This window comes from Bombina bombina, chromosome 1, assembly GCF_027579735.1.
Source record: "Bombina bombina isolate aBomBom1 chromosome 1, aBomBom1.pri, whole genome shotgun sequence".
In the NCBI taxonomy this organism is placed as follows: Eukaryota; Metazoa; Chordata; class Amphibia; order Anura; family Bombinatoridae; genus Bombina; species Bombina bombina.
Genome location: NC_069499.1, coordinates 771,894,003 through 771,966,091, shown reverse-complemented (window position 1 = coordinate 771,966,091; position 72,089 = coordinate 771,894,003).

Sequence of the window (72,089 nt, the reverse complement as noted above, 5' to 3'; positions counted from 1 at the left end):
TTTACACATTCTCGCTTATTAAGTACCATATAGTGAGTAAGAGACTTCATTATCAATGAAAAAAAAACATTTCTGGCAATATTATTTTTTTCCATTCAGTTATATTAATATTCTGTTATGAAATACTAATGTTAAACATTTTTGTGACCTGCCATCTGAATATATAAATTCCAAAGGATAAGTATATTTGATACCTGTTGTTTTTTCTGACCAAGAAAAGGGTAATTTAGTGATTTTTTTTTTCACACACTGTCTTAATAAATCCAACAGGACAATCAAGCATAGGTAAATAATCATTTCACTTCAGCAGTTATATGTGATTGCTTTAACCATCCAGCAGTTTTCTAGCCAACTGCTTATTTTTCACTGTTACTGTTCATTCTGTTTCACTTACGCATATAGTATGTTGTTAGAAATATATCTGTCTTAATTATTGATTTGACGTCTTCAATAAAATACTTAACAAAACACAACCGTTTCTTTTTCTCTTTTGCATTGTGTGCTATGTTTAAAGGGATACTAAATCCAATTTTTTTTCTTTAATGATTCAGATAGAGCATGTAATCTTATGCAACATTCTAATTTTAATTCTTATTATAATTTTTTCTTCATTCTCTTATCTTCATTTAAAAAAGCAGAAATGTATAGCTGAGGAGCCGGCCCATTTTTGGTTCTGAACCTGAGTTGTACTTGCTTATTAGTTTGCTAAATGTAGCCACTAATAAGCAAGCACTATCCAGGGTGCTGAACCTAAAGGGCTGGCTTTTAACCCCTTAATGACCAAGGACGTACTCCACACGTCCTAAAAAAAAATACTGTTAATGACCGAGGACGTGTGGCGTACGTCCTTGGTCTGGAAAGCAGCTGGAAGCGATCCTGCTCGCTTCCAGCTGCTTTCTGGTTATTGCAGTGATGCCTCGATATCGAGGCATCCTGCAATAACCCCCCTTGGCCATCCGATGCAGAGAGAGCCACTCTGTGGCCCTCTCTGCACCGGACATCGGTGGCCGGTATCGTTGGTGGGTGGGAGCAAGTCTGGGAGGCGGGTGGGCGGCCATCGATGTGCCGATTGGAGTGGAGGGGGGCAGGAGCGCGCATGGGAGCGCGCGCGTGCACGGGGGGGGGCGGCGGGGGGCGTGCGTGCACGGGGCGGGAGCGGGAGGGAACCGCTACACTGCAGAAAAATAAACTGTGAAAAGTGAAAAAATAAAAAGTTTTGAAAGCTGTAAATAAACAGCTAAGGGATCTGGAAGGGGTGGGGGGTTGATCTTGGGGGGGGGGAAGCTACACTACAGAAAAGGGCATTTTTTTTTTTTTTTTAAAAAGGCACATTTTTTTTTACTAAACTGGGTACTGGCAGACAGCTGCCAGTACCCAAGATGGCGCCCATTAAGGCAGAGGGGGAGGGTTAGAGAGCTGTTTGGTGGGGGATCAGTGAGGCTGGGAGCTAAGGGGGGATCCTACACAGCAGCATATGTAAATATGTTTAAAAAAAAAACACACAAAAAAAGCCCAAATATAGCTTTTATTTTAGTACTGGCAGAGTTTCTGCCAGTACTTAAGATGGCGGGGACAATTGTGGGGTGGGGGAGGGAAGAGAGCTGTTTGGGAGGGATCAGGGGGTCTCATGTTTCAGGTGGGAGGCTGAGCTCTACACTAAAGCTAAAATTAACCCTGCAAGCTCCCTACAAGCTACATAATTAACCCCTTCACTGCTAGCCATAATACACATGTGAAATGCAGCGGCATTTGGCGGCCTTATAATTACCAAAAAGCAACGCCAAAGCCATATATGTCTGCTATTTCTGAACAAAGGGGATCCCAGAGAAGCATTTACAACCATTTGTGCCATAATTGCACAAGCTGTTTGTAAATGATTTCAGTGAGAAACCTAAAATTGTGAAAAAATTTTTTTAATTTGATCGCATTTGGCGGTGAAATGGTGGCATGAAATATACCAAAATTGGCCTAGATCAATACATGGGGTTGTCTACTACACTACACTAAATCTAAAATTATCCCTAAAAGCTCCCTACATAACCCCTTCACTGCTGGGCATAATACACGTGTAGTGCGCAGTGGCATTTAGCAGCCTTCTAATTACTAAAAAGCAACGCCAAAGCCATATAAGTCTGCTATTTCTGAACAAAGGGGATCCCAGAGAAGAATTTACAACCATTTAAGCCATAATTGCACAAGCTGTTTGTAAATAATTTCAGTCAGAAACCAAAAGTTTGTGAAAAAATTAGTAAAAAAGTGAACGATTTTTTGTATTTAATTGCATTTGGCGGTGAAATGGTGGCATGAAATATACCAAAATGCGCCTAGATGAATACTTTGGGATGTCTACTAAAAAAAAAATATATACATGTAAATGGATATTCAGAGATTCCTGAAAGATATTAGTGTTCTAATGTAACTAGCGCTAATTTTGAAAAATAATGGTTTGGAAATAGCAAAGTGCTACTTGTATTTATGGCCCTATAACTTACAAAAAAAAGCAAAGAACATGTAAACATTGGGTATTTCTAAACTCAGGACAAAATTTAGAAACTATTTAGCACGGGTGTTTTTTGGTGGTTGTAGATGTGTAACAGATTTTGGGGGTCATAGTTTGAAAAAGTGTGTTTTTTTTCAATTTTTTCCTCATATTTTATAATTTTTTTTATAGTAAATTATAAGATATGATGAAAATAATGGTATCTTTAGAAAGTCCATTTAATGGAGAGAAAAACGGTATATAATATGTGTGGGTACAGTAAATGAGTAGGAGGAAAATTACAGCTAAACACAAACACCGCAGAAATGTAAAAATAGCCTTGGTCCCAAATCGGCCAGAAAATGGAAAAGTGCTGTGGTCATTAAGGCGTTAAAGGGACATGAAACCAAAATTTTTTATTTCATGATTTAGAAAGAGTATGCAATGTTAAACAACTTTCTAATTTACTTCTATTATCTATTTTGCTTCATTCTCTTCATATCCGTTGCTGAAAAGCATATCTAGATAGGCTCAGTAGCTGCTGATTGGTAGCTGCACATAGATGCCTTGTGTGATTGGCTCACCCATGTGCATTGCCATTTCTTCAGAAAAGGATATCTAAAGAATGAAGCAAATTAGATAATAGAAGTAAATTGGAAAGATCTTTAAAATTGTACAGGTATACCTCGCTTTACAGCGCTTCACTTTACATCGCTTCGCTAATACAGCGCTTTGTGGAGCTGAAGTTCAACCTCCAAGGATTTAGAAATAGTGCTGTAATCATCGTCAGATTGCGAGAAAAGTGACTGGCACCATTTTTTTATGCACAGTTCACTCTGTTTACAGCATTACAGTGCAATCTGTACTATAGTCACTATTTTACAGGTACAGTTTCTATTGAATACTGTTCTGTGCTAGTGTTAAACTAAACTTAGAGCTATTGCACCCCTAATATAAGTTAGTTCAAACATGTTTTCAAGTCTTTCAACACACTGGCAAGTGAAAAGAAAGCTAAAATCGCCTTGTTTCACTTTAAGGCGGTTTTCACTTTACAGCGGTGCTCCGGTCCCTAACCCGCTGTATGAGCGGGGTATACCTGTATTCTCTACCTGAATCATGAAATAAAAAATGTTTGGTTTAGTGTCCCTTTAAGCTTTACATTCCTGCTTTTTAAATAAAGATAGCAAGAGAATGAAGAAAAATTGATAATAGGAGTAAATTAGAAAGTTGCTTAAAATTGAATGCTCTATCTGAATCATGAAAGTAAAAAAAATATGGGTTTAGTGTCCCTTTAAGCCTGTCCACATGTACACAACCTCAGGGGTTTACATAAGGTTGTTTCTTCAGTATGACTAACTGATTACATATCCAATTCCTTGTTCAAAATGAAGTGACACGTAGAATAGTTTCTTAAACTGTGAGATCACTGAACACATCATTTGCATTATAAGTTGACAAACTGCACCCTATTAGCTATAGCACATGCACCCCACAATTTGTGCTGCTTATTTGCAACTAAAGGGACAGTTACATGTAAATGAATGGGTTGGATAGTGCATGACATTAAAAAAAAAAAAAAAAACTTCCAAATGTACTTCTACTATCATTTTTATTTAGTTCTCTTGGTATATTTTGTTAGAGTAACCCTAGTTGAGCTCAGGATAGTGCAAGTGTCTAGTCATCTTGCAGCAGTGTTTGCAACAGTGTTTATAGCAATGTTATGCATAGTTGCAAAACACTGTGCCATGTAGTGCTAAAAACACACACACACACACTTCTAAGCGCCTATCTGCCCACCTAGATTAACTATTCAACAAAGGATACCAAAAGAACAAAGCAAATTTGGCAATAGAAGTAAATTGGAAAGATATTTAAAAAGCTGTCTATCTGAATTATTAACATTTGATTTTGACTTTACTGGCCCTTTAATAGGGCGGTATACTGTAAAATGTGTTTCTTTTTAATGTCTTTCAAATGACTTGTTATATTCACTGCAGTGTATTAAAAGCATGGGAAATTGTTTCTTTATATTTATTTTCTATATGCTATTTCTCATTAAATAAATTAAGGGTGGTCAATGAGAATAAAATCTCTCTATTTAACCCCTTCCACTGGTAGGTTAGGTGGCAGTTTCAGCAGGTAAGGGAGCAGCTATTTCAAAGGCCAAAATAAAGGTAAAAAAGCAGTTTGGAAACCATTATAATTTAATTATATATTTAAAACAATCTTTGGGTAAAGAAAAATGATATTTAAACTATTTATATTTTAAAAACAACCAAATGGTGTTAACATTGTTTTAAAGTTCTATGCTCTTCCCAGTCAAGCACCTTGCCATATAACCTATCCCTTTTAAAACACAGCTTGTAGAATGATTGATGTTTAGGGTGTCTGCACTATCCACTAGAAGTATAGGGTGTGCTAAAGAAATTTAGCCGCTGTAAAAATTCTCTGGTAATTAATTTTTACCATAGACTTGTACTATGAGATTGTGTGCTATTCTGAGGACAGGCAATTTTGATAGCACACCCTGTGCTAGCTGTAGTGCTCCACTTGTAATGTGAGCCTTAGTTTTCACAAAACCTATATGTACTGTATATTCTAGGCCAGTGAAGGCCAACTTCCTGGCACGTGGAGTCACAGATCAATTCTTTGGAAATCTTACTATACATTTATGGGTATTAAACACACACATAATATATTTCCTAAAAACATCCAGAGGAACTGCTGTATGTGTAAATAGCAGAAATCAAGGAGACCTGACTTATACAATTTTAGTTCTTAAAGGGACAATAAAGAATAAAAATTATACTTTTAGTACTGATACAGAGCATGCAATTTTTAGCAACTTTCCAATTTACTGCTCTTATCAAATTTTGCTTTATTCTGGATAAAACTTGTAATAAGTGCTAGGTTTTAACCTTTACAAGTCCAGTGAGTGGAATGGTGTCTTATACTAAGAGTTTTGAGCATCGATTGATTGCACTGGCACCCTGGTGGTTACATATGTAGTATAGTGAGTGCATATCCTCAAGGACTAATATATAAATATATATATATATATATATATATATATATATATATATATATATATATATACACAGTCGTATGCAAAAGTTTAGGCACCCCAGACAATTTCCATGATTTTCATTTATAAATAATTGGGTGTTTGGATCAGCAATTTGATTTTGATCTATCAAATAACTGAAGGACACAGTAAAATGTCAGTAGTGAAATGAGGTTTATTGGATTAACAGAAAATGTGCAATATGCATCAAAAAGAAATTAGACAGGTGCATAAATTTGGGCACCCCAACAGAAATATCGCAATAATATTTAGTAGAGCCCCCTTTAGCAGAAATAACAGCCTCTAGACGCTTCCTATAGCCTGTAATGAGTGTCTGGATTCTGGATGAAGGTATTTTGGACCATTCCTCCTTGCAAAACATCTCCAGTTCAGTTAGGTTTGATGGTTGCCGAGCATGGACAGCCCACTTCAAATCACCCCACAGATTTTCAATGACATTCAGGTCTGAGAACTGGGATTGCCATTCCAGAACATTGTACTTGTTCCGCTGCATAAATGCCAGTCAATTTTGAGCAGTGTTTTACGTCGTTGTCTTGTTGAAATATCCAGCTCCGGCGTAACTTTAACTTTGTGACTGATTCCTCAACATTATTCTCAAGTGTCTGCTGATATTGAGTGGAGTCCATGCGACCCTCAACTTTAACAAGATTCCCAGTACCGGCACTGGCCACACAGCCCCACAGCATGATGGAACATCTACCAAATTTTACTGTGGGTAGCACGTGTTTGTCTTGGAACTCTGTGTTCTTTTGCCGCCATGCATAACACCCCTTGTTATGACCAAATAACTCCATCTTTGTTTCATCAGTCCATAGCACCTTCTTCCAAAATGAAGCTGGCTTGTCCAAATGTGCGTTTGCATACCTCAAGTGACTCTGTTTGGGGCATGTGTGCAGAAAAGGCTTCTTCTGCATCCCTCTTTCATACGCTGAATTGTTGAACGATTAAGCTTGTTTTCAGGTGCTTTATTTAATTTTTTACTTCCTTCTAGTGGGATTTGTGGCTGATGTATTATCAGCAATGTGATTTAATAAATAGTTTCTCACATACTGATATTTATGTGCCAATAAGGTATACTGTCTAAGGCATTAAAGGGACAGTCTACACCTTGGTCATCTTAAAGTCTTACCTTAGATTAAGCTGCAACCTTTTTTTTTTATTATTCTTTTAACAAGCTTTATTCAACACTTTCAAATACACACGTCACATAAAAATACAAGTAAAATAAACCTAAATAGGGCTTAATAATAACTGCCATATTTCAGCTATAGTAAATACTAAATATCTTGTCCCACATTTGAAGTGTAGAAGTTCATGGCTGTCCACAAAATACCATGTAGCTTCCGTGGGGTCCACATCCACCAACCAAAGGATACTCCTTAATAACAATAGTTCATATTAGTTTGAGATATCAAGTGTATATAAAGCTTAAAAAAAAAAAAACTAAAGAAAAATAAGACACAGAAAAAATAAATAAAAATAAAAAAAATAAAATAAAAAACATAATTTATGTAAGAACTTACCTGATAAATTAATTTCTTTCATATTGGCAAGAGTCCATGAGCTAGTGACGTATGGGATATACAATCCTACCAGGAGGGGCAAAGTTTCCCAAACCTCAAAATGCCTATAAATACACCCCTCACCACACCCACAATTCAGTTTAACGAATAGCCAAGTAATGGGGTGATAAAGAAAGGAGTAAAAAGCATCTTTGGAAATAATTGTGCTTTATACAAAATAATCATAACCACCTTTAAAAGGGTGGGCCTCATGGACTCTTGCCAATATGAAAGAAATTAATTTATCGGGTAAGTTCTTACCTAAATTATGTTTTCTTTTATGTAATTGACAAGAGTCCATGAGCTAGTGACATATGGGATAGCAATACCCAAGAAGTGGAACTCCACGCAAGAGTCACTAGAGAGGGAGTGATAAAAATTAAAACAGCCATTTTCCGCTGAAAAAAATTAATCCACAACCCAAACATAAGTTTAGTCTCCTAATTGAAAAGAAAAAACTTAATTCAGAAGAATCAAACTGAAACAGCTGCCTGAAGAACTTTTCTACCAAAAACTGCTTCCGAAGAAGCAAATACATCAAAATGATAGAATTTAGTAAATGTATGCAAAGAAGACCAAGTTGCAGCTTTGCAAATCTGATCAACTGAAGCTTCATTCTTAAAAGCCCAGGAAGTGGAGATTGATCTAGTAGAATGAGCTGTAATCCTCTGAGGCGGGGCTTGACCCGACTCCAAATAAGCTTGATGAATCAAAAACTTTAACCACGAAGCCAAGCAAACAGCAGAAGCCTTCTGACCTTTCCTGGAACCAGAAAAGCTAACAAATAGACTGGAAGTCTTCTTGAAAACTTTAGTAGCTTCAACATAATATTTCGGAGCTCTCATCACATCCAAAGAATTTAAAGATTTCTCCAAAGAATTCTTAGGATTAGGACACAAAGAAGGGACAACAATTTCTCTATTTAATGTTGTTAGAATTCACAACCTTAGGTAAGAATTTAATTGAAGTCCGCAAAACTGCCTTATCCTGATGAAAAATTAGAAATGGAGATTCACAAGAGAGAGCAGATAATTCAGAAACTCTTCTGGCAGAAGAGATGGCCAAAAGGAACAACACTTTCCAAGAAAGTAGTTTAATGTCCAAAGAATGCATAGGCTCAAGTGGAGGAGCCTGTAAAGCCTTCAAAACCAAATTAAGACTCCAAGGAGGAGAGATAAATTTAATAACAGGCTTGATACGAACCAAAGCCTGTACAAAACAGTGAATATCAGGAAGCTTAGCATTTTTTCTGTGGAATAAAACAGAAAGAGCTGAGGTTTGTCCTTTCAAGGAACTTGCAGACAAACCTTTATCCAAACCATTCTGAAGAAACTCTAAAATTCTAGGAATTCTAAAAGAATGCCAAGAAGATTTATGAGAAGAACACCATGAAATGGAAGTCTTCCAAACACGATAATAAATCTTTCTAGAAACAGATTTATGAGCTTGTAACATAGTATTAATCAAAGAGTCAAAAAAACCTCTATGACTAAGTACTAAGCGTTCAATTTCCATACCTTCAAATTTAATGATTTGAGATCCTGATGGAAAAACGGACCTTGAGATAGAATGTCTGGCCTTAATGGAAGTCGCTAAGGTTGACAACTGGACATCCAGACAAGATCCGTACACCAAAACCTGTGAGGCCATGCTGGAGCCACCAGCAGTACAAACAATTGCTCCATGATGATTTTGGAGATCACTCTTGGAAGAAGGACTAGAGGCAGGAAAATATAAGCAGGATGATAACACCAAGGAAGTGTCAACGCATCCACTGCTTTCGCCTGAGGATCCCTGGACCTGGACAGGTACCTGGGAAGTTTCTTGTTTAGATGAGATGCCATCAGATCTGTTTCTGGTAGACCCCACATCTGAACAATTTGAGAAAACACCTCTGGATGGAGAGACCACTCCCCTGGATGTTAAGTCTGATGACTGAAGTAATCCGCTTCCCAATTGTCTATACCTGGGATATGAACCGCAGAAATTAGACAGGAGCTGGATTCCGCCCAAACAAGTATCCAATATACTTCTTTCATAACTTGAGGACTGTGAGTCCCACCCTGATGATTGACATAAGCCACAGTTATGATATTGTCTGTCTGAAAACAAATGAACCGTTCTCTCTTCAACAGAGGCCAAAATTGAAGAGCCCTGAGAATCGCACGGAGTTCTAAAATGTTTATTGGTAATCTTGCCTCTTGAGATTTCCAAACCCCTTGTGCTGTCAGAGATCCCAAAACAGCCCCCCCCCAACCTGAAAGACTTGCATCTGTTGTGATCACAGTCCAGGTTGGATGAACAAAAGAGGCCCTTAGAATCATACAATGGTGATCTAACCACCAAGTCAGAGAGAGTCGAACATTGGGATTTAAGGATATTAATTGTGATATCTTTGTATAATCCCTGCACCATTGATTCAGCATACAAAGCTGGAGAGGTCTCATATGAAAACGAGCAAAGTGGATTGCGTCCGATGCTGCAGTCATGAGACCTAAAACTTCCATGCACATAGCCACTGAAGGGAATGATTGAGACTCAAGGTTCCAACAAGCTGAAACCAATTTTAATCGTCTCTTGTCTGTTAGGGACAGAGTCATGGACACTGAGTCTATCTGGAAACCTAAAAAGGTTACCCATGTCTGAGGAATCAAAAAACTTTTTGGTAAATTGATCCTCCAACCATGTCTTTGAAGAAACAACACTAGATGATTCGTGTAAGATTCTGCAGAACGTAAAGACTGAGCAAGTACCAAGATATCATGCAAATAAGGAAACACCGCAATACCCCGCTCTCTGATTACAGAGAGTAGGGCACCGAGAGCAACAAATTGATAATGCTTTTCTAGAAAAGAGAGTCTCAGGAACTGATAGTGATCTGGATGAATCGGAATATGAAGATATGCATCCTGTAAGTCTATTGTGGACATATAATGCCCTTGCTGAACAAAAGGCAGAATAGTCCTTATTGTCACCATCTTGAAAGTTGGTACTCTTACATATCGATTCAAAATCTTTAGATCCAAAACTGGTCTGAATGCATTTTCTTTCTTTTGGACAATGAATAGATTTGAATAAAACCCCAGACCCTGTTCCGGAAACGGAACTGGCATTATTACCCTTGATGACTCCAGGTCTGAAACACACTTCAGGAAAGCCTGAGCCTTTACTGGGTTTTTGTCAGGGTTTTTCCCCTGTTTTGTTTGCCATGTGCTGCTGGCAGCCATTTTACTCACCTCTCTTTCTGACTATGGTGCATTGTGGTGGATGCTGCTCATTTCCTGCACTTCCTTTTATGGTCAGACTGGTGTGCATCATCTGTGTGGGACAGGATGCAGTCTCAGAATTGTGATGTCATCACTTATTATTTAAAGGGCCTCTGTTCAGTATGCTTTGCCTTTGCGTTGTCTCAGACCAGTTTGTGAGTGTTCCTGTGTATTACCTGGCTGTCTGACGTCCTTCCTGGTTCCTGATCCCTGGCTTGTTCCTGACTCTGCTGTTTTCCTTGTTCCTGATTCCGGCTCGTCTGACTATTCGCTTTGGCTCCTGATTTGGCTCATCTGACTATTCGCTTTGGCTCCTGACTCGGCTCGTCTGACTACCAGCTCTGGTTTTGACTCCTGGCTTGTTATTTAACTTGTGGACTTTTTATTATTTTTTGTTATTAATAAAGGTGTGATTATTTTTGCACTTCTCATCTCAGTCTGATTCCTGGCACCCTGACATTACGCAAAGGCCATGAATCTTGATGGTGCTAATAAACCACCTTTACCTGCCATCATTTCCAGGATGGATAAACAGGATCACTGCTTGGATCAATTTGCACTAGCCCTGCAAATCCTGCTGACTCGCACTGCACATTTGGACCAAAGTGTCCCGCAAGTTATGGCTGCTCCTGTTTCCGCTGCTGCACCTAGTCCTACCAGGAGCATGTCCGGTTCTGCACCTCTACCTCGATATGGAGGCGATCCTATTCAGTGCAGAGGGTTTTTGAACCAGGTGGGCATTTACTTTGAGATGTTACTTCAGGCGTTTCCCTCTGACAGAGCTAAGGTGGTATTTCTAATCTCGTTACTCTCTGACACAGCTCTTGTCTGGGCTAATCCCCTGTGGGAGACTAATTAATCTGTGATTTCAAATTACCCTGAATTTGTGGCCTCCTTTTGAAGGGTATTTGATGTTCCGGCTCGCTCCTCCTCTGCTGCTAAACGACTCATGTCCATTCAGCAAGGTACAAGATCTGTTGCTCAGTATGCTATTGAGTTCCGTATGCTTGCCGCAGAGGTTGGTTGGAACAATGAAGCCCTTGTTGCCGCCTTCTTTCATGGGCTCTCTGATGCGATTAAAGACGAAGTTGCTGCCAGAGGATCTCGAGGCATTGGTGTCTTTTTTTATCCTAATTGACATCAGACTCAGAGAGAGGCCCTCTTTCAAGGAGCGCTTGCGGAAGCCTCTTGTTCCGTTGTCTCCTACGTGTTCATTCCCACCCATGCCTCCCTCTCCTCCCATGCCTCCTGGTCCTGAGTCACCAGGTACCGCTGAGCCGATGCAGTTGGGATTCACGCGTCTCTCCGTGGCGGAGAGGGCCTTTAGGAGGAGGGAGGGGCTCTGCCTCTATTGTGGGTTACAGGGCCAGGAATCAGACTGAGACGAGAAGTGCAAAAATAATCACACCTTTATTAATAACAAAAAAATAATAAAAAGTCCACAAGTCAAATAACAAGCCAGGAGTCAAAACCAGAGCTGGTAGTCGAGCCGAGTCAGGAGCCAAAGCAAATAGTCAGACGAGCCGGAATCAGGAATAAGGAAAACATCAGAGTCAGGAACAAGCCAGGGATCAGGAACCAGGAAGGACATCAGACAGCCAGGTAATACACAGGAACTCTCACAAACAGGTCTGAGACAACGCAAAGGCAAAGCATACTGAACAGAGGCCCTTTAAATAAAAAGTGATGACATCACAATTCTGAGACTGCATCCTGTCTCACAGATGATGCACACCAGTCTGGCCATAAAAGGAAGTGCAGGAAAAAACCCTGACAGTATCCTCCCCTCAACGACCCCTTCCCCGCGGGAGGACAAAAGGCTTATTGAGGAAGATTATCAGGTAGATAATATAATTGATAATAATAATCGCTAAAGGTTTGACCTATCTCTTTAATAGTTTTAGCGTATTTTACTTCTTTAGTTTTTATTTCATGTACATAAGATTTTTGGTTCTTCTTTTTAAGAGCCCTTGCTAGGAGTCTGCTGGATTTATTAATTTCATTAAAAAATATATTTTTAAGTAAAAAGCTGATTTATATGCTTGCTGGTTTAATTGGCTTTGTATTACTGCCTAGTATCTGACAGTTGTAGGTGATCTAATCTTGATAGGTCAGAAGTTAGAGAGTTATATTTTTCTCTGTTTTGTTTTTTTAAGTATGCATTGTGCTTTATAAATTCGCCCCCGATATAGCACTTATGTTTCCCAAAGTGTAAATGGGGTCACATCAGGTGTTTTATTAATAGTAAAAAAAATTCTTGAAGTGATATGGAGGTTTTCTGTATAAATACTGGGTCTGATAATAAGAAATCATCCAACCTCCACAAAAAGGGTGTGTTTGGTTTAGTTGGCCAATTTAATGAGATTATCATTGCTGAGTGGTCCGACAATGACGTATGTCTAATATAAGCCTTAGAGATAAACTGTAAACTATTTTAGTCGAGAAATATATAGTCCAGACGTGAATATGATTTTTTTCGGATGCAAATAAATGTATAATCTCTTTTGGTAGGGCTAAGATATCTCTAAGAGTCATAAATATGTTTATTTGCAAAATTGGGGAACTGTCGAAACGGAAATTGATCAATGATGAGTCTAATTTTGGATTAAAAGGGAGGTTCAAATCTCCCCCTTAAATTATCATGCCTTGAGCAAAATCTAACATTCTATTAAATAAAGTTTTGAAGAATCCAGCATCAGTTTGATTAGGGGCATATCCTATAATATAAAAGGCCAAGTGTGTTTGTCTGAAGCTGTCATGCGCAGTAGAGACAGCGCAAGGACAAACGCACCTGGCCTTAGAGTCTACCTGATCTGCTATCTGTGGCGTGACAACGGTGAGCGGGAGCGGGCGTGGCCGAGCGGACGTTGGCGGGGCGTGGGTCGGACCAGGCGGGGCCGGGCACATGCGAGAGAGACGCATCAAATTAGAGGGGGAGAGAGCAAAAGAGATGGGAAAGAGCAAAAGAGGGGGGAGAGAGAGCAAAATAGAGGGGGGGAGAGAGAGCAAAAGAGGAGGGGGAGAGAGAGAGCAAAAGAGGAGGGGGAGAGAGAGAGCAAAAGAGGAGGGGGAGAGAGAGAGCAAAATAGAGGGGGGGAGAGCACAAAAGAGAAAAGGGAGAGAGCTAAAGAGAAAAGGGAGAGATAGAGCTAAAGAGAGGGGGAGAGAGCGCAATAGAGAGGGGGGAGAGAGCAAGAGAGGGGGAGAGAGATAGCAAAAGAGAGGGGGAGAGAGAACGCAAACAACAGGGGGAGAGAGAGCAAAAGAGAGGGGGAGAGAGAAAGCAAGGTTGGTGTAGTTTAAATGGGATCCCTTTTTAAAAAAAATAATACTAACTCCTCTCTGTCTAGAGTTAAAGGGACAGTCAACACCAGAATTTTTGTTCATTAAAAAGAAAGATAATCCCTTTATTACCCATTCCCAACACTGTTATAGAAATACACTTTTTACCTTTGTAATTACCTTTTATCTAAGCCTCTGCAAACTGCCCCCTTATTTCAGTTCTTCTTACAGACTTTAATTTTAGCCAATCGAGGCTCATTCCAGGGTAACTTCACGTGCATAAGCTCAATGTTTTCTATATGAAACACATGAATGAACTAATGCCCTCTAGTGGTCAAAATGCATTCAGATTAGAGGCAGTCTTCAAGGTCTAAGAAATTAGCATATAAACCTTCTAGGTTTATCTTTCAACTAAGAATACCAAGAGAACAAAGCAAAATTGGTGATAAAAGTAAATTAGAAAGTTGTTTAAAATTACTTTTCCTATTTAAATGAAAGTTTTTTTGGACTTGACTGTCCCTTTAAAGGAGCTATGGTAATGAGTCTCAAAACATGCATCTAAATATTTAGGCTCCCTGTTAGGTCTAAAGTGTGTCTCTTGTAGCAGCAAAATATCAGCCCCCTTGAACTTGAGGTCTAAAAAAAAAACTTGTTTCCTCTTTTGTGGCATTGAAACCCTTTACATTTTGTGTAATTATAGTTAATGGGTGCATTGCAAGCCATATTTTAAATAAAACTTATAAACATGAAGTCTGTATTGCAGAGGATGTCCACCAAAATACATCATCAAAAAAAGACCGAACATAAACATTATTAACATGGACATACAGAAGCCATATAGCATTTTGTTCAACCTATATTTATCAAACCTGATAATCGACAATTGATACCATTTATACTTTGTAAAAATAATAAATAATAATATAGATACTATCCTATATTATAGTGGTAATATGTTTAAGTAATAATATATTTAATTTTATAAATTATAGTTTCTAATAATATTAAATATCTCGCAAAAATCTATGGCATATCTGAAAAGTTCAAGTCGGTTATATCCACCTTTTTGATGAATCAAGTAAAAGTAAAGCATTAATTATACCTTCCAATGATCTTCGGATAAACAATGTGAGAACAGGATCATTTATCTTTTAGCAAGTCTTGTCTTTCCTTGGTGGATTGATCTCCTACGTCCCCAGAGTTTGAACTTTTTACTGAAGGATCAGGACTAGAAGACTTCCCCTTTTTCCTCACAGGGATTAATTTCCATTTTTCTTGTATTTTTCCTCTTGCAACCTTTCTATAACATGCAGCAGGAACAGTAAAAAAAAGTTATTTTAAAATTAATATTGTTTCTGGCCCCTTTGAAATGACTGCCAAGCTCAGCCCACTGATGACATCACAATCTTAGCTGCATATGGCATCCAATCACAAAAGGCTCACTAGTTGGATTCAACAGACTGTCAATGCTATTCAGCAGAGAGTCTAGATGCCGCCCAGATGATGATGTCATCAGTGGGCTAAACTTGGCAGCCATTTCAAAGTGGCCAAAACAATATTCATTTTAAAATAACTTTTTTTTACTATTTCTGCTGCATAATATAGAAAGGGTGCAGGAGGCTAATTGCAGCTTCATCTAAGGTAAGACTTTAAGATAACTAAGGTGTAGACTGTCCCTTTAAGGCAATTATCCAGGCTGCTTCTCTTTATTATTTCTACTCCACTTGACGGAAGAGAGAGCAGGATGCAGCTATGCTGCAGCTTAATATAACATTGTTTTACATGTATGAAGAAAAAGGGTCTGTACGTAGCCTGTTTATAGTCCTGTCATATTGACTCCCTTATAAAAATGAAAATGGTTTCCCAGAGATGGAATACGTTATTGGGCAATACTCTCTGGGGTCCTCACCAATTGAGCTACCTTCTGGTGGAGGCACTAGTAAGGTATCCTAGGGGGAAACTTTAATTTTATATTGCAAAGGAAAGTGGAGAGCTGATTAAGCGCACAGCAACTTAAGGGTTAACTTTAGACTTAGTTGCTAGGTGCTTTAGTTCCTATGTGTCTTAGCTGGTCTGACAGCTAGAGGGAGATGTTGCAGAGCCTATATTAAGGGCTGCAGGCAGGAAGTAGGGTCACTAACCTGTTTCTTGTCTTCCCTCCCTTCCCTCCCAAGCTACAGATGCTCTGTTCCAGTTATGGTTGGTGTGTTCCAGTTGACAGTGACCGGGCGATGCTGGAAATAGTATCACTTTGGCTGGGGGCTGAATAGTCACTCGGACCTTGGTAAGCCCAAAGTGCCTTAACTTTGTTCTAGGGACCCCCCTTCGGAGCCGTCATCTTAGGAGTTCGGAGGTCCCTCAACTCTAGTTGGGTAGGAACATGGCGTCATGTTCCCGTTGCGGCGGCAGAAGGGGTGCGACAAACAACCGGTAGGGACAGCCTGGGGGTGAAAAGAGGAGGGTGACAGGCGAGCACAATCAACGTTAGCCGCAAGGGCTGACGCTTGGTGGCTCCCTGCACGATCCCTCCTAAAAAAGCCCCCTAGGCTGTCGGAATGGGGAGCGTCCCCCATTCCTTTAGGGCAGTCGCACCCCTTGCTTTGGAGTTGTAGGACAGGGATGTTTTTCTTGCCGGCCAACGTTAAGTTATTTGTTATTAAGTTATTTAATTATTAAGTTATTTGTTTAATAAATGCGACCCCCTATCCCCGGACGGGGAAGGGGTTTTTTCTCCCATAACTGGTGTCAGTGTGTTTATTGGGTTATTGGGTTAAGAGTGTTTATCACATAGCAGGTAAGAGGTAGAAAGTTTTACCCTTAGGGAACAGGGAAGCAGGCACTGCAACAAGACTCCGGTAAAAGTATAAATGTTTAATGAAACAAATTGTAAAAAAGATTCACATGAATTAGCACCACTAGGGGGCGCGAAACGCGTCAGACACCTGTGCCTGTTTGTCCTCCTGAACTATATGGGTCATATCTATGTGCTTACAGCGTTTGTTGCTGTGAATCTTTTTTACAATTTGTTTCATTAAACATTTATACTTTTACCGGAGTCTTGTTGCAGTGCCTGCTTCCCTGTTCCCTTTGCAATATAGCATTTGTGGCTAGGTTTCGCCACGGCTATGGCACTCCGTTGTGATTGGAGGAGTTTGGATGACCTCTTTGCCGGGTTCACTTCCGATTTGGAACTGCTGAGAATCAGATGCTGCCTGGATCGTCACTTACCGTGTGTATCGGAGACTTTAATTTTCAATGCTGTATCACACACTGTGCAATTCAGCCCATCTGTAACCTGCATCATTGGTTAAATCATGCTCCAGCTATAATCGTAACCAAATGCCAGGTTATATGTAGCCATATGTGCTTTATGTGTGTACTTTCTGCTCTATTGCATATTTACTACCTTCTTTCCATCAGCTTTATGTTTGGGGGAAAGTCAACTTACTTTGTGCAGTGTTTTGGCTTTTATTGGTACGTGCTGGGAATGCAATAGTGAAGACTGCCCTCTGGTGATAGATCTTGTGTACAACAAGCAGCATTGTTTTCTGCTGTGATTCTTGATCGGGGTTACAGTAGTTTATTTTTTTTTTTTGTTTTTCAACATTCAGTTTTAATTTAGTTTCATTGCAAACGTTTTGTTAGTTGTAATTTAGTATTTATCTTGTGAAAATATTTCTGTTTCATTATTTATATTGTTTCAGTAATTATAATTAATAGGATGTAAAAGGAAAATGTTCTTTGTTAGAGAATGTTTATTATTGCACTGGTGCATGTGTTTAACCCCTGCAATGATCTACTGGGAGATACCTGAACAAAAGGCTGCAGCATATGTGGGTAGCCATTGCATTGCTGCTCATAGCCTATACCTTTTTATACCAAGACTGATGGCCTGATGATCTAAAGCTCTCCTGTCAGGTGAGATGATCTAAAGCTCTCCTGTCAGGTGATATGATCTAAAGCTATCCTGTCAGGTGAGATGATCTAAAGCTCTCCTGTCAGGTGAGATGATCTAAAGCTCTCCTGTCAGGTGATATGATCTAAAGCTATCCTGTCAGGTGAGATGATCTAAAGCTCTCTTGTCAGGTGATATGATCTAAAGCTCTCCTGTCAGGTGAGATGATCTAAAGCTCTCTTGTCAGGTGAGATGATCTAAAGCTCTCCTGTCAGGTGAGATGATCTAAAGCTCTCTTGTCAGGTGAGATGATCTAAAGCTCTCCTGTTAGGTGAGATGATCTAAAGCTCTCCTGTCAGGTGAGATGATCTAAAGCTCTCTTGTCAGGTGAGATGATCTAAAGCTCTCCTGTCAGGTGAGATGATCTAAAGCTCTCCTGTCAGGTGAGATGATCTAAGACGTTTCATCAGTACGACGAGGCCTCTCAAAAAAAATGTAGAAACACAAATTGTCTCTTGATGCCTGTTTATGTTGCCATACAGTGTTCTCGATGTGAATGAGAGATTCCTACATTACAATATAAAGTCTAAAAGAAAGTCACAAAGATTTTGTGTGATTTCTCTCCATGTTGGTGAGTTTTTAATCATCAGGCCCTGAGAATAGGTTTGCCACGTCGGCCATGTTTTCCTGGACACTTATGAGTTACACATGCTGCAGGGTAAACAGGGAGGAACATGTCCAGAGGCACAATGCAGGTTCCACCATGATTACCCTGCAGCATGTGTAAGTCATAAGTGTCCAGGAAAACATAGCTGAGGTGGCAAACCTACCTGATAATGAAGTACATTTAAAAGTCTCTTAAAATTACATCCTTTTGCCCATGAAAGTCTAATTTTGACTTTCATGTCCCTTTTAAAGAAGCTTAGGAATCAACAGGACATTGTGAGAGTTGTTTGCAATAAGATCTTTGTTTTACAATTTCGGATTGACAAAACCTGATAGAGGAACTTTATAAATATGCTTAAAGGGACATAATAGTCATATGCTAAATCACTTGAAACTGATGCAGTATAACTGTAAAAAGCTGACAGGAAAATATCACCTGAGCATCTCTATGTAAAAAAGGAAGATATTTTACCTCACAATCTCCTCAGCTCAGCAGAGTAAGTTCTGTGTAAAAAGTTATACTTCAGCTGCTGCCCAACTGCAGGTAAAAAAAAATAAAAAAATGAAGAAATGAACAGCAGCCAATCAGCATCAGCAGTGCTGAGGTCATAAACTCTTTTACTGTGATCTCATGAGATTTCACTTAACTCTTATGAGATTTCATAGTAAGCTGAATAGGGAAATAATATGAAAGTGCACGAGGCTCATCCCCTAAGATGTCCCAGTACTAGGGTTGCCACCTTCAATACAGAAAAATAAGGGACGCCTGCCGGGGCCACGATGACCACAGGCCCGATGACGTACCAGTGGTGGTAAATCTGAATTCATCCACTTGTTGCATGCCCCACGCGCTGGACGCCAAAGAGGGCATGCAATGATTGGATGAAGCCAAATTTGTCAAATAAGACAAAAAAAATTGTGAGATGCGGGCGGAAGAACGGCGCAAAGTTTACGATCAATAAATGGTAATTATTTTACAAAGGAAGCATCTTTAAAATCCTACCTGTGTCACTTGTTCTATTTGAGTAACAGGTGACATTATTACTATTATAGCTCAGCACTCTACTAACAGTGTCCCTTGTTTTACATGAGTAACAGGTGACATTATTACTTTTATAGCTCAGCACTCTGCTAACAGTGTCCCTTGTTCTACATGAGTAACAGGTGACATTATTACTATTATAGCTCAGCACTCTACTAACAGTGTCCCTTGTTTTACATGAGTAACAGGTGACATTATTACTATTATAGCTCAACACTCTACTAACAGTGTCCCTTGTTTTACATGAGTAACAGGTGACATTATTACTATTATAGCTCAACACTCTGCTAACAGTGTCCCTTGTTCTACTTGAGTAACAGGTGACATTATTACTATTATAGCTCAGCACTCTGCTAACAGTGTCCCTTGTTCTACATGAGTAACAGGTGACATTATTACTATTATAGCTCAGCACTCTGCTAACAGTGTCCCTTGTTCTACTTGAGTAACAGGTGACATTATTACTATTATAGCTCAGCACTCTGCTAACAGTGTCACTTCTACTTGAGTAAAAGGTGACATTATTACTATTATAGCTCAGCTGTCTGCCCTGTGTCACTTGTTCTATTTGAGTAACAGGTGACATTATTACTATTATATCTCAGCACTCTGCTAACAGTGTCACTTCTTCTACTTGAGTAACAGGTGAAATTATTACTATTATAGCTCAGCACTCTGCTAACAGTGTCACTTCTTCTACTTGAGTAACAGGTGACATTTTTACTATAATAGCTCAGCACTCTGCTACCTGGGTCACTTCTATTTAAGTAACAGGTGACATTATTACTATTATACCAGAGTAATAATACAGCATTTACTACTCTGCATGGGAGTAATAATACATTTTTTTCACTTTGCAGCCACTTTATTAACGAATTAGTACATATCTATGATTAGCACTGTTCTAAAGTAACAACACGCCTATGTCACTTGCATTACTATTATCCTAGAGTAATAACACATTGCAAGTTAAAATCAGTCTATAGTAATAGTGATGTACTTGAACATACTAAAATACTATTTCATCAATATTAGTAAACCAGAGCAATAATTGTACCAACAAATCCATATTACTAGAAATGGCAACACAACACAAAAGTAATAAAATGCATTTTCTGACATAACTACTGATAGTGACACAACCGTGACATAGTGACACCTTCTAGACGACAACAAATACAGACTATTGTACATAAGGACAAAAGGTAGCGCACATTGCAGCGGGAAAGAAACGGTATGATTCAAAACTCCACTGAAGACAAAAAGAACAGGCAATAAATCCTAAATTTTACATCGATAAGTCCTTCTAATAAATAAATAACGAATCAAGAGATGATTAAAAAGGGCATTTACACTACACAGAATATAGCGCTTCATGCAATAAAAATGTGTAACTCTGTACATATATTCCAGTATGTACCTGGGCACTCGCTCATGGTGTCAGCAGCTGACCTAGACATGCAGGTCACAGGCTGATATACAGCGTGAAGCTGATGGTTAGTGACACATGCTAATGTCTTGGTGAAGTCAGTGTGAGCGCTCATTACAATAACCAAACACCCAGGTTTATCACTTACCTCAAGTGCACCAGTATAACTAACGCAATCAGTCACACAGTGGCCTCTGTCACAGCCCCTCAGTCTTGTTAGTTTACCATAGAGTTTCAGAGGACCCAAGGACAGAGAGTCAACATTTTGATATGCAGTAACCAGAGTGACCTGGGAGAGAATGTGTGTCCGCCATGTTTGTTGTGGTTAAGTCAGTCAATTTTCTGTAATTACGAAGTTCAAGTGGTGTTAGTCCAATGAACCAGAGATAAGTGAAAGGAAGACTTGTCTCAATCTCAGGAACATAACATTGTATTAATAATATCACTGATACAAGTGACCATAATGACACGAGTGAGTGAGTTTTCAGGATTGAGGTAGTGTCACTAAAAATACGGAACAAACCCCGTCCCGTATTGATTCAAAACGGGATGCACTATTTTAGTCTCAAATACGGGACGAATCCGTATTTTAAGGGACGGGTGGCAACCCTACCCAGTACAGACACACTAAAATGCTGCTTAGAAGTCCTTTACAATGGGATGTGGCTACTGAGGAACTTTTGAGGTAAAATATCTTTCTTTTTTAAATAGAGATGTTCAGGTGATATTTTCTAGTCACCTTTTTACAGCTATACTGCATCACTTTCAAGTGTTTAAACATTTGGGTATTATGGCTTTTTAATAAATAAGAGGAGACTCTCAGTTGAATGCTTGCACAATTTATGTGAGCATCCTGTGCAACTAATGCACGCACAGTAAGATATACGATTTACATGTTAAAGGGACATGAAACACACATTTGTTTTCATGATCTAGATAGAACATATACCTGTAAACAACTTTACAGATTACATATATTATCAATTTGAATTCATTTTTTGTGATATCCTGTATTGAAGGAACCGCAATGCACTACTGGGAGCTAGCTGTTCACATTGGTAAGCCAATAAGAAGAGGCATATTTGTGTAGCCACCAATCAGCAGCTAGATTCCAGCTCCTGGGCCTACCTAGGTATGCTTTTTTAACAAAGAATACCAAGAGAATATAGCAAATTAGATAATAGAAGTAAATTGGATAGTTGTTTAAGACTGTATGCTCTATCTGAATCATGAAAATGTCCCTTTAAACAACTACAACCAAAGACTCAAGAATTGCACATAATGAGTTACAGGTATTTAACTTAGAACCTATATAAAGCTATTGCAGGTATTTGTGTTCAATTACTCAACTTACTTAAAGGGACATATAGAAAATACAGTTTTAAACAACTTTGTAATTTTCTTCTAGTATAAAATAGCTTTTATTCTCTTGGTGTCTTTTGTTGAAAAACAGGGACATAAGCTCTGGAACATGCATGTGTCTGAAGCACTATATGGCACACCTACCTAGGTATCTCTTCAACAAAGAATAACATGGGAACAAAGAAAATGTGATAAAAAAGTTAAATTGGAAACTTTTATTTTTAAATTGTATGCTCTGTCTGAAACACAAAATATGTTTTGGTGTTTCATATCCCTTGAAATGAATTTAAATGAAACACTGTGTTAGAGATGAGAAGCTGACAATGACATTTCTCTGTAAAACAATAAAGTGTAATGACCTTACTGGGCCACTAGTGTGAGTAGTGACCTTGCACATAAAAAACAGACCCAGACTGCTATAACATAGACAGTGTAAGACATAGAATAAAATATCAGCCAAGTCTAAACAATTTTAAAATAAATTTACATCCTGTTTGATGTAATATGTTTTTCAATAGCAAAATTCCACCCACCACTTCATTTGCCAATTTAGACTTGAGTGTGCAGACAAGACTAGCCACAGTCATATTGTTCATATAGAATACATTTTGTTTTGCAGTTGTTATCAATTAAAGCCACTCAGGGTAAGATTTGTAGTAGGATTAGCCTTGAGAAGTCTGCAAGGGGTTTTTTTCAGTTCTGAGAATTAGAAAAGCCACAAATTTCAGAGCAAAATTACATGAAAAGGGGCCAAAATAAATCATGAACGTAAGTTGCAAACTTGCATAACTAAGCATTTTATATTAAAATCTCAAGGTGTTTACTGTCCAATTTTGTATTTCATAAATCAGAGCATGTAGTATTAAATAACTTTCTGATTTATTTCTGTTATCCGATTTTCTTCATTTTCTTAGTATCTTTTGTTGAAAAGCAGGGATATAAGCTTAGTATTGTGCGTAGGTCTAGAGTAGTATATGGCAACAGTTTTGCAAGAATGTTATCCATTTGCAATTACACTAGATGGCAGCACTATTTCCTGTCATGTAGCGCTCCAGACGCCTACCTCGGTATCCTTTCTTTAAAGAATACCATGGGAATGAAGTAAATTTGATAATAGAAGTAAATTGGATGTTTTTTTAATATTATATGCGCTGTCTGATTCACAAAAGAAAATGTTTGTGTTTCATATCCCTTTAACTGACAAACTGAGTGTGACTGTGTAGTACACAACTCATTGCCATTTGCCAGGTGTGTGCGTGCTCTGTACATTCTATAGCCTAAACCTCTTCATAGCAAAGCATTGAGCGTTTGCACAATGAGGTACATGTTTATACATTATTAAAACATATAGAAATCTGTGAACTTGAATACAACATTTGCATTTTCAATTAACTTACTTAAAAGAGTTAAAATGTGACATCTTGTTTAAAATGACTATTACATTTATCTGCAGAACCATAAAGTAAAATCACTCTACTGGGCAATACATACACAACTCATAACAAATCTGTATAGCAAACAGAGAGAACGTTCTAATAACAGACATTATTACCTGAAGAACACCAAGTTTGTACAGTACACAGCACATCAGGGGTGTGGTTGGATTTCGTGACTGGGTGCGGCTGGGTGTGTGCTTATGACTGTGTTATTTGTGGAATATACAATTTAAATCACTTCATACCAAGAACTAAAGCATTGCACAGTGAGTTTCATGTTTAGAATTTTTAACATAATTACAATTTAAAAAATACTCTGTAGCTTGTATAAAACTTTTGAAATCCATATGGATATATCCACAAACAGAAAATATTCTCTCAACAAATGCTTGAGATACAGGGGCACACACTAAATGCAATGCAACAGGCAGGGTTGGCTCCAAGGGGGGGGGCATTGACAGGCAATGCCCACCCAAATGGAATGCTGTGCCCCCTCAAAAAAATAATTTTGTTATTGTATAAATAAATGTGTCATAATTCTGGAAAGGTGGCAACCCTAGTTATACCAGTCACACCATGTGGGTATTCACACAGCATATTGTGTGTGTATCACTTTCTCAGTGGAATGATGCTGACCTTTTTACAAGCAACACACAGAAACTGTTCCCTGCACAATGTGTGCAAAACAGACTCTTATAGGGAGACCGCATAGAATAAATCTCTTACATGCAATGCGCCTTCACCTAGGGTAGCTATGACACCAGCCCTGAACTGTAAACATTCTCAAAAAACTTTGAAAACCAGTCACTCAATGGGAACAGTTCACAAATGATACCAGCAGCCACTCAGCAAATTGTGTACATATCAATCATGGTGTTCCCATTATAGTGTGTATATAGCAGTCACACGCAGTAGGTGTTCCCAGCATAGCGTGTCTATCTATACCAGTCAATGCCAACCTCTTGTCCAGCCCATATGTGTGTCGTGCTCAAGTTACAGTCTAATGCCTGCACTGGGCCAGCAGTAGGGGAAGGAGCCCTTCTCATCCGACAGCAGCAGCACACTAACTAAGGGAATGCTTCCACTTTACATAAACATGGCGGCCCTTAGAGGCGCACAACGGTTGCTGTATCACAGTAAGTCCCAAGCTTTTCTATTTACCATATTATACAGTGTTAACTGAGCTTTGACCCTGCTCTGTGCCCGCACTATATACCTGCTGGGCAAGCAGGCAGCATTCGCTCTGAGCCTGTGACTGGCATAGCGGGTCACTCACGACCTTGTACAGGCAAAGCGTGTGGTTTTCGATTCTAATGTATCTTCACGTCACGCATATTTTATGTCATTTACTAACATTACCAGCTGATTACATTAATCAGTAGTTTACTCTCTATATGCATTTGCTTGATATGTCCACTAGCATATAGTACAGTATGGATTAAAAGTGCTTCTGTCGCATGCCTGGAGGCAAAAGCCCAGGCCCAGGCCAAGATTTAACATGACATACTATAAGACATACATCCGCCACCTCGCTTGTCCCTTAACAAACACCTTCAACTCATTAATTCACTCCGGAGGATTCTCAGGTAACTCACTTGAGGCTCACATCACAGTCCTCCCCAAACCAGGGAAAATGCCAAATAAACCCGAAAATTTCCGCCCCATATCCCTCTTAAATTCTGACATAAAAATCTTCCCCAAGATACTAGCAACAAGACGGAACAGATACTTACCTAAATTAATCAACACAGACCAGGTAGGCTTCATTCCGGGAAGGGAGGCTAGGGATAACACCCTGAAAACACTACAGATTATTTCCAATGCCCAGGCCACTCGCACCGCTACTATTATTGTTTCTACGGATCCAGAGAAAGCTTTCGACCGTGTTAATTGGCTTTTCCTGAAAACCATAATACAGAAAATGAAATTCAGCGACAAATTCTTAGAATGAGTATTTTCCCTATATTCGGCTCCCACTGCTAGGATTAAGGTTAATGGCATTTTGTCAGACAGCTTCAATATATACAATGGCACAAGGCAAGGCTGTCCTCTCTTGTCTGCTTTATTCGCCTTATTCATTGAAACCCTCACCCAACAGATCAGAAACAACACCCTCATCACAGGGATTTGTATTGGAGACATGGAGCACAAGCTGGCGTTATACGCCGACAACGTTCTCCTCACCCTTACTCAGATAGAGTCTTCCCTCCCAGGGGCCCTTGAGGCTTTTGAGAAGTTCGGCCGGGTTTCCGGATTTCTCCTACACTTTACAAAATCTGAATATTTAAATATAAATTATGGGGAAAGAGAAATTAATCAATTGATCCCAAACTGCCCGCTTAAAAGACAAAGAATCAAACTGAAATACTTGGGCATTTACCTAGCACCTGACGTTCAAACAGTATACACAGCCAACTACAAAACTATGGAAAAAACGCTAACCACAGACTTATCAAGCTGGAAAAATAAATCAATATCTTGGATTGGCAGAATAAATGTTGTAAAAATGAATGTTCTGCCAAGACTTCTATATCTCCTGCAAACCACGCCCATACACCTCCCTATACACTATCTCAATAAAATACAATCACTAATAGAGCAATTGTCATAATTCCACCTTAACTTCTATCCGTCCACCTTTATTGTTGCCCTATATAAGGCTATCAGCAACACCTGGTTGTTGCTTGATTATTGAAGTTGTGTTCTGGATTCTTTCCCTGAACGCTCAGTTCATACTATTTCAAGCCTCAAACTACTCAGCCTTTCTTACCTTTGTATTTTTACAGTGTTCAACTAATCTGAATTCTCAGTTTTCACTCGTTCAGCAATCTCATCAAATATTCCGAGTTCACTGTTTGCCGTAGCTGGAATTCCTTACGTCATCCAACACCGCCTCTCATCAGAGCCACTACCACCTAACAGACGCTGCTCAGAGCTTACGCGGCACACGCTTCCCTGCAAACAAACGGTAGCGTCTCTGCCTCAGAGTCAGACGCCGCTCCGGTTCAACATCTCACGCTACTCCACTGTTCAGTAACCGCAAGTATCTTTTGAATGCACTTCCAAATTGAACTATTACCTCAAGTAAAATGTTATAACTTACCTGTGCACATTGTTTATCTAAACTTAAAACTCAATTGCCGAATATATCAGAACTTCCAAGTTACTCAATTTTGACCTCAGACTTATTTATAATTATCTCTAGAGAGTTGAGTCTTTCACAAATCATTACCTTTGTTAACCCTAGAGTATCAAGATATAACTTGTGGGGAAATTATATTATAAAAATTACTAATATAAATTGCTAATACCTTATGCATCACTCATCTAAAGGTATATGAGTTGAATATAAGGAATCAGCTACAAACCTAATATATTCGCTATTAGGAATCTTGTTCATGATAGAATAATCAAGCCTGAAACAATTATTTGAATTCAAAATATAACTATGGATCCTGCAGCTATGGCTAATGAAATAACCAGTCTAAACCAGAAGGTAGAAATATTTGCCCAGGGTTTAACAGAGTTAAAAAATGAAAATAACACTTTGAAACGTATTTTGAATGACTTTATCACACAAAAGGCTTCTGAACACCCAGAACCAAAAATTAACCCTCCATGTGTGTTTACTGGTACTCGTGCACGTTTTTGTGAATTTCGCAATGCCTGTTATTTGATGTTTTCAATGAAACCTAAAACATATAACTCTGACAGAGTAAAAGTTTGCACTGTGATTTCTTACTTAAGTGGTGAACCTAGGTTATGGGCGGATACATTTTTTGAAGTTAATGATCCCATATTAGGTTCTCTGGAGGAATTTTTCAAAGCAATGGCTCTCTTGTATGAAGATAGAAATACACAATTAACCGCAGAAAATAACCTGAGATCACTGAAGCAGGGTAAAAGACCCGTTGAAGACTACGTCGCAGAGTTCCAGCTATGGGCCACGGAGTCTCAGTGGAACTCAGTCTCCCTACGCAACCAGTTCAGATTGGGATTGTCCGAACATCTAAAAGATGAGCTCTCCCGTATTGAATTTCCTGACACCCTAGAGTCACTTATAAAGATCTCTATCTCTATGGATAGGAGATACAGGGAACGCCGAGCGGAAAAAGCTCCATCTGAACTCTACCCCAAGAAGTATCACGTAACCCAAGTGGAGAAAAATACTACAAATCCTGTGCCTATGGAAATTGGAACAATAAAAGGTCCATTATCTTATGAGGAAAAACAACGAAGAAGGACTTTAAATTTATGTATGTATTGTGGAAACAAAGACCACACTGTATCCACTTGCCCAAACCTGATACGCCAAAAGAGGGGTAAGATTTTGATAGTTAATCCACAACATAAGTCTAAAGTGATGTCACACTTAAATATTTCATTGTCTTTACAGTGGGATCAACATCTTCTCAGGAATGAAGCAATGATCGATTCAGGGGCTTTCGGCATGTTCATGGATCAAACATATGTAACTGTAAATAAAATACCTAGTGTGTTAAAGCAATTACCTGTGCATGTGAAAGTTATTGACGGATCCACTTATTTAAAAGGTCCTATAACACACCACACCATTCCCCTTTTAACAACATCAGGTAATGGGCATACTGAATATATTACATTTGATATATTACCAAACTCAATACACCCTATTATTCTGGGTTTCCCCTGGTTACGGACACATAACCCAAGTATAGATTGGAATACAAACACTATACAATTCTCATCTCAATACTGTACCACAACCTGTTACCCCATTCTCTCTTTAAACCACATACAACCTCAAATACCCACAGAATATACCGAATTTTCAGATGTTTTTAACCTGAAAGAAGCAGAAAATTTACAGCCACATAGGCCATTCGATTGCCCTATTGACACTATGCCAAATACCACTATACCTTTTGGTAAGATATATCCTATGTCTAAAAAAGAGTTGCAACACCTTAGAGAATATCTCGATGAAAATTTAAGAAAAGGGTTTATATCCACATCCCCAGCAGCTGCTGGAATGTTTTTTGTGACCAACAAGGATGGCAGTTTACGCCCAATTATTGATTATAGAGGTTTAAATGCCATCACAGTGAAAAACTGCTATCCACTTCCACTCATCCCCGAACTTTTAGAAAGATTAACTGATGCCCAAATCTTTACCAAACTAGATTTGAAGGGGGCATATAATCTTATACGCATAAGGAAGGGTGATGAGTGGAAGACAGCATTCAAGACCCGTTATGGCTTATTCCAGTATAACGTAATGCCGTTTGGTTTGACAAATGCCCCAGCGACATTTCAATTTTTCATTAATGAGATTTTTAAGGATTTATTGGATATCTGCGTAGTGATATATTTAGATGACATCTTAATATATTCAAAATCCTTCTCAGACCACATTAAACACGTTAGATGGGTTCTAATGAGATTAAGGGAACATCAACTTTATGCTAAATCTGAAAAATGTCAATTCCATGTAAAGACAATCAAATTCTTGGGTTATATCATCTCCCCAACTGGCATAGAAATGGACCCTGACAAGGTAAAAGCTGTATTGGAATGGCCAACACCTACTAGTCTGAAATCTCTTCAGAGGTTCTTAGGTTTTTCCAACTTTTACAGAAGATTCATAAAGGGATATTCTTCTATCGCTCAACCTTTAACTAAGTTAACAGGAAAAAACAGATTCAGCTGGACAAACGAAGCAAATGAAGCTTTCAAAAATCTGAAAGAAAGTTTCACATCAGCTCCAATCTTACAGCTTCCAGATCCAGAAGCAGATTACATTTTAGAAGTTGATGCCTCAAATGTTGGGGTTGGGGCTATTCTATCTCAACAACGAGTTGATTCACAAGTTCACCACCCAGTTGCCTTCTATTCGCGTCTCTTGACACCTGCAGAAAGAAATTACTCCGTAGGAGACCTTGAGCTTTTGGCAATAAAAGTCGCTTTGGAACACTGGTGACATATCCTGGAAGGTATATCTAAACCTTTCTTGATCCTGACCGACCATAAAAATCTACAGTACCTGAAGAAAAACAAGACACTATCATCACGACAAGTCCGCTGGTCGCTCTTCCTGGATCGTTTCAATTTTCTCATACAATATAGACCAGGTACCAAAAATACCCAAGCTGATTCTCTATCCAGAACTTTCCAATATATCCCTGAAAAGGAAAGGGCACAAAACATCATTCCCTCTCACAAATTCCTAGCCTCTATTACATCATTCCATTCCGATTTACTAACTGCTCAGCGTATGGATTCCAACATCCCCCGGATGTGTACCAAAGAAACCAAGTCTGGTTTATTTCATTTTGGGAACTCGATATATGTACCGACATCCCTGAGAAAACAGTTACTCCATCATTACCACGATAACCCTCTATCAGGACATCCAGGAATCACCAAAACCTTTGAATTGTTGAATAGAGAGTATTGGTGGCCAAGGATGAAACAAGACATATGTGACCATATCAACAATTGTCAAATATGTTCCCGAAACAAGCGAATACCACACAAACCCTTCGGATTGTTGTCTCCTTTACCCATACCTGACACACCTTGGCAAATGATATCAATGGACTTCATTGTAGATCTACCACCATCAAGGAATCACACTTGTATCTTAGTGGTTGTTGATCATCTCGCACGTATGGGACATTTCATCCCTTTAAAGAAGATCCCTACTGCTACAACCACAGCAAATTACTTCATCTCTCATATTGTAAAATTACATGGACTACCTCTTTCAATAGTAACAGATAGGGGAACACAGCTCACTTCCAGATTTTGGAAGGAATTGTGTCGTCTTATGAAGATTTCAACAAGATTCACAACAGCTTTTCACCCACAGTCTAATGGATTAACAGAACGTCTAAACCAAACGTTGGAACTATACCTAAGGTGCTACATTTCACATATCCAAGATGACTGGGCTGACTGGCTCCCGATGGCAGAATTCGCCTACCATAATTCAATCAATATATCCACTAAAATGTCTCCGTTTTATGCCTCCTATGGATATCATCCGAGAACAATACCCACCACTACAACCTCCTCTTCCTCTCCATATGCCATAGCATACTTTACTGAGTTACAAAATACTTTACCTATATTGAAAAAAATTTGGAAAATGCAAAAAGCAAACAAAAACTTTACTTTGATAAAAAACATTTACCACCCCCTCCGTATGCTCCTGGTAATCGAGTTTGGTTGTCTACAAAGAACCTGAAGCTGAAGGTCCCCTGCAAAAAATTGGCAAATCAATTTATTGGACCTTTCAGGATACGGAAAATCCTCAACTCCAATGCAGTGGTGCTCCATTTACCCAGGAATCTGAGGATCCATCCTTCTTTCCATGTGTCTCTCTTAAAACCTTACTCTGGACGTACCGATACACTGCCTGAGGATGTTGTCTCTGAGGATACTATATGTGAAGATCAATCAGAATATGAGGTTGAGAGAATTCTCAATTCTCGCCTACGTTGGAGACGGGTGGAATATTTGGTTCGTTGGACTGGCTATGGTCCCGAAGAGGATTCTTGGATTCCCCTGCGGGACGTTCACGCTCCTGATCTACTGCGTGACTTCCATCTACGTTGCCCAACCAAACCGGGCTCTGTGAACCCAGGAGGGTCACCTTGAGAGGGGGGATCTGTCATAATTCCACCTTAACTTCTATCGGTCCACCTTTATTGTTGCCCTATATAAGGCTATCAGCAACACCTGGTTGTTGCTTGATTATTGAAGTTGTGTTCTGGATTCTTTCCCTGAACGCTCAGTTCATACTATTTCAAGCCTCAAACTACTCAGCCTTTCTTACCTTTGTATTTTTACAGTGTTCAACTAATCTGAATTCTCAGTTTTCACTCGTTCAGCAATCTCATCAAATATTCCGAGTTCACTGTTTGCCGTAGCTGGAATTCCTGACGTCATCCAACACCGCCTCTCATCAGAGCAACTACCACCTAACAGACGCTGCTCAGAGCTTACGCGGCACACGCTTCCCTGCAAACAAACAGTAGCGTCTCTGCCTCAGAGTCAGACGCCGCTCCGGTTCAACATCTCACGCTATTCCACTGTTCAGTAACCGCAAGTATCTTTTGAATGCACTTCCAAATTGAACTATTACCTCAAGTAAAATGTTATAACTTACCTGTGCACATTGTTTATCTAAACTTAAAACTCAATTGCCGAATATATCAGAACTTCCAAGTTACTCAATTTTGACCTCAGACTTATTTATAATTATCTCTAGAGAGTTGATGAGTCTTTCACAAATCATTACCTTTGTTAACCCTAGAGTATCAAGATATAACTTGTGGGGAAATCATATTATAAAAATTACTAATATAAATTGCTAATACCTTATGCATCACTCATCTAAAGGTATATGAGTTGAATATAAGGAATCAGCTACAAACCTAATATATTCGCTATTAGGAATCTTGTTCATGATAGCAATATATTTGGCAGGGAGCTAGGCCCAGAATTGCTAGAAATAACATGTACTTACCAAGGGACAGGGGTGGGTTGGGAGTCCCTAATATCTTCATTTATAAAGAAGCTATAATGCTGCATAAGCTATTGGATTGGTGCACAAACAATAACAATAAACAATGGGTTGATAGATACTTATTGGGTCTAAGCAACGCTGGGCTTGCAGCCTGGATACCTCAAAAACACAGACTCTCTAACATAGCACAATATCCTCTTCTCTCCGACTTTTTCATGACATGGGATAAATTAATAAACACATCCACTGTCACGCTCGGCCGCCGGGAAGCTCTGGCGGCCCTCCTTGCATGCTTGGTTGCCAGGTAACATCTAGCTCGGCTGAGCCGTCCCCTCCAGCTGACGTCAGGACTAGGTTTCTTATTCTGTGCTTCCTGTTCCTTCGGTGCCCGTTTGTTTGCTTCTCTTTGTGGCTCCTGTGAGTACTCTGTGTTGCTCCTGAACCTCTGCCAGATAACCTGTTGCCAAACTCTGCAAGTACTGACTACGCTGCGTTAACCCTCAAACTGCCTGATAACTTGTTGCCAAACTCTGCAAGTACTGACTACTCTGTGTTAACCCTCAAACTGCTTGATAACCTGCTGCCAAACTCTGCAAGTACTGACTACGCTGTGTTAACCCTCAAACTGCCTGATAACCTGTTGCCAAACTCTGCAAGTACTGACTACACTGTGTTAACTCTCAAACTGCTTGATAATCTGTTGCTAAACTCTGCAAGTACTGACTACGCTGTGTTTAACCCTCAAACTGCCTGATAACCTGTTGCCAAACTCTGCATTATTGACCACGCTGGTGATTAACCCTCAAACTGTCCGATTACCTGTTGCTAGACTTTGCATTTCTGACTTCGCTGTGCTTAACCCTCAAATTGCCTGATTTCAAGTTACCAACTCCTGCATTATTAACTATTTATTGTTTAACGCTCCTTCTGTCGGAGAATAAGTTGTCTTACCCTGCAACCCTGGTACTGTGGAGGACTATTCCTGAACTGCCTGAATACAGTTCCCTATTCAGAAGTTTATCCGGCTGATATCAAGAATTCCATTACTCTTCCCAGAGGACTCAGACCAACACTGCTCCATATCGTGAGTACCTTGTTTTATAGAAGTTGTCGTGGGGTCACGTCCTGGATTAAACTCAGAGTGCAAGGGTGTTGTTTAAGTTCGCCCTAGCATTTGGGTCTTCTTCTGGACATTACCTAACCTGACATTACAAACGGGGCCCTATTATGGACCCTGATGAGTTATCCAGGGCTGTGGCTCTACAAGGGCAACTTCTAGGAATCATTCTGCTCATTTGCAATCTTTGGATTCCAAGCTTGACCAGATTACTGCTCTGCTACATAACCTCTCCGCTCCTTCTCAAGCTAGGCTACTCTTGCTGCAGCTGCTGCTAGTTCCAATGCCATTTATAACCCGCCTCAGCCAGTCGGACAGTATATACCTAGAATCCCTCTTCCAGATAAATATGACGGAAATCCGGATGAATGAAGTGGATTCCTAAATCAGTATCGTTTACACTTCAGAAACAATCCTCAAGTATTTGTCAATTCTTCTTCCAAAATCACCTTTATTATATCCCTCATGAAGGGTAAGGTTCTAGCCTGGGTGTCTCCTCTTTTGGAGAAAGACAATCCTCTACTTCAGGATGTAGAATTATTCGTGTCTATTCTTTCTTCTGTTTTTGACAAGCCTGGGAGGTCTGCAGCTGCTGAGTCATGATTGTTGGATTTGAGACAGGGATCCCTTTCTGTAGCTCAATATGCTATTGAATTCAAGACTTTAGCCGCAGAAACTGATTGGAACCGTGGAGCCTTACGGGCAGCCTTTCGCAAAGGACTTTGCGAACGCCTTAAGGATGAACTTGTATTTCGGGAGCTTCCCGACTCATTGGAGGATCTTATCAATTTATGCATTAATCTTGACGCCCGGCATACTGAACGTCTTCAGGAGAGAGATAGGAACCGGAGATCCTTTTCTAGGTCTACTTATCGTCCTCCTATTCGAACCCCAAGTCTTTTTAATAATAATTCCCATTCATCGGAGTCTGTAGAACCCATGGAAGTAGGAGCTATTAAGCAGAAGCTGAACGCCATAGAAGGCGTACTTTTGGGTTATGTCTGTATTGTGGCACCAAAGGACATTTACTGAAGGACTGTCCAATCCGGCCAGTAAAAGCCAAGGCTTAACTATTGATTGAGGGATAGAGTTAAACAAGAATCCCATGTCATCCCTCATTTCTATACTCTTTGTTCCTGTAACTATCACTTTTGGAAACACCAAGTTTCAAGTTCAAGCTCTCATCGACTCTGGAGCTGCTGGAGTTTACATTGATTCAAGTTTTGTTGACTCTGTCAGGATTCCTCTTCTAGCCAAGAAACAGTTAATCAAGGTAACTACTGTTAGTGAACAGCCTCTGGGTTCTGGAATCATTCAACATTCTACTATAGAAAGTTTATAAAGAACTTTGCTGACATCACGTCTCCTCTCACTTTTCTTACTAAGAAAGGACAAGATTGTAAGAACTGGTCTACTTCGGCTGTACAGGCTTTTGAAACTCTGAAATCAGCATTTTCTTCTGCACCTCTCCTCAGTCATCCAATTCCTGATCTCCAGTTTATTTTGGAGGTAGATGCTTCCTCTATTGCTGCTGGAGCTGTTCTCTCCCAACGAAATCCATCTACCAGCAAGATACATCCGGTGGCGTTCTTTTCTAAAAAATTAAATCCTGCCGAGTTAAACTATGATGTGGGCAATAAGGAACTATTGGCTATAAAATTAGCTTTGGATGAGTGGAGGCATTGGTTGGAGGGTACTAGTCAACCTTTTTTCATTCTGACAGACCACAAGAATCTCCTATACCTCCATACAGCTAAACGTCTCAATCCTCGTCAGGCTCGGTGGGCCTTGTTCTTCTCCAGGTTTATATTCATACTTTCCTATGTCCCTGGTTCCAAAACTTCCAAGGCAGATATGTTATCCAGGCAATTTCAATCTTCTGAGTCTTCTCCATTGGATTCTGAACCCATACTACGTCCAGTTAGAGTTTTGGCTCAGGTATCCTCTTTTCCAGTAAAGGCTTTACGTTCTGCTCAAGACCGGGTACCATCTTCTTACAAACTTCCTTCTGGTATCCTGTATGTACCCAGAGGATTACATCTTAAGCTTTTACGTTGGGCTCACGACAACATATCAGCAGGTCATCCTGGTGTAACCAATACAGTGTGGAAATTGAAGCAGCATGTTTGGTGGTCCACCATGAGGAGGGATGTTAAGGATTACATTGCTGCTTGTAGCTCTTGTGCTTCGAACAAACAATCTTCTCATCCACCGTTTGGTTTGTTACACCCTCTTCCTGTTCCTCATTAACCTTGGACCCACTTATCCATGGACTTTGTTATGGATTTTCCTGTTTCTGCTGGAAATACGACCATTTGGGTAGTGGTGGATCGATTCTCCAAGTCTGCTCACTTCATACCTCTTCCAGGTTTGCCTTCGGCTCTAAAACTTTCTGAACTTTTTGTTCAGCATATATCTCGATTACATGGATTTCCCTCTGACATAGTCTCTGATCGTGGAGTTCAATTTGTTTCCAAATTTTGGAGGTCTTTTTGTAAGCACTTCAGAATCAACATATCTCTTTTTACTGCACATCATCCTCAATCCAACGGACAGACTGAGCGTGTAAATCAATCCTTGGAATCTTTTCTCAGACATTATGTAAACCATCACCACTCCAACTGGTCTCAGTTATTGTCTTTAGCGGAATTAGCTCACAACTCACGCTACAATTCCTCCTTACAGACCTCACCCTTCAAGACAGCTTATGGTTTTGAACCTAGAACTTTCTAGAACAGTTCTACTGATGTTGCTCGAGCAGATTGCATTGTGAAAAATCTCAGTAACCATTGTCAACTTATCCGTTAAAATCTACTCTCTTCTTCCTTAAAACACAAGAAATATGCTGATCGCAGAAGGTGTAAGGCTCCTTCTTCGTACTTCGTACTGGAGACAGGGTATTTTTATCCACTAGATTCATACGTCTAAAACAACCTTGTACAAAGTTGGGTCCTAAGTACATAGGACCTTTTTGAATTGTTACCAAAGTTTGTTCTTCAGCATACCGCCTGGCCTTACCCAAGACCCTCAAGATCCATCCTGTGTTTCATGTATCCCTACTCAAGCCAGTCATCTACAACCGGTACTCCATCAAGAGTAAACCACCTCCTCCACTTTCCGTAGAGGGTACTTCAGAGTTCGAGGTCAGTCAGATTCTGGATTCCAAGCTACGGGGCAATCGGTTGTACTACCTGGTCCATTGAAAGGGTTACCCTATCACTGAACGATCTTGGGAACCAGCCTCTCATGTTCATGCTCCTGCTCTTGTCAAGTCTTTTCACATGAAATACCCTGCCAGGCCTGGTTGGGTCCCCTGGAGGGGTCCTTGAGGAGGGGGCACTGTCACTCTCGGCCGCCGGGAAGCTCCGGTGGCCCTCCTTGCGTGCTTGGTTGCCAGGTAACGTCTAGCTCGGCTGAGCCGTCCCCTCCAGCTGACGTCAGGACTAGGCTTCTTATTCCGGGCTTCCTGTTCCTTCGGTGCCCGTTTGTTTGTTTCTCTTTGTGGATCCTGTGAGTACTCTGTGTTGCTCCTGAACCTCTGCCAGATAACCTGTTGCCAAACTCTGCAAGTACTGACTATGCTGTGTTAACCTAAAACTGCCTGATAACCTGTTGCCAAACTCTGCAAGTACTGACTACGCTGTGTTAACCCTCAAACTGCTTGATAACCTGTTGCCAAACTCTGCAAGTACTGACTACGCTGTGTTAACCCTCAAACTGCCTGATAACCCGTTGCCAAACTCTGCAAGTACTGACTACGCTGTGTTAACCCTCAAACTGCTTGATAACCTGTTGCCAAACTCTGCAAGTACTGACTACGCTGTGTTAACCCTCAAACTGCCTGATAACCTGTTGCCAAACTCTGCAAGTACTTACTACGCTGTGTTAACCCTCAAACTGCTTGATAACCTGTTGTCAAACTCTGCAATTACTGACTACGCTGTGTTTAACCCTCAAACTGCCTGATAACCTGTTGCCAAACTCTGCATTATTGACCACACTGGTGATTAACCCTCAAACTGTCTGATTACCTGTTGCTAGACTTTGCATTTCTGACTTTGCTGTGCTTAACCCTCAAATTGCCTGATTTCAAGTTACCAACTCCTGCATTATTAACTATTTATTGTTTAACCCTCCTTCTGTCTGAGAATAAGTTGTCTTACCCTGGAACCCTGGTACTGTGGAGGACTATTCCTGAACTGCCTGAATACAGTTCCCTATTCAGAAGTTTATCCGGCTGATATCAAGAATTCCATTACTCTTCCCAGAGGACTCAGACCAACACTGCTCCATATCGTGAGTACCTTGTTTTATAAAAGTTGTTGTGGGGTCACGTCCTGGATTAAACTCAGAGTGCAAGGGTGTTGTTTAAGTTTGCCCTAGCATTTGGGTCTTCTTCTGGACATTACCTAACTTGACATCCACTAATATTTTGTCCCCCATGTCCTCACTTTGCCACAACCTGGACCTGCCCTGGAACTTCAAAGACACTTCATTAAAAGTTGGTGTCACATTAAGGGCAGGCAGAAAAATGTTGCTCTTCCGCGAAAATAAAAAACATAGACCCCTCCAGGAGATGCACCTGAGATTCCCCTGAACTGGTATGCCTATTCCCAAATCTGTCACTACATAGACACTCACCCCAAGAAACATCATCTAACTAGAAACACAACACCATTTGAGACCCTATGCCACTTAGAAAACACCCCAACACACGCCATATCAAAACTATACAAACTACTGCTAATCAAAGAGCCTCAACTCTTGCCTTCTTACACCAACTCATGGGACAAGGAACTGGGCATTAGCATCGCTGCTAAGGACTGGCTGACTGTTTTTAACACTACTAAGCGCTCATCAATTTCCACAAGAGTCCTTGAAACCAACTTCAAATTTTTAACGAGATGGTATCTGACCCCCAGCAGACTACCCACTATTTACAAAATGGCTGGAGGGGATGCAGAGAAATAGGCACCCCTACACACATATGGGGGCAGTGTAATAAACTAGATACGTTCTGGCTGACGGTACTGGAGCGCATGTCAGATGCAATAGGCAAACAGCTACCAAATGATCCACAGATCTTACTATTTCTACTCCTACCCAAACTGCACGACAGTAATGCTAGGGACCTGTTGATCCTCATGCTGAACAGCGCTAAAACCCTAATCCCAAGACACTGGAAATCTTCCAATACCCCAACTGAGAAAGAGTGGGAGGACCCGGTAGAGAGTTTCCTACAACTTGAAAGGTACCACCACTTCCAATGAGGCTCATTAGTCACACACGAACTTAAACTATCTTTATGGAATGAGCACAAAGAGCGACACAAACTTAGAACCCACTAACATCCACTATACCAAACATCAGGCTTTGCCCTTAGACACCATCCTTAGCCAGTTGTCACTACCCTTTTGAGGATAACGCTATTTAATATATGTTGTAACTCATGTAATATCTCAGAGACTGTAATATAGAAGCATGGGTCATACAGGCCTCTGCACTGAACCTATGTACTGAACTTGTTGCACTTTTATGCATGATGTATGGACCTTTAATCCAAAAGCACTTTTACTGCTATACCTCATTGTTACACTATGGAAATATTCTTATCTATGTTTTGTAAAATCTGTTATTTTTTCAAAATAAAAACTTGAAAAAAAAGTGCTTCTGTCACAAATGTATTTTAGTAGAAACGCCGATGTCACTCTGAGTGGCAATTTCACTGTCAGTGTAGCATTATTTTATTTCTCTTGTATGGGATGTCCCCTCACTCTGCTCTTATTTTGACTCTCATACATGCTTTGAAAAAAATGTGTGCCCCATCGTGAAACAAAATGCCCCCCCCCCCCATTTCATTTGTTCTGGAGCTGAGTCTTGCAACAGGTGCACGTTTTGGATATACAGTTACCCTTCCTTTTCAGAGTGGCCACATTCATTCTCTGTGTTCATGCTTAAGTTTTTTCTGTAAAGGCACTTCCAGAATATGAGGTTGGTTCGTGTGCATGTGACTGGTAGTGAGAAAGATGAGGCGCTGGAGAATTGACCCTGCTAGACTAATGTATTCCCCTCTAAGAAAACAGTGGTTGATATGTAGTGAATGTAGTCCAGCGCTAGATTAGCACGGGTAGAGTATATAGTTAAATTCTATAATTTGAATATATTGTATTTTGTGATTGGATAAATGTTTAATGTATGTACTGCAATGTTGTTATTATATATTTATTGTAGGTAATCCTAAGTATTTATCAACATTCAGTTAATAAAAAGATATAAACAGGTATATACAACTGATATATATAAACTTGTTGTCTAATGTGAGCTTCTTATCTATATATAAAAACTAATAAAACATTTGTATAATTAGACAAAAATTTAATAACTTGTTAAAAGCATACATAAAATACAAAGGGACGTCTCCCTTATAACATCGATTTCATCAGAGAAAACAATTGAATAACTGTAGTATATATTTCTGCTATTTGATAATTCCCACCACTACAAGTAACTATTAACATCAAACTTACATATGAAGCTGATCAGGTGAAAATCAACTTCTTAGATCTTCAAATCATCAAAACTGAAACAGGTAGATTAGAGATGGATGTCCATCGGAAAAGCACAGCTACCAACAGCTTATTACACAGCTCAAGTGCACATGCTCCGAACACAATTAAAGCTCTACCAGTGGGAGAATTTCTCAGAATGCGACGCAATTGCTCCACTGAGGACAACTACAAACAACGAGCTAAGGAGGTAAAGGAAAGACTCATCTCCAGAGGGTATAGTCATAGATCTATTAAAAAAGCTGAGTTTAAAGCCAGAAATACACCTCGACATGACTTAATGAAAAAGAAAAACAAATCTCAGCAAGAACAAATCAGATTTATTTCGACCTATAACCCCAGGAGCACACAAATACTGAACATTTTGCAAAACAATTGGCATATACTAACCTCTGATCCGATCCTGGATAAAATCCTGGGAGAAAGAGTCCAAACTGGATACAGGAGAACCCGTAATCTGAAGGACCTAATAAGTCCAAGCCACTTACAAGGCCCCAAAACTGTAGGGGCATTCAAACAGGGCTCATTCAAATGTGGCACCTGTAGTACATGCAGTTTTATGATCAAAAAAGAAGAAATCTGTGATAGATTCAACAAAAAACACAAAATTAAATCATACATCAATTGCCACACAGAGGGTGTGATCTATGTCCTTCAATGTAAATGCAACATGTTTTATGTTGGTATGACAACAAGGAAAGTCCGAATAAGATTGCAAGAACATCTAAGGAATATAAAAAATGCCACCAAAGATCTGCAAGAAGGTAAATATGTGACCTCAGTAGCACGACATTTCCTGAAGCGCCACAATTCAAAACAATCGGAACTCAAATGTTTTGGAATTGAAAAGAAAGAATTGGGTATAAGAGGAGGTAACTTAGAAAACATGTTGCTTCAAGCAGAGAGCAAGTGGATTTTTCTTCTTAACACTGTCCAACCTCATGGCCTGAATGAATGCAATAATTTCGTTCCTTTTCTGTAATTATCAAATATTACAGAAAAAAAGAGAAAAAAAGAACAAAAACAAAAGAAGAAAAGAATAAAGAAAAAAAGATTCTGTTAGATAAGAAGCCCACATTAGACAACAAGTTTATATATATATATCAGTTATATATACCTGTTTATATCTTTTTATTAACTGAATGTTGATAAATACTTAGGATTACCTACAATAAATATATAATAACAACATTGCAGTACATACATTAAACATTTATCCAATCACAAAATACAATATATTCAAATTATAGAATTTAACTAAATACTCTACCCGTGCTAATTTAGCGCTGGACTACATTCACTACATATCGTGTGCATGTGAATCATCACCTTCTAGTATGCTTGAGAATTGTGCTGTATTTTGATGTTGATCTCTGCTGTTCATTTTAGAAACTGCATCTCTGGAGGTATAAGAGCTAGGGAGACACATGGGCCCATGAGATATATTGCAGCAGCAGTTGGATCAATTTTTTTCATGGAAGGGATCAAGTAGGTCAGCAAAACAGAGAACAGAGAAAGACTTGCACAGTTCGCTTCTCCATATTGGTAGTCTGCAGATATGCTTTCAGATTCAGCAAGATTAGCATTACATCGGAGACTGGATGTGGGTGTGATAAGCTGATCAGTGTGTTTATGTAGTAAATGGTTTAAAGAGGTTTTCCATCTTTTTCCAGTCACTGATTAGAAAAGTCAGTACCAAGCACTTCAAGGACTTTATTGAGGGTAGGCCTAGTTTCAATCAGTCTTCTGATCATGTCAAACATGCTATTTCACTGTGTGGGGCAGTCATGAATCAGTGTTTGCACACAACTTAATAAAGATTTAGTATAGGAATGGTAAGACATTTTCATCATGTAGCCTTGATTATATTGAAACAATTGACAAATGTGTTCAAAATCTTGGAGCCAGATAAAAATGCTAGCCATTTTTTTACTTGGCTCCTACCATTTTTGTTTTGCTTCAAGATTTTGAACACATTTGTCAATTGTTTCAACATATCCAGAGCTAAATGATGGAAATGTCTTATCATTCCTATACTAATTCTTTATAAAGATCAAAAGATTCAGCCGAATCGAAAATTTTGCTTTTGCGCATGTATACGTTTGGGTCTCTTATGAATGACAATTCTATTATCATACGCCCCACAGATAAAGGTGGGGCAGTTGTGGTTCAAGATTATATCAAATAAAGGCAGGAAGCTAGATGTCCGCTGTCTTACCAACTTGTATATATGAAGCTAAGAGGAAACCCTACATTGACTTTTAAAAAGACAATTAATTATATTTTGACTTTGTGGCTGTAATTATAGATGAATATAAATTGGGTTTTATGCAAATTAAACATCCAAAGTTTCCAGTGTTATATCTGTTGTCTAAAATCCATAAGAATTGTTTCTATCCCCCGTGCAATGCGAGGGATTCAATTTTTTCTGGGGTTGCAAAATATATAGATCTCCATCTACAGATGGTGGTTAAAGAGACATATGCATATTTTTAGGCCTCCCCAAGTTTAAAATGTTCCAAGATATACGCTAGGGTGATGTTATGGTGACTATGGATGTGGACGGCCTGTACACCTCCATTCCTCATGATGGTGGTCGGAAGGCTGTTAGTCAAATGGTATTTAGGTCGCTGGTGTATGGTGGTCCTCCTGTGGAGTTTCTAATTGAGTTGACTAAATTCTGTTTGGATAAAAACTATTTTAAGTTTGAAAATGTATATTTTATGCAGCTGGTACAGCTTTGGGTTCAAATATGGCCCCTGCATATGCCAATCTTTATATGTCTTGGTACCAATGGTAACTCATGCAGTCTCATTTTCACAACAATGTGATTCACTACACTTGCTATATTGATAATGTGTTTTTAAACTGGCATGGCTCTACAGAGTCTCTACAGGAGTTGGTAGATTTACTCAACCACCTTGAATCTCTTAGTAGATTTAAACTGGATTTGAGTTTTGAGAACATACATTTTTTTAAATGAAATATTTTCAAGGTGGTTGAGGGTGACTCATGTAGATTTGGTACATCACTTTATACCAAACCAACTGATCAGCACTCCTTACTGCTGGCTATCAGTTGCCATCCTATACATCGAAAGAGGAGTATTGTCTCCTCCAAGCTCCCTCAGGTCATAAGCAATACAACTTGATGAAATTAAAAATAAGCTAATAGCATGTGGCTATTAAGGCAGATATGTAGAGGAGTTTGTACTGTAGGCAAAATCACAAGACAGACAAGTGGCAGATGGCAACACTTGGAAGTCTATGAACATTGCTAACTTTATCACATCTAACACTCCAATGCATTATTCTCTTGATAGGTCGGGACATTATTAATATAGACATGGTATATGGCCGTGCCCATAACATCAGGGATTTATTGCTGAAAACAGATCCTGTTTATTGCTATCAACAACAGACCTGGTTGAAACCACAACTGATGGAATGCTATAAATGTGATGACTGTCTCACATGTAATAGTATAGAATAAGCAATAATGAGTTGTTCAACTGGGAGTACCCAAACAAAACCAATATATTATAAATCACAGTCTGATAGCCAGGATAGATGTACAAAATAACTGATGAACAGGGATCCAATGAAGGGCTAAATAAGTCATATAATAATGCTCACATGATAATGCTAGTTTTCTTGCCTTCTAATTATTTTTGGACTTTATTCTAATTTGCCTAACCTTTAGCTCCTAGACTCTCCAGTGAACTCATTCATTTATTTTTCTTTTGGCAGTTTTGTTTTGTGACAACAGCTTTAACTCTCTCTGCATTTCTACAGTGAGGATTGTTCCAAACACTACTCATCTGTTTCAACGTCCATCCAAATGAGAGAGAGACAGCACATAGCCTGAAGAGGAAGGTACAGTTAAAGGGACAGCCCTTTGATACAGCCACCACGGCGAAACACGTCAGTGGCATCCCAGCTCCCCTTCTGCCCCCCCTTTTTTTAACTCGCTATGCCTGTACTTATGTACTTTAAAAAACGGTATTAATAGGTATTTTAGAATATTTTTCTGAGGATTACAATATTCTCAATTGGCGGTATACACGGAGATTGGTTTCTCACTATGAGTACCTCCTATTTTTTCACTAAATATAGCGGTATTTAAACGGTATAGATCTCTGGTATCTCCAGAAAGATAATCTGCTATAAATTCAGTACCTGGATACTAGTGCCATAGCATCTATCATTACTGATAGCGGCAATTTAACGGTAATTAATAGGTATAGGTATCGGTCTACTTTGAGCCACAATCTGTTGAGAACATCTATTAATTATAGTAAACGGTATTAATAGGTATATCTGGTATTTACAGAAAGGTAATGTTAGGGGTAATATGAACCTGACTGCAGCCATCTTGTTCCCCGCAGCCATCTTGTGATGATTAGCATCCATTTTGTAATAATTATAATTTATTATAGCAGTTATTATGTAGTGAGAAAATATGCTGATGTTAGTAAAATTGTATTAGTATTACTGGCCTTGTAGAAGGTTCCTGGCAAGGCGCCTGGAAGTCTGTTATCTAGGTAAGATGGCCAAACGACCTTGCTTTAGGCTGAAATATGCGCACAGATATATTTTTGCTACTGTCATAAGAAACACTCCTTCATACTCCTCTTTTTCTCATGTATTTTTGTAAGCTTCTTTTGTTCATGAAATATGGTACGAGATGACGTGGTCCTAACGTGTCATTCCCTTAACCCTGTATGTTACTATAAGAAAGGCTTGCACTGTGCAATAAACAGAATTGGCTTTCGATCATAATGCTGCGTGGTCTGAGTCATTCTAAGGGGCCCTTATCAGGTAATCTACATATGCCTCAGGTGGTACACTAGGCCCCAGGCTTTGGCCTGCACTGACACTTACCCCCTGAAGGGGACACCTAACAGTTTTGGTGTCAGAAGTGGGATTCGCAGGGAGTAACTATGAGTGCTTTTACCATGCTTTCTTTCTGTGAATTTGAACCTAAATTTAGTCTGGTAATAGGTATTGATGAGTATTGATGAATATCGTTATGTAATGGGGGTGAACCTAAAACGTTTTGAATTTCCTCGTACAATGTTATTGTCTAACCACCAGCTGTGCCCTAAAATTTCCTTGTCTTGCCCCTATGCAGGATGCACTACGTCCCTAGGATTAGATCTTTTTATTGTCTTTCTGTGTTTTATTTTGCTCTCATATTTCAGAGGCCTAAAATGTTTTATTTTTCTATTTTGTTCTTAACATATTTGTATTTGCAGGATGAGAGTATGCTGTCTTCAGAGATTGAAACACACTAACTGAATTATTTTTGAGTTTCCATATTTAGGTAAAATCTGTACAGGCAAAATTCCATAAGTGCACTCTTCAAAAGATTAAAGATTGAAAGCAAGTAAACCTTTAAAGAAAGAAAAGATAAAGATGAAAGACCTTTTGTCAAGCTTGTTTTAACCATCATACTGCAGTAAAAAAAAGTTACTGAATTATCTTTGGATCCATTCTTTGCTTTGCATGCTGGTACCAGCCCCAGAACTGGACTCTGGGTAATCCATGACTGTTTTCTCTGATGTGTGTCTTCAGGACATAAAGACTATCCTTCTCTGGACTGTGCCTTACCGCTCGATATGGAAGTCCTGTTATGCTGTTACAGGATCAACCAATTAAATTAGGGGAGTATTGTTTTAACCCTATTCCTTATATTGCTTGTTTTGTATTTTCTTGTATTTGTTTTATTTTTATTGATCATACTTGGTCTAAGAAATCATATGCTTCATTGGTATTAGTGCACATTGTAGTTTATGTGCTTAACATAGTAACTCTTTAGATAAATGTAACTGTGAACTTCGCAGCATTGTACCCTATTGAATGGCCCACTGAGTATAAGAAAATATGTTCAAGGAAAATGCTGCAACATAGCATAATATTTTAGACCCTTCACCCTTTAGAACATAAGGAGGACACGTCTAAGCTAGAAGTTTATAGTAAATATACAGAGAAATGTTTCAGGGAATAGCATAATTATAGTTTATGAAAGCAAAGGTGTTTTTCCCTTTTATTAATTAGTATGGTATCTAGAAAGTGAATTTGGTCATTCCTGATGTTTGTCAAAGAGAGTAATTCTTACCATAAAGATGTGTTTACCTTTAAAAGAGCTTGTAGTTTTAAATGATGTTCTGTTTGTATGCTTTCCTCATATAGGAGTGTGAGAGAATTTAGGTTGGAGAATTATAAGCATTATAGATAGCAGCCATCCAGAATAAAGCAACACAAGGTTCTTTTATTTTTTAGAAGTTCAAAGTGATATAGAGAAGTTGTAAATTATTCTCTGAGAAATGTCAATGTATTTAAGTTGTATTATATATCAACAATGTTTTGTTTGATTTTTAATGACATAGGATAAAAGTGACGTTTTATTTGGACATAATTGTGATTGTATTGCGGTGTGTACTCATCCTGTACTGTTTCTGTTTGCTTCCTAGACTCCCTGTGACTTGAGTGTCTGCTTGCCATGGGTATCCACTGGTTGCCTTGTCTACCCCATGAACAAACCATCAGATTTCCAGTATCTCCCTGCGGAAGAACCGTGGATAAGCACCCCTACTGCAAATGAACTGTTGGAGAACTGTATTATAGCAAAGTGTCAAGGTGCAGCGCTCTCAAATGGACAAAGACTGTTCTTAAAGTATTCAGAGGCCACCTAGAGACAGTTGTGCTGTTGCTATGTCATGCTTTACTGTGGAAAAGGAACTGTTGGACATATTGGGGGGTGCTAGCAATGCAGGTGGAGAGATAGATGATGCAGCGTTGTTTGGGGGTAGATGGGGGCTGGTTGGGTCTCTGTGCTGGTAGACCGGTAGTTCTGGGAAGGCTGGAGGATAGATGGAAGGTATTGGAGGGACTGTACCTATATGCAGTGACAATTAGCCTATAAAAGTATATCACGACATGCGAATATTTTTCTCTTTAGTATTCTTATAGAGTTCTGTTACCATAATATAAGGCTTTACTAATTTTCTATGCCTGTCTATTTTTATGTTATTCTGTTAGAATAAAAGGATGGTATGTTAGGGGTAATATGAACCTGACTGCAGCCATCTTGTTCCCCGCAGCCATCTTGTGATGATTAGCATCCATTTTGTAATAATTAGAATTTATTATAGCAGTTATTATGTAGTGAGAAAATATGCTGATGTTAGTAAAATTGTATTAGTATTACTGGCCTTGTAGAAGGTTCCTGGCAAGGCGCCTGGAAGTCTGTTATCTAGGTAAGATGGCCAAACGACCTTGCTTTAGGCTGAAATATGTGCACAGATATATTTTTGCTACTGTCATAAGAAACACTCCTTCATACTCCTCTTTTTCTCATGTATTTTTGTAAGCTTCTTTTGTTCATGAAATATGGTACGAGATGACGTGGTCCTAACGTGTCATTCCCTTAACCCTGTATGTTACTATAAGAAAGGCTTGCACTGTGCAATAAACAGAATTGGCTTTCGATCATAATGCTGCGTGGTCTGAGTCATTCTAAGGGGCCCTTATCAGGTAATCTACATATGCCTCAGGTGGTACACTAGGCCCCAGGCTTTGGCCTGCACTGACACTTACCCCCTGAAGGGGACACCTAACAGGTAATTTGCCAGCAATTTAGCACCTGGACACTAGTGCCATAGCATATACTATCACTCATAGTGGTAATTTAACGGTAATTAATAGGTATAGGTATCGGTCTCCTTTGAGCCACAATCTGTTGAGAACATTTATTAATTATAGTAAACAGTATTAATAGGTATATCTGGTATTTACAGAAAGGTAATTTGCCAGCAATTTAGCACCTGGACACTAGTGCCATAGCATATACTATCACTCATAGTGGTAATTTAACGGTAAATAAAAGGTATAGGTATCAGTCTCTTTTGAGCCTTAATTAGTTTGAGAACATTTATAGACCATAGTAAACGGTATTAATAGGTATATCTGGTATCTCCAGAAAGGTAATTTGCTACCAATTCAGTACCTAGATACTAGTGCCATAGCATCTATTATCACTCATATCGGTAATTCAACGGTAATCAAAAGGTATAGGTACCGGTGTAATTTGAGCCACAATCTGTTGAGAACATTTATTAATTATAGTAAACGGTATTAATAGGTATATCTGGTATTTACAGAAAGGTAATTTGCCAGCAATTTAGCACCTGGACACTAGTGCCATAGCATATACTATCACTCATAGTGGTAATTTAACGGTAAATCTGCTACAAATATGCATATGAAAAAAAACAAAACACAATATTACAATTGCTGTTGTAGAAAGAGCTGTAATACTCTTAGAAGGCAACTTTCCCACCTTCAAGAAAGTCTTGAATCACTTTTTTTGAGTTAAGAGGCCAACGCTACCTTAGTAGCTTTCTCCCTTTAACTAGACTCAGTAGTGAAAAAACAAACCAGAAGTTTGTCTGAAATCTTTTAATTTTTAATCTTTTCAATTTCAAAGCATTTATTACATCAAGATTATGTAATATCCGCTACCTAGAGTTAACAGAATCTGAACACAATGAATGAACAACCATCTCCTGATTGGTATTTTCCGTAGGAATAAAATCATATTAACTACAAAGTATAGCCTTCCGCTTGTGAATAATGAGAAATGGAGAATCACAAGACAAGGTTGACAACTCAGAAACTCTTTTTATCAAAGAGATTGCTAATAGTAAGCGCACTTTCTAAGATAATAGTTGATATCAATGGAAAATGCAATGTTTCAAGAAAGGAACCTTGTAATACAGAGGAAAATAAATTCAGATTACAGGGTTGAGAAATAGGTTCCACCAGTAGCCTAATTCTAACTAACACCTGGATAAAAGTTTGAACTTCAGGAAGTTTAGCCAACTTCCTATGAAAAAGAGAGATAAAGCCAAATTTTGACCATTTCCAAATTAGTGGACAAACCCTTGTCAAGGCCATCATGAGAATACTGAAGGATTCTAGGAATTCAAAAGGAATACAGAAAAAATCTTCTGGAAGAACACCACTCAAAATATGTCTTCCAATTTTGTGATAAATCTCCTGTGTTACAGCCTCTCTGGCCTGCATCAAAGTTTCAATGACCAAATCTAATAAATCTCCATGTTCCAAAACTAGGCATTCAAACACCACACCATTAAATTTAGAGATTTGAGATCTTGAAAGAAAAGAGAACATTGAGACAACAGGTCTTGTCTCAGAGGAAGACAACATGGAAATCAAGAGGATATCTGCACTATGTCTGCATACCAAGTCCTGCGTCGCTAGGCTGGAGCAATTAATATTACTGACGTTGACTCCTGTTTGATCCAAGAAATGATTCTTGGAATAAAAGCAAACAAAGGTATGCTAGATGAAAGTCCCATGGACATACCAAGGCGACTATTATATCACCCCTTCAGATCTTTTGTTCTTGCACAGTAGCTTGGAAGCGTGAGATTTAAGTGAGAGGCCATCAGATCTATGTCCTGTAAGCCCATTTTGATCACTGAGTGATTGAAAATATCCTAATGTAGAGACCACTCTCTTGAATGGACCAGTCGACTGCTGGGATGATCCACCTCCCAGTTGCTCACACATGGTATCTGAATTGCCAATAGGAAGCAATAATTCCTCTCTGCCCAAGACAGAGTAATAGACACTTCCTGCATGGCCAGTGGACTGCAGTTACCCCCCTTGATGATTTATGTAGGCCGAGATGCTGTCCGACTGGAAATGGATACATTTTTCCTCCTTCAATAGGGGCCAGGACTGAAGAGCTCTAAGATTGTTTGAAGTTTAAGAATGTTTATTGGTAACATTGCCTCTAGAGGATACCAAACCCCTTTGACTCTTCGAGAAACCCAGACCTCCCCCAGCCTGAGAGACTGGCGTTTGTCAGCACAACAGACCAAGACTGATGAAGGATGGATGTCCCAAGGAACAAAGACAGACTTTGTGTCCTCAAGAAAAAGATTGACTGAGAAATCCAAAGCAATCTGTGTGCCAAATGTAGATAATTCTTTTAACACCGAGGTATAATAGCCATTAAAGTGTCTCGAGTGAAAAGGGGGCAAAAGCTGAAGTAGCTACCACAATGGAATGTAGCTCTTTTTAGGGAGAGACATGCCCTCTGAATCTTAATATTTTGGCAATGTTTAGCAGGAACTGAAAGTAATCCATTTGTATAGGGATGTGCAGATGAGAAACCTTGCGGTCTATAATAGCCATAAACTGACCTTTTGTATTAAAGGAAAAAAACAGTGAGAAATGTTCCCATTATGGGAACCCTCACCAATATGTTTAAGATGTTAAATTCAGGACAGGACTATAAATCCCTTTGGACAATGAACAGATTGGTACTGGGATTAATTATTCCCCTATCCTCCAAATCCTTTTATAAAGGTTGCCGCCTCTGAAGGACCATTGGCAACTTTAAGATGGGACTGTTAGTCAGTAAGGAGGACTCTGCTTCAAAGAGAACAAAAGCACTTGATCTCTTGAAAGACAAAGGTAATCAGTCCGGATAACCAAATTATTTTCCTGGATTGGTTCCAAACTATAGAACCTTATACATAAGTTTATACAAAGTTTAATACATATGTACATGACATAAGCATCAGATGAAGTATACATGTACCTACTTAAATATTTGCAAATTTTTAGACTGTCATGTGGCCTTACTGACTAGAGGAGCAGCACATATAAACCAACAGGTACACATTAGATACCTGTAAATCCATGTCCAGAATAGGCAGAGACTGTATATACTCACAAAGTAAATATACAATGTGCATAGTCAATGAAAATATTCATAATGAATTAGTATGTGCGTACATATAAACCACTCATACAATGGTATAAAAGAGATACCAATAGATCTTATCGCTAAAGGATCTCTACTGATAGTGAAAATATTAATAGCCAACATTCAGTATCTGCATGAAAGAACCTTTGTGCATATAAATTACACATAACATAGGTATAAAAGAGATACCAATAGATCTTATCTCTAAAGGATCTCCACTGTTGTATTAAAATACAGATAAATCCTGCAGGACTGCATTTGAATTAAACATGCAGTGTACAATGCATGAAAGGTATATACCTAGAGGGGCATATACTATAGAATTGTGTACACTAATAGCATAGGACCTATAAAAAAAGTAAACAGAAATGCCCAAGAAGAGGTAACTGGTCTAGTAGAAAGAGCTGTAAAGCATTTTGTTGAAAAACCCTCCACCTCCAAGAAAACATAGTGAAACAAATTATTTAACCAGGAAATCACAGCTGTAGCTTTTTTACCTTTACATGTACCAGAGAACAAATGAACAAAAAGATTGAATAAAGTTCTTAGTAGCTTGAAAAACTTAAATGTTCTTACCACATCTAGATTATGCAATGGCTCGTTACTAGAATTCTTTGTGCTGGGACATAAAGAAGGGACTACAATCTCCTGATCGATGCTATCTAGAGACATAGTAGCATTATATGGTGACTTCATCTATGAGTAAGCGCCAGGAGGAGGTGCAAAATGTGTAAGATGTTTGATGGAATATCTCTCCTTGTGTACCTAATTTTTAATCTATGTCAATAAAGTATTTTGGATCTTTAGCAACAAGGATTGTGGCAGTAATTTTTCAGGCATAACCCTACCTTATCTTTATGTGAAATAAGATAAGTAGTCTCACAAGAAAGAGCAGACAATTCAGAAAGTCTTTTGGCCGAATAAAGTTCTAAAAAGTAAAAATACCTTTCATCCACAAAAATAGAGATGTTTCCATTTAATCCTTGCTGCAAATCGTTAATAAAACTATTAAAAAGAACAGGGTTCAGTAGTGATCCCTGGGGGACTCCACGGAATTCCTTTATTGAATCTAAATACGATACATTTACTACTACTTGTTGCTCCCTGTCTTTTATCCAGTTATTTATCCATGAACTAACCCAGTCCCGTCATTTTGTACTATAATCTGTCATGTGGCACTGTAAGAGAAACCTTTGCAAAATCCAAGAATATCATTCCTATCAACTGATTCCCCTTTTTCAACATTTTTGCTTACTTCCTCATAGGATCTAATTAGATTAGTTTGATATGATCTATTTTTTATAAAACCATGCTAATTTGAACTCATAGGGGCCGATTTATTAAGCAGCGAATGCTGCTTATTCTGCGCAAGCTTTCTGGCTCACCGAAAAAAGGAGTTAAGAAGCAGCAGTTTTAAGACTACTGCTCCTTAACTCATCCTCTAAGGTGGTGGACTGTAATCATCCCAATCAGATTCGATCGGGATAATTGACACCCACTGCTAGCGGTCAATTGACCTTGAATGTGCAGGGGGAGGCATTGCACAAGCATTTCACCAGAAATGCTGACAGCTTATGTCCGCCAGGGGTATGATAAATCTACCCAATAATCTTGATTAGATTAATATACTCATCAATATAATCCCTTAAAATCCCTTCAAGTATTTTGCCCACTACCAATGTCAGATTAACTGGTCTATAGCTTCCTGGATCAGCCCTGCATCCCTTTTTAAAAAGTGGCACAACATCAGCTTTACACCAGTCCTGGGGTACTATGCCTGAGGATAATGGGGGGTAGTTATCAAGCCGTCTACTTTTCTGGCTTCGCCGGCCCAATACGTCCGCCTAAGCTCGCCTACCTTTGCCGCCGCGGACCTTGAATACGTTCGCCTAAGTTATCAAATAAAGCTGTCAAAAAGCCGCGGGGCGATGAGCAGCGGACTGTGAGAGTTATCACTCATCCGATCTCGCTGCCCTTCGGCTTTTTCCCAGCTTTATTGCTAGCCTGTCACTAAGCACCCACACTAAACTGCACTGTTCTACCCCCTATACCGGCGCCCCCGGAGCCCCCCGCAACTAAATAAAGTTACTAACCCCTAAACCGCCGCTCCTAGACCCTGCCGCAACTCTTATAAATGTATTAACCCCTAAACCGCCGCTCCCGGACACCGCTGCCACCTACATTATACCTAGTAACCCCTATCCTGCCCCACCTATACCGTCGCCCTCTATTATAAAATTATTAACCCCTATCCTGCTGATCCCGCACCTCTCCGCAACTAAATAAATAGTTTAACCCCTAAACCACCGCTCCATGAACCCGCCGCAACCTATATTAAACCTATTAACCCCTATCCTGCCCCCCCTACACCGTCGCCACCTATAATAAATTTATTAACCCCTAATCTGCCCCCCCTACACCGTCGCCACCTATAATAAATGTATTAACCCCTATCCTGCCCCCCACTACGCCGCCGCCACTGTAATAAAATGATTAACCCCTAAACCTAAGTCTAACCCTAACCCTAACGCCCCCCCTAACTTAAATATTAATTAAATAAATCTAAATAAATTAACTCTTATTAACTAAATGAATCCTATTTAAAACTAAATACTTACCTTTAAAATAAACCCTAATATCGCTACAATATAAATAATAATTATATTCTAGCTATCTTAGGATTTATATTTATTTTACAGGTAACTTTCAATTTATTTTAACCATGTACAATAACTATTAAATAGTTATTAACTATTTAATAGCTTACCTAGCTAAAATAAAGAGAAATGTACCTGTGAAATAAATCCTAACCTAAGTTACAATTACACCTAACACTACACTATACTTTAATAAATTATTCCTATTTAAAAATAAATACTTACCTGTAAAATAAACCCTAAGATAGCTACAATGTAATTAATAATTATATTATAGCTATCTTAGGATTTATATTTATTTTACAGGTAACTTTGTATTTATTTTAGCTAGTTAGAATAGTTATTAAATAGTTATTAACTATTTAATAACTACCTAGCTAAAAGAAATACAAAATTACCTGTAAAATAAATCCTAACCTAAGTTACAATTAAACCTAATACTACACTATCATTAAATTAACTAAATAAACTACCTACAAATAACTACAATTAAATACAATTACATTAACTAAAGTACAAAAAATAAAAAAAGCTAAGTTACAAAAAATAAAAAATTAAGTTACAAACATGTTAAAAATATTACAACAATTTTAAGTTACTTACACCTAATCTAAGCCCCCTAATAAAATAACAAACCCCCCCAAAATAAAAAAAATCCCTACCCTATTCTAAATTAAATAAATTTCAAAGCTCTTTTACCTTACCAGCCCTTAAAAGGGCCATTTGTGGGGGCATGCCCCAAAAAGTTCAGCTCTTTTGCCTGTAAAAGAAAAATACAACCCCCCCCCCAACATTAAAACCCACCACCCACATACCCCTAATCTAACCCAAACCCCCCTTAAAAAAACCTAACACTAATCCCCTGAAGATCATCCTACCTTGAGTCGTCTTCACTCAGCCGAGCCACCGATGGAACTGAAGAGGACATCCGGAGCGGAAGAAGTTAATCCTCCAAGCGGCGCTGAAGAAATCTTCCATCCGATGAAGTCATCATCCAGGCGGCGCTGAAGAGGTCTTCTATCCGGGCGAAGTCATCTTCCAAGCCGGGTCTTGAATCTTCCTTCCGCCGACGCGGAACCACCTTCTTCACCGACGGACTACGACGAATGACGGCTCCTTTAAGGGACGTCATCAGAGATGGCGTCCCCTCAATTCCGATTGGCTGATAGGATTCTATCAGCCAATCGGAATTAAGGTTGGAAAAATCTGATTGGCTGATGGAATCAGCCAATCAGATTGAGCTCGCATTCTATTGGCTGTTCCGATCAGCCAATAGAATGCGAGCTCAATCTGATTGGCTGATTGGATCAGCCAATCGGATGAACTTGAATCTGATTGGCTGATTCCATCAGCCAATCAGATTTCTTTCATGTAATTAGCAAGAGTCCATGAGCTAGTGACGTATGGGATATACATTCCTACCAGGAGGGGCAAAGTTTCCCAAACCTTAAAATGCCTATAAATACACCCCTCACCACACCCACAATTCAGTTTTACAAACTTTGCCTCCGATGGAGGTGGTGAAGTAAGTTTGTGCTAGATTCTACGTTGATATGCGCTCCGCAGCAAGTTGGAGCCCGGTTTTCCTCTCAGCGTGCAGTGAATGTCAGAGGGATGTGAGGAGAGTATTGCCTATTTGAATGCAGTGATCTCCTTCTACGGGGTCTATTTCATAGGTTCTCTGTTATCGGTCGTAGAGATTCATCTCTTACCTCCCTTTTCAGATCGACGATATACTCTTATATATACCATTACCTCTGCTGATTCTCGTTTCAGTACTGGTTTGGCTTTCTACAAACATGTAGATGAGTGTCCTGGGGTAAGTAAATCTTATTTTCTGTGACACTCTAAGCTATGGTTGGGCACTTTATTTATAAAGTTCTAAATATATGTACTCAAACATTTATTTGCCTTGACTCAGAATGTTCAACATTCCTTATTTTTCAGACAGTCAGTTTCATATTTGGGATAAATGCATTTGTTTCAATCATTTTTTCTTACCTTAAAAAATTTGACTTTTTCCCTGTGGGCTGTTAGGCTCGCGGGGGCAGAAAATGCGTCATTCTTGGCGCGGACTTTTTTGGCGCAAATTTTTTTTTCTGTTTCCGGCGTCATACGTGTCGCCGGAAGTTGCGTCATTTTTTGACGTTTTTTTGCGTCAAAAATGTCGGCGTTCCGGATGTGGCGTCATTTTTGGCGCCAAAAGCATTTAGGCGCCAAATAATGTGGGCGTCTTTTTTGGCGCTAAAAAATATGGGCGTCATTTTTGTCTCCACATTATTTAAGTCTCATTATTTATTGCTTCTGGTTGCTAGAAGCTTGTTCACTGGCATTTTTTTCCCATTCCTGAAACTGTCATTTAAGGAATTTGATCAATTTTGCTTTATATGTTGTTTTTTTCTTTTACATATTGCAAGATGTTCCACGTTGCAACTGAGTCAGAAGATACTTCAGGAAAATCACTGCACAGTGCTGGAGCTACCAAGCTAAGTGTATCTGCTATAAACTTTTGGTATCTGTTTCTCCAGCTGTTATTTGTATTGCATGTCATGTCAAACTTATTAATGCAGATAAGATTTCCTTTAGTACTGTTACATTACCTGTTGCTGTTCCGTCAACATCTAATTTTCAGAGTGTTCCTGATAACATAAGAGATTTTATTTTTTAAATCCATTAAGAAGGCTATGTCTGTTATTTCTCCTTCTAGTATACATAAAAGTCTTTTAAAACTTCTCTTTTTTCAGATGAATTTTTAAATGAACATCATCATTCTGATACTGATAATGGTTCTTCTGGTTCAGAGGTTTCTGTCTCAGAGGTTGATGCTGATAAATCTTTGTATTTGTTCAAGATGGAATTTATTCGTTCTTTACTTAAAGAAGTGTTATTTGCATTAGAAATAGAGGATTCTGGTCCTCTTGATACTAAATGTAAACGTTTAAATAAGGTTTTAAATCTCCTGTAGTTATTCCAGAAGTGTTTTATCTCCCTGATGCTATTTCTGAAGTAATTTCCAGGGAATGGAATAATTTGGGTAATTTATTTACTCCTTCTAGACGTTTAAGCAAATTATATCCTGTGCCATCTGACAGATTAGAGTTTTTTGGGACAAAAATCCCTAAGGTTATGGGGCTGTCTCTACTCCTGCTAATTTACTACTATTCCTACGGCAGATAGTACTTCATTTAAGGATCCTTTAGATAGGAAAATTGAATCCTTTCTAAGAAAAGCTTACTTATGTTCAGGTAATCTTCTTAGACCTGCTATATTTTTAGCGGATGTTGCTGCAGCTTCAACTTTTTGGTTAGAAGCTTTAGCGCAACAAGTAACAGATCATAATTTTATAGCATTATTATTATTCTATAACATGCTAATAATTTTATTGGTGATACCATCTTTTGATATCATTAGAGTTGATGTCAAGTATATGTCTCTAGCTATTTTTAGCTAGAAAAGCTTTATGGATTAAACTTGGAATGCTGACATGTCTTCTAAGTCAACTTTGCTTTCCCTTTCTTTCCAGGGTAAATAATCATTTTTGTTCCTTTCCTCACAACAAGGAACAAAAGCCTGATCCTTCATCCTCAGGAGCGGTTTCAGTTTGGAAACTATTTCTAGTTTGGAATATATCCAAGCTTTATAGAAACCTATAGTCAGCTCCTAAGTACCTATGAAGGTGCGGCCCTTATTCCAGCTCAGCTGGTATGGGGCAGATTATGTTTTCTTCAAAGAAATTTGGATCAATTCCGTTCTTAATCTCTGGTTTCAGAAACATTGTTTCAGAAAGGTACAGAATTGGCTTCAAGTTAAGGCTTCCTGCTAAGAGATTCTTTTCTTTCCCGTGTCCCAGTTAACACAGCAAAGGCTCAGCATTTCTGAAATGTGTTTCAGATCTAGAGTTGGCTGGAGTATTTATGCCAGTTCCAGTTCTGGAACAGGGGCTGGGGTTTTATTTTATCTCTTCATTGTACCAAAGAAGGTCAATTCCTTCAGACCAGTTCCGGATCTATCATTATTGAATCGTTATGTTAGGATACCAACATTCAAGATGGTTACTGTAGGACTATCCTGCCTTTTGTTTAGCAAGGGCATTATATGTCTACAATAGATTTACAGGATGTGTATCTGCATATTCCGATTCATCCAGATCACTTTTTGTGTCTGAGATTCTCTTTTTAGACAAGCATTACCAGTTTTGTGGCTCTACCGTTTGGCCTAGCCTCAGTTCCAAGAATTTTTTTCAAAGGTTCTCGGTGCCCTTCTTTCTGTAATCAGAGAATAGGGTTTTGGTATTTCCTTATTTGGACGATATCTTGGTACTTGCTCAGTCTTCTCATTTTCGAAGAATCTCATACGAATCGACTTGTGTTGTTTCTTCAAGTTCATGGTTGGAGGATCAATTTATCAATCAGTTCATTGATTCCTCAGACAAGGGTAACCTTTTTAGGTTTCTAGATAAATTCAGTGTCTATGACTCTGTCCTTGTCAGACAAGAGAAGTTTAACATTGATATCAGCTTGTCAAAACCTTCAGTCACAATCATTCCCTTTGGTAGCCTTATGCATGGAAATGTTGGGTCTTAGGACTGCCGCATCAGATGCGATCTCCTTTGCTCGTTTTCACATGCGACCTCTTCAGCTCTGTATGCTGAACCAATGGTGCAGGGATTACTCAAAGATATCTCAATTAATATCTTTAAACCGATTTTACGACACTCTCTGACATGGTGGACAGATCACCATCGTTTAGTTCAGGGGGCTTCTTTGTTCTTCCGACCTGGACTATAATCTCAACAGATGCAAGTCTTACAGGTTGGGGAGCTGTGTGGGGGTATCTGACGGCACAAGGGGTTTGGGAATCTCAGGAGGTGAGATTTCCGATCAATATTTTGGAACTCCGTGCAATTTTCAGAGCTCTTCAGTCTTGGCCTCTTCTGAAGAGAGAGTTGTTCATTTGTTTTCAGATAGACAATGTCACAACTGTGGCATACATCAATCATCAAGGAGGGACTCACAGTCCTCTGGCTATGAAAGCAGTATCTCGAATTTTGGTTTGGGCGGAATCCAGCTCCTGTCTAATCTCTGCGGTTCATATCCCAGGTATGGACAATTGGAAAGCGGATTATCTCAGTCGCCAAACGTTGCATCCGGGCGAATGGTCTCTTCACCCAGAGGTATTTCTTCAGATTGTTCAAATGTGGGAACTTCCAGAAATAGATCTGATGGCTTCTCATCTAAACAAGAAACTTCCCAGGTATCTGTCCAGAGGCAGTGGATGCATTATCACTTCCTTGGAAGTATCATCCTGCCTATATCTTTCCGCCTCTAGTTCTTCTTCCAAGAGTAATCTCCAAGATTCTGAAGGAATGCTCGTTTGTTCTGCTGGTTGCTCCGGCATGGCCTCACAGGTTTTGGTATGCGGATTTTGTCCGGATGGCCTCTTGCCAACCGTGGACTCTTCCGTTAAGACCAGACTTTTTGTCTCAAGGTCCTTTTTTCCATCAGGATCTGAAATCCTTTAATTTAAAGGTATGGAGATTGAACGCTTGATTCTTGGTCAAAGAGGTTTCTCTGACTCTGTGATTAATACTATGTTACAGGCTCGTAAATCTGTATCCAGAGAGATATATTATAGAGTCTGGAAGACTTATATTTCTTGGTGTCTTTCTCATCTTTTTTCTTGGCATTCTTTTAGAATACCGAGAATATTACAGTTTCTTCAGGATGGTTTAGATAAGGGTTTGTCCGCAAGTTCCTTGAAAGGTCAAATCTCTGCTCTTTCTGTTCTTTTTCACAGAAAGATTGCTATTCTTCCTGATATTCATTGTTTTGTACAAGCTTTGGTTCGTATAAAGCCTGTCATTAAGTCAATTTCTCCTCCTTGGAGTTTGAATTTGGTTCTGGGGGCTCTTCAAGCTCCTCCATTTGAACCTATGCATTCATTGGATATTAAATTACTTTCTTGGAAAGTTTTGTTCCTTTTGGCCATCTCTTCTGCCAGAAGAGTTTCTGAATTATCTGCTCTTTCTTGTGAGTCTCCTTTTCTGATTTTTCATCAGGATAAGGCGGTGTTGCGAACTTCTTTTGAATTTTTACCTAAGTTGTGAATTCCAACAACATTAGTAGAGACATTGTGGTTCCTTCATTATGTCCTAATCCTAAGAATTCTAAGGAGAAATCGTTGCATTCTTTGGATGTTATTAGAGCTTTGAAATATTATGTTGAAGCTACTAAGTCTTTCCGAAAGACTTCTAGTTTATTTGTTATCTTTTCCGGTTTTAGAAAGGCCAGAAAACTTCTGCCATTTCTTTGGCATCTTGGTTGAAATCTTTAATTCATCTTGCCTATGTTGAGTCGGGTAAGACTCCGCCTCATAGGATTACAGCTCATTCTACTAGGTCAGTTTCTACTTCCTGGGCGTTTAGGAATGAAGCTTCGGTTGATCAGATTTGCAAAGCGGCAACTTGGTCCTCTTTGCATACTTTTACCAAATTCTACCATTTTGTGGTATTTCTTCTTCTGAAGCAGTTTTTGGTAGAAAAGTACTTCAGGCAGCGGTTTCAGTCTGAATCTTCTGCTTATGTTTTTCATTAAACTTTATTTTGGGTGTGGATTATTTTCAGCAGGAATTGGCTGTCTTTATTTTATCCCTCCCTCTCTAGTGACTCTTGTGTGGAAAGATCCACATCTTGGGTAGTCATTATCCCATACGTCACTAGCTCATGGACTCTTGCTAATTACATGAAAGAAAACATAATTTATGTAAGAACTTACCTGATAAATTCATTTCTTTCATATTAGCAAGAGTCCATGAGGCCCGCCCTTTTTTGTGGTGGTTATGATTTTTTTGTATAAAGCACAATTATTCCAATTCCTTATTTTATATGCTTTCGCACTTTTTTCTTATCACCCCACTTCTTGGCTATTCGTTAAACTGAATTGTGGGTGTGGTGAGGGGTGTATTTATAGGCATTTTAAGGTTTGGGAAACTTTGCCCCTCCTGGTAGGAATGTATATCCCATACGTCACTAGCTCATGGACTCTTGCTAATATGAAAGAAATGAATTTATCAGGTAAGTTCTTACATAAATTATGTTTTTCCTACCTTAATTCCGATTGGCTGATAGAATCCTATCAGCCAATCGGAATTGAGGGGACGCCATCTTGGATGACGTCCCTTAAAGGAGCCGTCATTCATCGTAGTCCGTCGGTGAAGAAGGTGGTTCCGCGTCGGCGGAAGGAAGATTCAAGACCCGGCTTGGAAGATGACTTCGCCCGGATAGAAGACCTCTTCAGCGCCGCCTGGATGATGACTTCATCGGATGGAAGATTTCTTCAGCGCCGCTTGGAGGATTAACTTCTTCCGCTCCGGATGTCCTCTTCAGTTCCATCGGTGGCTCGGCTGAGTGAAGACGACTCAAGGTAGGATGATCTTCAGGGGATTAGTGTTAGGTTTTTGTAAGGGGGGGTTGGGTTATATTAGGGGTATGTGGGTGGTGGGTTTTAATGTTGGGGGGGGTTGTATTTTTCTTTTACAGGCAAAAGAGCTGAACTTTTTGGGGCATGCCCCCACAAATGGCCCTTTTAAGGGCTGGTAAGGTAAAAGAGCTTTGAAATTTATTTAATTTAGAATAGGGTAGGTATTTTTTTTATTTTGGGGGGGGGTTTGTTATTTTATTAGGGGGCTTAGATTAGGTGTAAGTAGCTTAAAATTGTTGTAATATTTTTAACATGTTTGTAACTTAATTTTTTATTTTTTGTAACTTAGCTTTTTTTATTTTTTGTACTTTAGTTAGTTTATGTAATTGTATTTAATTGTAGTTATTTGTAGGTAGTTTATTTAGTTAATTTAATGATAGTGTAGTATTAGGTTTAATTGTAACTTAGGTTAGGATTTATTTTACAGGTAATTTTGTATTTCTTTTAGCTAGGTAGTTATTAAATAGTTAATAACTATTTAATAACTATTCTAACTAGCTAAAATAAATACAAAGTTACCTGTAAAATAAATATAAATCCTAAGATAGCTACAATATAATTATTAATTACATTGTAGCTATCTTAGGGTTTATTTTACAGGTAAGTATTTATTTTTAAATAGGAATAATTTATTAAAGTATAGTGTAGTGTTAGGTGTAATTGTAACTTAGGTTAGGATTTATTTCACAGGTACATTTCTCTTTATTTTAGCTAGGTAAGCTATTAAATAGTTAATAACTATTTAATAGTTATTGTACATGGTTAAAATAAATTGAAAGTTACCTGTAAAATAAATATAAATCCTAAGATAGCTAGAATATAATTATTATTTATATTGTAGCTATATTAGGGTTTATTTTAAAGGTAAGTATTTAGTTTTAAATAGGATTCATTTAGTTAATAAGAGTTAATTTATTTAGATTTATTTAATTAATATTTAAGTTAGGGGGGCGTTAGGGTTAGGGTTAGACTTAGGTTTAGGGGTTAATCATTTTATTACAGTGGCGGCGGCGTAGTGGGGGGCAGGATAGGGGTTAATAAATTTATTATAGGTGGCGACGGTGTAGGGGGGGCAGATTAGGGGTTAATAGATTTATTATAGGTGGCGACGGTGTAGGGGGGGCAGATTAGGGGTTAATAAGTTTAATATAGGTGGCGACGGTGTAGGGGGGGCAGGATAGGGGTTAATAGGTTTAATATAGGTTGCGGCGGGTTCAGGGAGCGGCGGTTTAGGGGTTAATACATTTATTATAGTTGCGGTGGGCTCCGGGAGCGGCGGTTTAGGGGTTAATATGTATAGAGTAGCTTGCGGTGGGCTCCGGGAGTGGCGGTTTAGGAGGTAATAACTTTATTTAGTTGCGGCGGTGTAGGGGGGGTCAGATTAGTGGTGTTTAGACTCGGGGTACATGTTAGGGTGTTAGGTGCAGACAGCTCCCATAGAAATCAATGGGATGTCTGTCAGCAGCGAACTTGTACTTTCGCTATGGTCAGACTCCCATTGATTCCTATGGGATCCGCCGCCTCCAGGGGTGGCGGATTGAAAACCAGGTACGCTGGGCCGTAAAAGTGCCGAGCGTACCTGCTAGTTTTATGATAGCTAGCAAAAGTAGTGAGAATGTGCCGCACTTGTGTGCGGAACATCTGGAGTGACGTAAGAATCGATCTGTGTCGGACTGAGTCCGGCGGATCGATGCTTACGTCACAAAATTCTACTTTTGCCGGTCTCGAGCCTTTGATAACTAAGGCGAATCAGCCTCGCCACAAATACGCTGCGGAATTCCAGCGTATTTGAGGTTGACGGCTTGATAACTACCCCCCAATGAGTCTTGAAAAATTAAGAGTAGAGGTTTGTCTATAACAGTGCTGAATTCCATTTAAACCATTGGGTGTATAACATCTGGACCTGGAGTTTAATTTACCTTAATATTATCCAGTTGTTTTCCTTATATCCTCTAGCAATAACCCAGTTATTGGTATTGGCTTGTTTGTTTCAATGTTTTTCCCATTGGTTCCTCTTTTGTACATACTGAAGGAAAGAACTGGTTTAGTACATCAGACTTCTCCCTGTCACTCTATAGTTAAATACAGAAACTTTTTTTAACAGAAAACACATTATAGCAAGTCTCACAGTCTGTCTCTTTAATTATCAACAGGACCAGATAAATCAACAATAAGTTGAATATCAGACGTGTGCCCTTACTTGGAGGAGGCATAGCCACCAAACTTCAGTAATTATATAAAGCGCAAAAACATCAAATCCTGGATCAAAATCTGTAAAACTCCTTTGTACAGGTACAGTACACACAAAGAGAGGACAGTTTCCCTTAGGGTAGCAAGCAACATTAAAGGAATAGTCTAGTCAAAATTAAACTGTAATTAATCAGAAAGAGCATGCAATTTTAAGCAACTTTCTAATTTACTCCTATTATCAAATTTTTCTTCTTTCTATTTGTATTTTTATTTAAAAAAGCAAGAATGTAAGCATAGGAGCCGGCATATTTTTGGTTCAGCACCTGGGTAACGCTTTCTGATTGGCTTCAAATGTAACCACCAATCAGCAAGCTCTACCCAGGTGCTGGACCAAAAATGGGCCGGCTCCTAACCTTACATTCAAATAAAGATACCAAGAAAACAAAGACAAATTGATAATAGGAGTAAATTAGAAAGTTGCTTGAAATGGCATGCTCTATCTGAATAATGAAAGTTTCCTTTTGACTAAACTTTTCCTTTAACATGGTTAAAATACATAATTTGATCCCAACAAGAATTGCAAAGCTTGCAAATTACATACTTTGAGAGAACAAACAAACAGCAATATATTTCATATATTTGTATTCACTCCCTACCAGGAGATGAGATTTGAATTGATCACTAAAATACATTAATGCAAAATACATCTGGATTTGGTGAAACGTATATGGACTCTTATCATAGGGATAGAAAATTAAAATGTACATTTCAATTTCAAATTTATACATTTTTTTTGAAATATCTTTTTATTGTTGTCTAAGAAAGCAATACACACATTCTTATCATTTACAATTTGTGCGGTTGTAGTCACATGTGATACAGGTTACAATATCCAACAGCAGTTATGCATTGAACCTTACAGTACATACAAAATGATTCATAATAATATCAGTTGAGTGAGGATATGACAGTTTACTCTATCGTCCGCACTTTGAAATCCATAGCAAGTATTATTTTTCAGACCAATATGATTACACTTCTCAGACGAACTCTTTTTTCAATACCTTTATCCTAGTTAAAACTCAGTCTAAATCCTATCTAACCTAACTATAAACACAACATAACTAAACTTACTCCAAAGTTGCTGCTGCCGCTTCTGGGGCCCAGCGGTGGAAGAGAACTGAGTCTTTAAATGGCATCAGGATTAGCCTTTGGATCTCTAGTTCAAAGGTAAGTATGAGTCTACGCCATTTACGTAGAAATAGGCCCAGCCTATTCTGAACATCCATCCTAACGTCCATTTGTTCAGTAAATATCTGTGATCTGAGTAGATTCCTAAAGCTCACAAAAGAAGGGCTTTTCCTTACCGTCCAATTTTTTAAGATACATTTTCTGGCTAACAATATTACTAGACTCAGTACAGCGTCTTGTTGTCTATGATGTGTGTCCCAATGTAGAAACAAAATAGTCTCTGGGTGGAGTGTGAGGTGTATCTGTAAGGACTGGTGAATCCAATATTGTATTTTACCCCAGTATTGTCTGACTGCCGGGCATTCCCACATATAGTGTAAGAGAGTAGGTGCCTCCATCGCACATCTCACGCACTTATTAGGGCGTGTGTTTGCCCATTTGGCAAGTATTCTCGGAGTGAGATAGGCCTTATGAAGGAAGCGTATCTGGGATTCCCTGAACATGGCGGACAATGTAGCTGATTTAGTTTTTTCGAGACCTCCTCTCACATCCTCCCACGCAATTTTGTCAATTCCCTCTCTAGCCCATCCCGCAAGCAGTGAGTCCCTCGTGCTCTGCGCTCGCTGTTGTAGAAGAGTCTGATATATTTCAGATAAGGAAAACTTACCCATTTTATACAATGCCTGTGTGATGCGGAAGGGAGAGCCCTCCCAAAAATCCGGTGCGTTACGCAGGAGTGTATTGATATAATGGCGCACTTGTAGGAAGGCAAAGAAGTGTGTTCTTGGTATTCCAAACTCTCTTTGTAAGGTACCAAAATTTTTTACCTCCTTTGTGAGGGGGATTAATAATTGTTGGAGTGATCTCAGTCCCCTCCGTTCCCAGTCTAAGAAGGGTTGCGTTTCCGAACCTGCCGGGAAGTCCGGATTTTTGACAATAGGTAGGTAACTTGAAACATGGCAAGATTTCTTTAGAAATTTATGAGCCTGGTGCCAGGCCTTTAATGGTTCACTGAACAGCATATTCAGGCCCAGTGCCTTCACAGATTTCATGTTCGAAACATGGGGTAGGTACGCTAAGGAGATGTCTCCCAGAACCGCCTGTTCCAGCGAGGGCCGACAAAAGTGGTGTGTTCCCACCTGCCAGTCCAACACCAGTCGTATTAAAGCCGCCCAATTATACAATCTGAAGTCTGGCAAAGCCAGTCCTCCATTGAGAAAACCCATACTTAGTTTGTCCCTCGAGATTCGTGGCTTACCTCCCTTCCAAATGAAGCGAGTCGCTGCCGAATTAAGCATTTTGACATCCGATTTGCTTAGGAGCAGGGGGAGCATAAGAAGAGGATAGAGCAGGCGAGGGAGTATCACCATTTTGAGGAGATTGATCCTACCTGAGAGTGACAGGGGTAGCGAACTCCAACTATTCATCTATTTATACATTTTTACACTATATTACAATTAGCAAAAATGTTTCTAGCAAAAGTTAATACTGTTTTTAAGCAGCATACAGACCTATCCTGTGAGGACCTGTGCACCAGTATTCAAACACCCCACCTTCTCTAAGAGCTGACAGTGCTATGTATTGTATCTAAATATGTAATTTGTGTCAAACAAGCCACTGCTGACTCTCTGAGAAGGTGTGGTGTTTGAATACTGGTGTACGACCCTCACAGGATATTTGCGTATGCTGCAGAAAAACTAATAACTTTTACTAGAAGCATTTTTGTTAATTGAAGTATTAGGCAAAAAGGCTTATGTTTCAAATTTAAAGGCACCCATGCAAGTTTCATATTTGACCTTTCTATCCCTTTAAAGAACGTAGATGTATAAAATTTAGCTGTATGGGGAGTGACTGTTAATATTTACACATATTATACACAATGTCCATCTTAAGAATTATTAATGGAATATGAATAACAGAGGTGTTCTTAGATATAACTGAATTCACTTGTATAGTTTTTTTTTAATACTAAGGATTTGAAGGATAATTCAAATCTATTTGTATATTCTGTTTTTTAACATTTGGTGATATTGCGCCTACATTATTTATATTGCATTCTTATATAGGATTAGCCCTAAGCTCTCTTTTTACTGTTGTATGATACTGGTGGAGAGAATATTATTTTTGCATTTTGCATTAATAGTCTAATGCTATAACCTATTCATATGTTTTGCATAATACTTGTTGTGGCCCCTGGGATAAAGCAGAACTGAAAATGTGTGCCAAAGAATTTCTGGCCAGAGAAAAAAAAGCGTATTTATAAATGTGTGCTATGAGGACTCCTAGTGGGTGGGCAAGCAAGATGGCCAAATCTCAAAAGAGTTTTCTGGAGGGGAGAACAGAATGAGGGTTCATTCAACCTTACCTTAATCTGGCACTGTGCCCTGGGCATTTTTAGGAAAACAAAGTGTATGCTTACCTAATAAATTAATTTATTTCATGGTGGTGAGAGTCCATGAACCATCACTCCTAGGATTCAACTCCTGGTCACTAGAAGGAGTCAAAGATTCCCAAAATTAATATGGTACTTAATCCCTCCCACCTCTCTGGTATGCCAGTCTAAAGCACATACATTTTCAAACACAGCTGCATGGAATACTTTCCAAAAGCTGCATGAGAAGAAGCAAAAACATCAAGGAGATAGAATCTAGTAATGGTATGTATGGATACCCATGTTGCTGCCTTGCAAATTCATTCAATAGATTAATTCAATAAAATGTATTGTAAGGAAGACTTCCCCAACTCCAAGAAAGCCTTTTGAAACCAGAGTTTTAGCTAAGAAGCTAAAGTAAATAAACTTAATTGCTACAAAGTTAAAAAGCATCACCATAAAAGCTGTTTCAGATTAACAGGGTGGCAACTTCATCAGTCTAGATTAGAAAAACACATGTAGTTGCAAGATCATCTACAAACTGTGCTTGCGAGCCCCTGAATTTTGCACAATGTGAAGAAAATTTTATTTAACGAGAAGCCATTAGGTCCCTCTCTGGAAAACCTCACAAATCTACAATCTAAAAGAAAACTTGCAGATGTAAAGACCAATGCAAGAATGGAGGAATTGGCAACTGAGAAAACCTACTTCCCAGTTATACACACCTGGTATATAAAATGCAGAAATGGTACCAACATTGTTCTCTGCCAAAGTAAAAATTTGAGAAACTTCCTTCATTAAAATAACTGCAAGTTCCCCCTTGATGCCACTACTTTGAGAGAAATCACTTCTTTCAGAAGAGGCCAGCAATGAATACTCTAGCTCTAAAAATTATTAAGGGTAACCTCGCCTCCAGAGGAGACCATACTCCCTGCTTGCATATCTCAAACTTATAGTTCCAAATGGACGAACAATGGATGCCCCCAGATAAATGGAAAGGAGATCTAACTACCAGAATAGAGACTACCTTATTGTAAAATCCAAAATAATTATTTGAGAAATTGAATGTAGAACTTATACTGTTGACTTGAATGCAAAATTGATGAGGTCTCATAAGAAACCTAGCAAATTGAATAATAGCATCTGATGCTGCAACCTTCAAACCTCACCCTTCCATATATAGGGCTGCTATTAAAGTTGAATAGTTAAAAGTTTTCACGCAAAAAGCCGAACTTGCAATTGCATTAATGTATTCCCCTATAGACTTCAATGAAGCATGAAAAGTGTGTGTGTGTGTGGGAACTAACATTCTACTTGCGCACAAACCTGATCACATTTTCTCAGGTGCACTAATCCAACACAAAATATAAAATTTTCACATTCCAATGTTCTTCACATAGAAGAATGTTCTATTTATTCATAAATAAATATTTCTACATATCTGATCATTTTTTTAATAAAATATATATATACCTATATATCATTTTTTTATATATATATATATATATATATATATATATATATATATATATATATATATATATATATATAATCTATACAGTGAATAGGAACGGATCCAACGGACCGTCTCCGTATTGCAGAGAGATCCAAGAACAGCAGGCACACAGGTTTTTATCAACACTCCGTTTTAATCAGTGCGAAAAAGAAACCAGAAGTTTCGGCTCTAACACGAGCCTTTTTCAATGGTATTCAAACCGGATGTATCAAACAAAACACAAACCCACACCTTAAATACCCACTCATCCCCATGTGAGCACCAATCACCATACAGACCTGAGCCGCACCCTCTGGCACATAGTAAAAAACCGGGGCTTCACAATATAGCTGATTCTGAACAAATGCGGCGTGACGTCATCACGCTAACAGCGCCACAGAGAGTCATCAGGGCACCCGGTATCCAAGGAGACACAGTGTAAACAAACACATCCGGTCTCAATGGTAATGTGAAAGGGCATGGATTCAGATGTGCAGCTGACAGGCGCAATATTCATGTGATCAAAAAAACGGGGGCCATGAGTGAAATCCCAAAAACCAGAATATATATACAGAAAAAAGGTATCTAAATATTGTAAAACAGGGAACAGTAAGTTAGTATATATAAGTAATGGATTATAAATACGCTACCTCAACCCAAGGGTAAGCAAATAACACAGCCCTCTATACCCAGTACGGTATCAAGGCATGTGGGCAGTAGCAAAAATAAACCATATCATAACAAATTATATATTCATATTTGCATCATACACTGAAGGAGTAGGTAGAAACATAGAGCAGGATGACTCCCTGGAGGACCTTATTTGTATTTATAACAGCAGCCAAAATCTATATTGGCATTAAGTCCCAGAGGTGCAACCGTGTCCAGGGTGAAAATCCACCAAGTTTCCATCCTCAGCAAGGCTTGACCCCTGTCACCACCCCACCGGTGGCGAGGCACATGATCAATCAGCATTACTCGCAAGGAAGAGACACTATGTCCTGCTGCTGCAAAGTGGCGTGCCACTGGCTGCTCCGACTGTCCCTTGTCAATGGCCTGACGGATGGCTGTTTTATGATTAGCCAAACGTTCCTTGAACGGCGTCACTGTCTTGCCAATATAGTATTTTGAACAAGGACAAACAATTGCATAAACCACAAACTCTGAGGTACACGTAAGTCTGTGTTTGATCTTGAAACGCTTGTTGTTGTGGGGGTGTTGAAAGGAGGTTCCTGTTAGGAGATTATTACAAGTTACACAATGGCCACATTTGTAGCATCCAGGTTTGCCCCTAGTTAACCACATCTGCTTCTCATAGCAGTGTGTAGGGTCACTAAGCACCAATAGATCCCTGAGGTTACTCGCTCGTTTGTATACCAATCGTGGTACTGGCATATCAACAAAGGGAAGGCTAGTGTCCTTGGAGAGCATCAGCCAGTTCTTCTTGATCACACTTTGAACCAACTTAGACCCCGGAGTGTAAGTCGTTATAAAGTTCAGCCGCTTTGGCTGTTCATTCCTGGTCCTTTTTATGGTTAATGAGTCCTGTGTTAGTTTCCTTGCTTCACAGCATTGTTGATCTATAAGAGTGGGTGGATAGCCCCTCTCCAAGAATTTTTGGGACATCTCTGCAATTTGTCACTCTTTGCGGGAGTCATCCGTGTTGTTGCGGATGACCCGCAGGAGTTGAGAGGAACTGACACCATCCCTTTGAAACTTTGGGTGGAAACTGTGATAGTGAAGAATTTAGTTTTTATCTGTTGGTTTCTTAAACAGGGTTGTTTGCAACTTATATCCATTTGTGGATTCTACCCTAAATATTTCTAGGTCTAGGAAATGGATCTTATCCCTGCTGTATTCCATTTTAAATTTAATAGTTGATTCAAGAGCATTCAATTCATTAATCCATTCAACAAGACTTTCAGGAGTATCGCTCTAAATCAAAAAAACATCATCTATGTACCTTTGGTACAATTTGATGGGGTTCTGTCTGGAGAAAACATTATATTTCTCATACATTGCCATATAGATGTTTGCATAGGATGGGGCCATATTCGACCCCATCGCTGTGCCCATGATCTGCAAAAAATACTCATTTTCAAATCGGAAATAGTTTTTCTCCAGACAGAACTCCAACAGATGCAAAAGAAATTCAATGGGAGGACCCGTATACAGAGAACTATCAGTCAGGATTTGTCTCACCATGTCTATCCCATGAGCATGGGGAATCACGGTGTATAGACTCACCACATCCATGGTGACTAAAATGTCATTTGAGGTCAAGTCATCTACACCCTTCAGTAGTTTAATTAGTTCAGAGGAATCCTTCAGATGTTATTGTGTGTTCTGTACTACTGGCTGAAGGTAAAAATCAATAAATTCTGCCAATGGTTGCATGAGCGACCCCCTGGCAGACACAATAGGTCTGCCAGGAGGGTCCTCAAGCGACTTGTGAATTTTTGGTAATAGATAAAGTATTGGGCAAATCGGATGATCCACCGTAAGAAATCCCAACACATCATCATCAATAACACCTGCCTGATAGGCTAGCCCCAGAAAGGCATCGATTTATTTTTTTGAAAATTCGAGTTGGATTTGATTGTAGTGGGCGATACGTATCTGTGTCATGTAACTGTTTGAACGCCTCCCCCCTATATTGTGTGTAGTCTAATATCACCGTGAAACCTCCCTTATCCGCTGGTCTAATGACTATGTCCCTGTCAGTAGACAGGGACTTAATAGCCCGTCTCTCAGCACTTGTCAAGTTGTCCCTAGACAAAGGTATGCTTCTATGTAGTTCTGTAAGGGAAGTGGTACAAATATGGTGGAAGGTTTTAATCGACGGGTGGGTGTTAATGGGTTCAAATGTACTTTCAGTTTTAAAGGGTTTAGGGGTATAATCCACCTTATCTTTAAAGAAATCTTTGAGCTTTAGTTGTCTCTGGAACCTCCCCATATCAACTAACAAATCAAACAGATCACAGCGAGGGGTCGGTACAAAAGATAGACCCTTATTCAGTACTTTTATTTCATCAAAAGTAAGGGGGCGTTTGCTTAAATTGTAGATTATTGTGTCTTTTTCTGACGCTGTTGATTTTTTTGTCTTGCCCCTCCTCCTCCTGAGGCTTCCACCTCTGGGCCTATGGCTAAAGGGGGCTTTTGTGCAGAATGTGTGGTTACCCCACTATGTGTAGTAGCTACTGTGGTCTGATTCTCACTCCCTGAAGAGTCACCCCCACTGCTGTCTACTGTGGTGAGGTTAATCCATCTATTCTTATTGATATTGATAGATATATATGTGTGTGTGATTATAAATAGGTATGTATATATATATATATATATATATATATATATATATATATATATATATATATATATATATAGGAATATCTATTTAGAACTACAAAGAACATTTTCCCTTGAATAGCATTGGAATGATGAAATATGTACAGTAAATACAGTTAAATACTTTATTAAAAATGAATATTGCATAAATAGGATTTTACATGTTTTCAGCTACTTAAAGGGACAGTCTAGTCAAAATTGAACTTATATTATTCTAATAGGGCATGCAATTTTAAACAACTTTTTATCATCACATTTTCTTTGCTCTCTTGGTATTCTTTGTGGAAAGCTAAACCTAGGTAGGCTCATATGCTAATTTCTAAGCCGTTGAACTGCCTCTGATGTTAGTGCATTTTGACAGTTTTTGACAGACACTGCTAGTTAATAATGTGTGTCATATAGATCAGGGGTCAGCAACCTAGGGCCCCCAGATGTTTTGAAAGTACATTTCCCATGATGATCAGACAGCATTAAGAGTCCCTGAGCATCATGGGAATTGTAGTTCCAAAACATATGGGAGCCCAAAGTTGCTGACCTCTGATATAGATAACATTGTGCTTACTGCCATGGAGTTATTTAAGAGTTAGCACTGATTGGCTTAAATGCATGTCTGTCAAAAAAAACAAGCTAAGGAGGAAGTCTGCAGAGGCTTAGAAACCAGGTAATTACAGAGGTGAAAAGGATATTAATATAACATTATTGGTTATGCAAAACTGTGGAATGGGTAATACAGGGATAATATATATTTTTAACCAATAAAAATGCTGGATTAGACCGCCCCTTTAACTGCAAAGGGCTCCAATGCACTTATATATGTCTATATATGTATACATATGTAATTATGTGTTTATATGTTT